We start from the raw sequence: 72,089 nt of genomic DNA on the forward strand, positions 1-72,089 counted from the left end.
GGTGGCGCTCTGGCGGGGCTGTGATGGCTGCTGTGATGGCGCTGTGATGGCCGCTGTGATGACGCTATGGTGGCGCTGTGATGGCTGCTGTGATGACGCTATGGTGGCGCTGTGATGACGCTATGATGGCTGCTGTGATGGCTGCTGTGATGGCTGCTGTGATGACGCTATGGTGGCGCTGTGCTGGCTGCTGTGGCGGGGCTGTGATGGCGCTGTGATGGCTGCTGTGATGACGCTATGGTGGCGCTGTGCTGGCTGCTGTGGCGGGGCTGTGATGGCGCTGTGATGGCTGCTGTGATGACGCTATGGTGGCGCTGTGCTGGCTGCTGTGGCGGGGCTGTGATGGCGCTGTGATGGCTGCTGTGATGACGCTATGGTGGCGCTGTGATGACGCTATGATGGCTGCTGTGATGGCTGCTGTGATGGCTGCTGTGATGACGCTATGGTGGCGCTGTGATGGCTGTTGTGATGACGCTATGGTGGCGCTGTGATGGCTGCTGTGATGACGCTATGGTGGCGCTGTGCTGGCTGCTGTGGCGGGGCTGTGATGGCGCTGTGATGGCTGCTGTGATGACGCTATGGTGGCGCTGTGCTGGCTGCTGTGGCGGGGCTGTGATGGCTGCTGTGATGACGCTATGGTGGCGCTGTGATGGCTGCTGTGATGACGCTATGGTGGCGCTGTGATGGCTGCTGTGATGACGCTATGGTGGCGCTGTGATGGCTGCTGTGATGACGCTATGGTGGCGCTGTGATGGCTGCTGTGATGACGCTATGGTGGCGCTGTGGCGGGGCTATGATGGCTGCTGTGATGGTGCTGTGGTGGCGCTGTGGCGGGGCTATGATGGCTGCTGTGATGACGCTATGGTGGGGCTATGATGGCGCTGTGGCGGGGCTGTGATGGCTGCTGTGATGACGCTATGATGGCTGCTGTGATGGTGCTGTGATGACGCTGTGGCGGGGCTATGATGGCGCTGTGATGGTGCTGTGGCGGGGCTATGATGGCGCTGTGATGGTGCTGTGGTGGCGCTGTGGCGGGGCTGTGATGGCTGCTGTGATGACGCTATGGTGGCGCTGTTGTGGCTCTGTGCTGGCGCTGTGATGGAGCTGATCTGGAGGATCCTGTTACCAGTCGTCTTTCCTACCGCACAATGAACGCTGGAAAAATAAAACCTAAAAAAAAATTTATTTTTTTTTTAATTTCAAGCTAGAATTCTTGTCCTGGTTTTCTTTCAGCGCTTTATGGGGCAAAAATGAATCTTGTCATCCAAAAAGACAAAGCGTCCTACAAAAAACCTCTATGGTAACGAACAGAGGAAGGGATAAGAGGGCAGTTCTGGCTTCCTTCCTCTCTATGATGTCTGGGAGGTGTTGGCTGATTTCATTTACGCAGCTCTCTGGTTAAAAAAAAGCAGGAGATGGACCAAGATACTGGACGCTCTTTCTCTTCCCTGGCTTCTCTATGATGTCTGTGAGGCGCGTGTACTGTTTGGCTTTTCGTCCGCCAACTCTATGGTAGATATCAGGAGACAGGAGGTCGCGCTGTACTTCCGCTCCCTTCCTCTATGATGGTGGGCGGCGGCGGGTGTACGGAGCTCGGCTTCAGCCCCATAGGCGAGAGCAGAGGCCGGAAGTGCAGGTCAGCGCTGCGGCTGCTGGACAGAGGGAAGGAGACGGCGGGGGGATATTGGGGGCGGATGTGGCCAGGAAGCTGCAGGTGACCGAGCACTGGACTGAAGGCGACGAGCGGCCCCGGGGGAGGTGAGCGGTATATAGGGGTCCCTGTGGAAAGTGAAAGTGTCCGATGTCTGTGCTGTGACGCAGATCTGACTGCGATGAGATTCGCCTCTTGTTACACTGTATCAGTCAGGAATCCGGACGCGATTGTAGCAGATCTGCACGTGGGAGAAGTTTTCAGGTTTATTTTCCTCTTCACTGACCGCAGGCGGAGGTGGAAGCTTTCTGAGAGCGAAAGACCTAGCAAAGCCGGGACTGGGGGTGAAATGTCCAAAACAAAGTGATTCTCACCCATTTAATCCCGCAGTGTTCAGTTCTGCACAATGTCGTCATGTAATATGCCTTTCAGGACCGCTGCAGCCAATCACTGGTCTTCTGCTGTATGCTGCTAAAGCCAGGGATTGGCTGCAGGGGTCATGTGGGGTATATGGGACATCACTGTGCGGCGTGAGAGGGATTATAGAGATGGGAATCGCTTCTTTTGCTTTTCCAGCACCAAAATAACTCAGGAAACTTCTTTAAATTTGTTGCAGTAAAAGGATTTTTCTTAAGATATTGAGTTATCTATAGGAGGGAAGGGGTTAAGTTACTGATCTATGCAGGGTCCAACCAATGGGATCCCAAGAAAGGCGCTCAGGAGCATGCGGGACCTCGTACCATTCATTGTCTATGGGACTGCCGAGTACATAGACAATGAATGGAGCGGAGGCCGCACAACATGGTCCCGCTGACCCTGGTCCAGAGCCCCTTTCTCAGGATTGCAGTCAGACCCCCAGTGATTGGTAAATTATTCCTTATACTATGGACCGTTGGGAGTAATCCTGCTCATCCAGAAGGAACACTTTTCACTGGCATCTTGTCATTGTATAATTTTATTTTTTTTATTCACCTTTTAGTTATTTTGTTTTTTTGGAAGGGAGATTAAAGCAAATTTCCACGTCCCATTTGATTAGTAGCGGAGATGGAGGCTTCTCTGATCCAGGTTGTGGTAGCAGCTCCTGTGCACAATCACTGTGACGTACGTTTAGTCCACGCTGCTCAGGGGGCTTGTTAAGGGGGTTAATCCTTGCATACCCCCGAGTGGCACGCAGGAGTCGGATGTTGCTGTATTTGGGGACATGGCGCTTTCTCTGCGAACTCAGCAGACCATTTCTTTTCTTTATTTTTCACACAAAGCACAATTTTTAATCCCAGTTTTTCAGGTACATGCAGACGGAGACTCCGGAGTCCATGGTGCACAGCATCGCTCAGCTACTGCAGGACCATGGTAGGTGCATATACCGGAGTGGAGTGCGCCTCGGGCAATGGTGCGGGACGTGGTGCAGGCTCTGGTGTGAGTCCAGATGGGGGAGCCATGCTCATGCTGCAGATACTGTGAGTTTTTGGTGGGGTGGAATCTACAGGAGAATGGGGACATTTGGAGGGAAGCTGGCAGGGTGGTCTCTGGGGGTCTCTGGATGAGTTGGTATATTGGGGCTGGATGGTTCTGGTGCTCAAGCAGGGTTGATTTTAAAGGTTCTTGAGGGGTTGGCTGTGGGCCATAGGCCCGGGGTCTCATGCTTGGGTCTGTGGGCAAGGAGAACGTTGGGGTTCCCCTTTGGCACAAGTTGGGGTATGGGTGGGGTGGACTCCAGGGGTCAGGGTGCTGCTGGTGCTCAGAGTCCCCAGGAAACAAGTGCTGCTCATTTCTGCAGATAGGATGGCTGTGGGGTGCACTGGAGGGTCCCTGGGCTCTAAAGGACTATGTGAATGAAGGTGTCCAGGTGGAGTGCTGCAGGCAGGATAGACTCTGGGGGTGCTCTGAAGAGGTGTATTCTGGGGGCCAGGTGGAGCTGATCTGTAGGTGCTCATTCAAAGCTGACTCTAGGGGGGTCTCTAGGTGGCAAGGACTCAAGGGGTTGAAGTGGCATGGGGGTCCCCTCTGGGGTGACTATATATTTTTATTTTTTTTTTGGTGTCAGAGATGTGGTGCTCTAGGTGCTCAAGTAGGGAGGTCCCCAGGTGCGCAGGGCTCAGCTCTGGAGGTCTCTATGCAAGGTGTCTCGGGTGTCCGGATGGTGTCCAGAGTCTCCATGATTGGTGGCTCTGGAGGTCCCTGGGTGGGATGGACTGCAGCACTTGGAGTGGTGCTGGTGATCTCTATTCAGGGTTGCTTTGGGTTTCCACGGATGGGATTGGCTTTGGGGGGCCAGATAGTGTCTCCATGCAGGGTGAAGGAGGTTCCCGGATGTGGTGGGCTGTGGGAGTGAAGATTGTGTCCAAAGTCTCCATGCTTGGTGTCTCTGGGGGTCCCTGGGTGGGGTGTGCTGCTGGAGTCAGTCCATGGTAGGTGGCTCTGTCAGAATACACTTGGTTCCTGTGCATCAGTCAGTAATGTCCTCATGTTTTTTCCAGGGGACACCGTGCTGGACGGCAGCCATGTCCTGTCTCTCTTCACCCCGTGCCTACAACTCGTCACTCGCCTGTATGAACAGCTGTTTCCTCGTGGACCGGGAATTGGGTTCCAGGCGCTTCCCGCTCACCCAACCGACAACATCCCCGTCCTGCAGGCCCAGTTCCTGCTCGATGTGTTACAGAAAAGTCCTTCCCTGACGGTTGGTTCCTCCATGATTTCCTTCTCCCCATGAACATCACTAAATGCCGGTTATTACTTCACTGATTGCACAATCGCTGTGTGATAATGTCACAACTTGTGGCCGCTGCAGACCTGACGCTGTGAGATATCAGTGGGGGAGGGGGAGATATCACTGGGGGAGGGGGGACGAGGTGCATTTTCCGGAATCGTCACTTTCATGTTGGTCTCTTATTTTTGCAGATTGTTCACCCTCCGGACTGTCGTCTCCCGTGTGATGTGAATATTTTTCCCTTTAAGTCGTTAAGATATTTGGAGGTGAGAATTATAGTCAGAGATGTAAGACTATGGTGTAATATCTCATCACAGCCTGATGGCGGTGTCATGAGCAGTATAGACGAATGAGGCTGCACAGCCTAATGTCCAGTGGTCTGGAATGTCTGATAATCCAGCACTTGTCTGGTCTTAGTGTTGCTCACTTAGAGACATTTTACTTATCATTTTATATAGTGCAGATTCTGCATCACGGTACCACTCCCCCCTCCCCCTTCCCCAGTTCCAAACTCATGCGCACGTTGGATGTAAATGTCCGCCTCGTAGCTGCTTGTGCCCATAGATTTCTGTATAGCAGTCGGGGTTCTGTTTTTCGGACCCGGACCTCCACATATTCCCCCGCATGGATGTTCCCTGCAGTCACCACTAGGTGGAGCTCACAAGCTTTCTGTGTACGGGTCTAATATCAGTGTTTGACCCTTTTTGCATTGATATTTTTTCTTTACTTCTCGCAGTTGCGATGCCTCCCCCCGCACTGCCTGCGCGGCCTCCGAGGGGTCTATTCACAGCTGGAGATTCTCATCTGCTCTCACTGTGTCTCCAGCTTGGAGGTGAGTGGGGAATAATATACTGTACAAATAGGAGGGGACGCACAATATACAGGCAGGTGACATCTGCAGAGGTGGAGGACGCCCAATATACAGGCAGGTGACATCTGCAGAAGTGGAGGACGCACAGTATACAGGCAGGTGACATTGCAGAGGTGGAGGACGCACAGTATACAGGCAGGTGACATCTGCAGATGTGGAGGACGCACAGTATACAGGCAGGTGACGTCTGCAGAGGTGGAGGACGCACAATATACAGGCAGGTGACATCTGCAGAGGTGGAGGACGCCCAATATACAGGCAGGTGACATCTGCAGAGGTGGAGGACGCACAGTATACAGGCAGGTGACGTCTGCAGAGGTGGAGGACGCACAGTATACAGGCAGGTGACGTCTGCAGAGGTGGAGGACGCACAATATACAGGCAGGTGACATCTGCAGAGGTGGAGGACGCCCAATATACAGGCAGGTGACATCTGCAGAGGTGGAGGACGCACAGTATACAGGCAGGTGACGTCTGCAGAGGTGGAGGACGCACAGTATACAGGCAGGTGACGTCTGCAGAGGTGGAGGAGGCACAATATACAGGCAGGTGACATCTGCAGAGGTGGAGGACGCACAGTATACAGGCAGGTGACGTCTGCAGAGGTGGAGGACGCACAGTATACAGGCAGGTGACGTCTGCAGAGGTGGAGGACGCCCAATATACAGGCAGGTGACATCTGCAGAGGTGGAGGACGCACAGTATACAGGCAGGTGACATCTGCAGAGGTGGAGGACGCTCGATATACAGGCAGGTGACATCTGCAGATGTGGAGGAGGCACAATATACAGGCAGGTGACATCTGCAGATGTGGAGGAGGCACAATATACAGGCAGGTGACATCTGCAGATGTGGAGGAGGCACAATATACAGGCAGGTGACATCTGCAGATGTGGAGGAGGCACAATATACAGGCAGGTGACATCTGCAGATGTGGAGGAGGCACAATATACAGGCAGGTGACATCTGCAGATGTGGAGGAGGCACAATATACAGGCAGGTGACATCTGCAGAGGTGGAGGACGCACAGTATACAGGCAGGTGACATCTGCAGAGGTGGAGGACGCTCGATATACAGGCAGGTGACATCTGCAGATGTGGAGGACGCACAATATACAAACAGGTGACATCTGCAGAGGTGGAGGACGCACAATATACAAACAGGTGACATTCGCAGAGGTGGAGGACGAGCTGTGCTATGTTTTTTACTAATAATTAGTGTTTCAATTTCTCACTCTTTTCTGTCAATGAATGGAGAAACCTATATTCAATAATTCGGACTTGTGATCTGCTGCTTCTCTCCATATTTCGGACTCCTTCTCTCCCGGCAGGAGGTGATCTCTCTCTGCGGCGGGGATCTGAGCTCCGCTTTGCCGTGGTTGGAGCTTCACACTCTGGATTTCAGCCACAACAGGATCCACAGTTTGGACCAGTCCCTGGTGAGCGCCCCGGGGGTGTATATGGGGGGTGTCTGTGCTGTCGGACCACCTACGGTCACACAGATGGGTCGCCGTTCTCTGGGAGCAGAATCGGGTAGTATTGGGTGTTACCCCCGGCGGAGCCTCCATGTGTGGGGAGACCTATGTGTGCGGTCGGATGAGAGATCGTGTCACACCTCCTCCTGATAATCCCATGGTATCTTGCAGATTGTTGCAGTTTCATTATTGTATGTTGTAACTAATACTGGAAACAATTGTAACAAACCCTCAGCTGTGAGATGTATTCGGGTGCCCTGGGCCTGCAGAAAGTGGCCGGGTTTCATAGGAGACCTCCTATTTACGTACCTGCTGCAATAGTTCTTAGTGTGAGCGATCAAACAGATCACAGGCTCAAAAAAAATAAAGTAAAAAAAAAAAAATAAAGTTATTAAAAAATATGTACTTTTTTTTTTTTTTTAATCTCTATCCCTTTTAAAAAATAAAGAACTACAAGAAATAAACATTAGATTTAAACGTCTGTGGAAGTCCATCTATCAATAGATAAAAATATTTAACGTTTAACGGTAAATGCCATAAAAATCAGAACTCCAAAATTGACTTTCTTTTTTTTTTTTTTTTGTTTGGTCGCGGCACCAGAAACTACAATAATTAGTTATAAAAATGTGGTATAACTAAAAGCTCCAGCTCAGGGCACCGAACACGAGCCCTCGCTCAGCTCCATCGTTAAAGTGACGGCTCTCAGAAGATGGCGTCACAAAACAAACTTTATTTAGAAGGTTTACAGCACATTAGAATGATAAAATGAATGGTGACAGCTTGTCGCATAAAGAGCCCTCGTCTGGCTTGGGGTACGGGAAAAATCTAAAAAAGTTCTGGCTTCTGGGGAAAGAGAAGCAAAAAAAAAAAAAAAAAACCGAACAAGCAAAAAAACTACATTTAACTGTGAGGCCTAGTGCCCACGATGCAGAAATGCTCCAGATTTTTCCCACTTCTCCCTGGCAGGAAAAACACATGCGGATTGTACATGCGTTTTTCCTGCCAGGTAGAAGCGTTTTTGCAGCATTTCCGCATGCGGGTGTCGAGACTTTCCAAGCGATTTTAGCATCACTTGGAAAAGTGCTTGACAACTTGGTCACACTATATAAATCCAAGCAAACAGCAAACAGCATGGATTTATATAGTGGGACCAAGTTACAATGCTGCAAATGCAGCATCAATAAAAAAATAAATAAAACCTAAAACAACCATTATACCCACCTTCTAATGGCCCCCAGTCTCCTGTACGGTGCGTCCGGTGGTGTAAAAGGACCTTCCATGACGTCATTTAGTCATGTGACAGGTCACACGACCGCTGACTTCGGCATGACGTCATTTAGTCATGTGACGGGTCACGCGACCGCTAACGTCGGCGGTCGCGTGACCCGTCACATGACAAAATGGCGTCATGGAAGGTCCTTTTACACCACCGCGAGCCGCTTAAGACACCGGACGCACCGTACAGGAGACTGGGGGCCATCAGAAGGTAAGTATAATGTGTTTTTTTTTTTTTTTTTTAATTCTTTTTCAACTACAGGTACTATGATACCCGGGTCTGGAGGAGAGTCTCCTCTTCTCCAGACCCGGGTACCATCCGCACATTGAATCGCTTAATATACGCATGTGCACTTGTAGTCATGCGGATATCATGCGATTCAATGCAAGTCAATGGCAACGATTACGCTGCGCTTCCGCAAAATTAATGGACATGCTGCAGATTTTTCCGCAATGATAATCCGCAGCAGAAATTTCTGCATCATGTGCACAGCACATGCGGTTTATCATTGGGGTCCATGGGGCACGTATTACCAAGCGTTTTTTAAGCGTTTTCGCTGCAGAAATTCCGCAGCAAAGACGCTTGAAAAACGCATAGTGGGCACGCAGCCGGATATCGCTATATACAGGGAGCTCCCCCTAGTGTTGGCTGCACACAGGATCTTATCATTTATCTCTATATACTGGGATCTCCCTCTAGTGTTGGCTGCAGACAGAATCTTATCATGTATCTCTGTATACAAGGAGCTCCCCCTAGTGGTGGCTGTCAGACACTTGTTGTTTGATGTCTTTTTCTTTACTCCAGGAATTATTGAACAGTCTGAGGGTCCTGGACCTGAGCCATAATTTCCTCAAAGACTGCGGCTCCTACTTGAAGGTGTGACCTCTTACCTTCTTGTACCATCGGGGGGTCAGCCGCCATCTTGCTCGCCGCTCACTGTTCTCCTTTTCAGGTTCTCTCGGAGCTCCAGATCTTGAACCTCAGCTACAACGCTCTGCCGTCCGTCCCGGAGCTGAGCGCCTCGTCCTCTGCGCAGCTCCACACCCTCATCCTGCAGCACAACCTGCTGTCCAGCACCAGCGGTCAGTGCATGCGTGCGGCCGCCATACTGCGCGGTTCTACAGCAGAACCAGTTTTCTAATTGTTTTTTTTTTTTTTTTTCTAGGACTGGAACATCTGCGCAACCTGCAGCACCTGGACCTGTCCTACAACCTTCTGGCGGAGCACTCGCAACTCACAGGACTGGCTCAGCTGAAAAACCTCAGGACGGTAATATCCGCTTATTGGCGCCATGTGCCGCCATATTGTAAACGGAAAGGGTCATTCTCCTGCTACCACTGGTGATACAAACTGATCGCAGCGATGTCTTACCTATACTGAGGCACCGGCATATTATCTGCCGGATTACACCAGGCAGGATTTGATTCTAAACATGGAGATACATAAATCGGCAGAGGAGCTGTAAACACAAAACGGTAGATTTATTATGAAGACTATTTGCAGCATTGCTCCACATCTTGGCTTCTAATTTATCAGTCTCAGACACGGCCAAGCTGGGATTGGCAGCGTCTGGGGGTTCGGGGTGAAACCGTGTGCCCCCAAAGACAAGGAAAAAAACGCCCAGCAGAGATTTCACATACTGCACTCCAAAAGAAAGAAATGTGAATATCCCTGTAATGGAGCAACGCAAAGCAAAACTGGGAAAAAGCCGCAAAATCGGGTGTATTTAACTCTCCATCTGTTCCCTGTTAGGCGTCACAAGCACCTAAAGGGTTAATTGGCTGAACCCAAACCTATAGTAAACCTGCAACAACCAGATCGTGAGCTCATACAATCCCCATGGTGAACGAGCAACATAGGATAAGAAGGGGTTAAAGGGAGCTATAGAAACCATGTGCTGACTACTTACCATAGGGGTGGCATAACTCTGTATACAGGGAGCTCCCCCTAGTGGTGGCTGCAGACAGAATCTTATCATGTATCTCTGTATACAGGGAGCTCCCCCTAGTGGTGGCTGCAGACAGAATCTTATCATGTATCTCTGTATACAGGAAGCTCCCCCTAGTGGTGGCTGCAGACAGAATTCTGTCATTTATAGGGACATTCCATAGTCTCATTGGTGTCTGTATTCACAGCTGTTCCTGAAGGGGAATCCCTTGTGTTTTAATAAGGACTATCGGGTGTTCGCAGCCCAGTACCTGTCACCTAAAGCCTCGGACAAGGTGAGCGATGGCTCAGGAGACGTCTGTTTTCTCACATGACGCCCCGTAGGTTTTACACTCATCACCTCTTTCTCGTTGTCAGGTTTTACTCGATGGGATGCCGCTGTCCGTACTGGAGACAATGGTGAGATCAACTTTGTTTCTTTGATATATGGAGCTTAGCTGATCAGTGATTCACAATGCTGGTCTGCCCTCCATGCTTTGCACTGTAGCACTGCTTGTTTGTATTACTTTTCATTATGTAAGCACAATAATCGGCCCTGTATTCGTGTGGATGTAAAATATTGAGATTTAAAGGGCTTCTCCATCCAAATGCTAGATGTTTCAGAGGGGAGGCATATTTGCCTGTGCATCCTGCTCAGGGGTGGCCACAGCAGTCATGTCAGTGGTGGTCGGTGACGTCACCCAGCAGAGGCTGCTGGATCTCCCGCTTTAACATTATTTATCATTTTGGAAGAGACCCCCTTTAACCTTTTACATGACTATCTTGTCCCCCCGACAGACGACACGCGTGTTCAGAGAGAGGCTCGTCCTTCCTCAGCCGTGTAATTCAGCAACAGAAAGTTCCTGCACCGGAGATCTGACGGACAGCTGCTCCGCTCCGGAGAAGGCCGCCAAGAAGCGCATCCCACGCAAGAAGTCCAAGGTGGGCGCACACACTTATATGTAATGCACAGGGTCACAGGTCATTATCGGGGTGTGCACCCGGCTGTGTGCTCAGGAGCATTTTCACAATGTGCCGCTGTCTATGCACGGAAAATAGGTTAAAAAACAACAACACCTAAAGGGTTAATTCCTTCATGGATGGATAGAGCTGCTAAATACAAGCAATTTTGCAATTTACTGCATATTAATATCTGCAGCCGTTCTTGAGATAACTATATTATTTTGTTTACAGCTCGTTGCCTTGGAGACCGACCGCCGCTGCCAGACAATAGAATATGCACAGTGGTCACAATTTTTTTTTCCATTAAGCTTGTAAGATCTGTTTTGAAGCCGGCCAGGATCGCTGGAGCACGCCGTTACCTCCTAATCCTGGACAGCTTCAGCGCAGCGCTTACAAACTAGACAGCAGCGGTGGTCGGTCTCTCAGGCAATGAACTGTCAACAAAAGAAAAAATGTTAATCTCTCAAGAACGGCTACAAATTTTAATATGCAGTAAATTGCAAAATTGTTTGTTTTTACACGCTCTATCCATCAATCAATATCTGTCTGTGAATTCCCCTTTCCGACATGTCCGGCACATGTCGTGTCTCTTCCTTTGGCACAGGCTCCGGCAATGAGCCCGCTCCTTTCTGGGGACATGACTGCTTTAGTTTTTTCCAACTTTTTTTTATTTATTTTTTTTTTTTATTTTCCCATCCCCCCCCAACCATACAATGGTTTGTTTCATATTGGACGAGTTTTAGTTTTTAATGATGCCGTTCTCTTTACTGTATAATGTACTGGAAAATAACTCCAAGTGAAATGGTAAAATTGCACTTTTTTTGGGCGGATGTTTTTTTTTTGTTTTGTTTTGTTTTTTTATATACTGTTTATTTTTTGGTAAATATGACCCAGCAACGTGATTCTCCAAGTCAGTACGATTAAAGAGATACCGAACTTTGGACATATTTTTTTAAAAAACTTTAAAAATAATTCTGTAAAAACAATAAAAAATAAATTAAATTAAAATCTGAGACTTGTAAGTTTATTTTTCTGTCGAAGGAGCTGTGCTATGGCTTGGTTTTTTGCGTGCCGACCTGATATTTTGTATTAGTATTGTGGAACATTTAAGATTTTTTTTTTTTGCAGTTTTTAAAACGCCAATTAAACCATTTTGTGTTTTTTGATTTTTCAGTTTGGGGCAATAATTTCTTTATCAGTTTGGGCAATTTTGCACTAGACTATACCAAATATGTTAAGAACAAACAAACAAAATTATACCGTATTTTTCGGACCATAAGACGCACCTAAGGTTTTAGAGGAGGAAAATAGAAAAAAATGTAAGCAGAAAATGTGGTCATGATGCCCTGTTAAGGGGAGGGGGTCTGCTGCTGACACTGTTATAAGGGTAATGTCCCCCCCCCCCCATCCTGGTATGTATGGCACCCTCATCCCTTTTCCTAATATGTATGGCACCCTTCATCCCTGTATGTATGCCCCCCCTCATCCTGGTATGCTTGGCAGCCACTGTTCCCCTTCACAAATATACTCCCCTCCTCTCTCCTCCAGCGCTGCGTCCCGCTCTGCTGCCGCCAGGGATCTCACTATGTCCTGGAATAGTCACTGCTCCCCGCGCCAGGACTGTGTGCGTGGGCAGCAGTGACCATTCATTCTCCCTAATAGCGCGCATGCTGTACCCACAGCGCGGCTCCTGCTGCACTCAGCGGTTAGTGTGCCCGCTATTAAAGTTCATGAATATTCATGACACCCATGGGCGTGGGAAGCAGTGAATATTCATTTTCTTTAGTAGCGGGCACAGTGTAGGCTGCAGCAGGCGGCTGCTGCCTCCTGTGCCCCGCTCCTCCACCGCTATAATGTTTATTTTTTTATTTTTATTCCTTTTTTTTTTTTTTTTTTTTTTTTTTACTATTGATGCTGCATTTGCTGTTTGCATGGATTTATATTGTGTGACCAAGTTGTCAAGCACTTTCCAAGTGATGCTAAAATCTCTTGGAAAGCGATTGACAACCGCATGCAAAATCGCATGTGAAGAACGCTTCACATCCGCATGTCCCTGGCAGGAAAAACGCATGTACAATCCGCATGTACAATCCGCATGCGTTTTTTCTGCCAGGGGAGATGCAGAAACACTCAGGAAAAATCCGGAGCATTTCTACATCTTGGGCACATAGACTTATAGTCCGAAAAATACCGGTATATAGTTTCCCTTTTTTATTTAGTTTTTTTTTTCCCCTTAGGCAGATGTGATGGCAGCCGGCTCAGCATTAGTTACTCTCCAGAGCTCCTGAGCTACGCTACATAAAGTGATAGCGCACGGCTGCTGTACATGAACAGTAAGGGGTTAAAAAAAAACCCACTAAACTGATTGGCTGCAGTGGTCACTGCTGGCTCAAAACAAAAAAACATGCGGGCAGCCGACTCATTGTCAGCGCAGGAAAATGAACTTTTTTGTTTTACAGAATTTACTGTTGCTTATAACTTTATTTATGTTTATTTACACTAACTTTGGCATATATATATATATATATATATATATATATATATATATATATATATATATATATATATATATATATATATATATATATATATATAATCACTTTTTTTTCCGCCTTGGATTTCACAGGTTAAAGTCCGCAGAGCGAGCATCTCTGAGCGGAGCGACAGCGAATGTGAACAGCGGAGCCAACCGGCCGGTCAGTGCCACCCACAGAGTCTGCCCTCTGGTGGCTTTTTTTTATCTTTTTAGTTTTCCATCGACAGCCGTACGAGGACTTGTCTTATTTTGCTATAGTTTCGAATGACATCATTCGCTTTGCCATGTAATGTGCTGAAAAAGGGATGAATAATTGCAAAAAAAAATGCAGTAAATATGACCTAGCAGCAAGATTCTCCAGCTCAGGACAATTGCAGCATTTTTTAAATTTTTTTTCTAAATGGTGACATTTTTTTAGGAGTGTATTAAAAGAAAAGTTTAGTTTTGTTGATATTTTCAAAGAACTGTAACTTTTTAGGGTTGGTGTGCTTGTTTGTTTTTTTTTGTTGAGCTGTAGTTTATATTGATGCCATCGTTTGTTCTCCCAGAGATGAGCGGCGCCGGTGGGCACGTCTGTTGGAAACGTCAGTGCTGTTTTATGTCCAAGGCTTGTTTTAAGGGGTTGGTTGTCCTGGATTACAAAGACATGGCCACTTGTTTCCGTTCATAGATTGTGTCCTGATGGTGCAGTTGTTTTGACTTTTTTTTTTCCCTGACATCCATGTCATTTGATGACTATAGTCTTTGTCTCCCGTTCCAGCTTCCGTCCTGCAGCACCAGAAGGACATTGAGCGCACGGACAGTTTTCGGGAGCAGTTCGGCGTGGACTGGCTGCAGTACCGACCGCACCTGGAGGACGAGCTCAGGAAAGACGACCCCACTAGTGACAGTCCTGGCCCCGTCAGACGCTCTCCCCTTTTCAATCTGGCCCTGACCTCTCCCACCATCCTGCAAACATCCATCGTAGCAGACAACACATCCCCTGAGACCTCCACCCCCAGCCCGGATAAGCCGCCCAGCCCAGGGGACGCCGCCACGGAGGACGCCGATAGGTTAATAGAAAGGATCGAGGATGCTCTGGAGGATGGACTATGGCGGACGCAGGAGGAGTCCAGCACGAAGCAGGAGGAAGAGGAGGACGTTATAGAAGGTGAGACATGGGGTCCGGCAGAACTGACAAATGCCGACATCTAGGACTCCCACCAGGACCAATGGGGGAGGGTTGAAACTTTTCGCCAAAGGGTGGGGTTTGGAATTTTTTTGCCACCGGGCAAGGGGGTTCTGGCTTTTCTTGCTAATAGGTGCTGGATTTTTGTCACGTATTCTAATTTCCCCCAGATGCCCTGTGCTCCCCGGTGACTGTGTGCCCTTTGGCGGATGGGCAGCCACGTGACCCAGACTGGCCGTGGGTCTTCCTTCGCGTGACACGACAGTGTCTCCTAGAAATCGATCTGCAGCGCGGCCGGGTGCTGGTCAGGAGAGAGCTGCGCTGCCTGCGGGACATCACGACGACAACCACACCGTGGGCCTGGAACGTGAGTACATGGTGCACGGGGGGCACTGACCCTGGCGGAGGAGATCGAGCGGAGATAAGAGTCCTGCGGGGAATGCTGAATGGGGAGATGCATGCAGATGTAGCTCCTCCAGAAGGAGGGAACCTGCCTCCAGAGCCTCCTATGGGGACCTGGTGAGCGCAGCAACTTGCAGGATGGCATGTGGGGGAGAGCCCCCCACTCCCCCTTTTGTGGAGGAGAGCCCCGAGTCGCCCCCCCCTTCGTGGAGGCGATTTATATAAAGGTGAATGTCTGTGATCTGTTTTTATACAGGGGGAAGAGCAGGAGCTGCCGTTACTGACGCTGAGCTTCCACTCCATATGTGAAGACGATCAGTGTGTGAGCTACGTAGTGCTGGACAATACACGAGACATCTCCATAACGGTGAGAAGGGGAAACACAGCTGGGATTTCCTAATTCCTGGCTAACCACCAGGGGGCGATCTTTATGCCGCGTCTGCCCAGGTCAATAGAATCCATATAGTGGTGTATACAGACGCTCCCTAGTGGTGGCAGCGAGCAGACACTGTTAATAAAGGGGCACATGTCCAGTTTTCTGTAGACTGGAATACCCCTTTTTAAGGCCACGTTCACACATTCAGTATTAGGTCAGTTTTTCTCTTTCCCCATGACGGCACCACGGAGAGAGGGGATCCGCCCTTCAAGGACAGGAAACCTACAGATAAAAAGGGCGGCACCTCTCTCCCGCATCAGTTGGTTTCCTGTCCTTGACAGGGACCTACGGATGAAATCCTGAAGAAAAGAAGAAAGAAGATTTTACTTACCAGGCCCGACCAGTCCGGCTCAGGCAGCGGGGGTTCCCTGCCTCGGCTGGTGCGGTGTCCTGAAGCGCCACAGCTGGGGTCAGCGGGCCTCTAGGGTGGCAGGGAGACGCGAAGCAAGCCGCGGTCTCCTGTGGCGTCGGGCCCAGGCGGTAAGTATAGGAGGCTCAGGGCTCGGGTTGGGAGGCCTGAGCCCTGGGTCAGGGTCTGGGCCTTGTGCAGCGCGCGCCCCGCATGCTTGCCGGATAGCGATTCGGCGTTTGGGCGGGTGCGTGCGCACACCGACGCTCCCCCACGCGCGTGCGCCGGAAGTGACGCGGGAGGCGCCCGGAAGTGACGCGGCCGCAGGAGCGGCGAGTTCAAACGCGCGCGCGGGAAAGGCCTAACATGGAGGACACAGCTGTGCCCTGGCCAGAGGGGGGCACTCCCCACATCGGTGTTGGAGGGGAAGGGGGCGGTCACCTGCATAGCTTAAATTGCCAGGGAAGCAAAGGAAAAATGCTTCCTGGCATACGTGAAAATCAGCAGTATGAGTGACCAGGAGCCCCAGGAGGTGCAGTCCCTGCGCCCCCACTCACCATCTTTATCACCATCGCCTCAGAGGAAACACACGAAAGGACCCTCCAGCGGCCCTCCGCGTCAACATATTCAAGGTGACGGAGGAAGCGGTCGGTCCGGCAGGTCTTCTCAGCGTGGCAAAGATTCCGGCACGGCATCAGCCTCGGCGAAAGACCCAGCTACCAGAGCAGGTTCCTCTTCGAATGCGGTATTCCCTCTCTCTCTCTTTCGTATAGGCGGTAAGTGATCTTCGTGAAAGTTCACTTGTAATTTGGACCCTCCCCCCTCTCTTTTCTTCTTAGGGAAGGAAGAGCACGGGGAAGTTTAAAAACAGGGCCTGCGCACTTTGCGCAGCAGATCTACCCACCACATGGCAAAAGAGACTATGTAGCTCATGCATCGAGCAAACCATCTGTGAGGAGACCCCTAAGTTTGCTACCGAGCTCAGATCCCTGATAAAATCGCAAGTCGAAGATACCTTTAAATCCCTCCAAAAGGGGGGGAAGAAGCATTAAAAAACTAGGCACCTTTCCCCGGAGTCAGAGTCTAGTAAATCAGATGAGGAAGTTGCGGGGTCTTGAATCATCCGGTTCATCATCTGCTTCCTCATCTTCAGAGGACGGTGGTCGTAACTGTTTCCCTATAGACGGAACAGATGGCTTAATCAAAGCAGTTAGGTCCACCATGGGGTTTGTAGACCCTCATCCTAAAAAGTCCATCCAAGAGATAATGTTCAGTGGCTTAGGTCAGAAAAGAAAGAGATCCTTCCCTCTTAATGATCAGGTACACGACCTGATTAAGAGAGAATGGAAGAAGCCAGAGAGAAAAGGGTTGTTGACCCCAAAAAGGAAATACCCCTTTGAGGACCCTGTATGCTCTTTCTGGAATAAAGCGCCAAAAATTGACGTGGCGGTAGCCAAAGCCTCTAAAAAATATTCCCTGCCGTTTGAAGACATGGGGGTACTCAAAGACCCTATGGACAAAAAAGCGGACTCCTTTCTGAAAGGAGCCTGGGAAGCGGCAGGGTGGGGGGTTAAAACCTGCAGTGGCAGCCACTTGCACAGCCAGATCCTTGATGGTTTGGCTGGACCAGCTGGAATCTCAGCTAAAAGACAAGGCTTCAAGGGAGGATATTATAGGGGCCATCCCTGTGATGAAAGGCGCAGCGGCTTTTCTGGCGGACACCTCAGCCGACTCCATCAGACTGGCAGCCAGAGCAGGGAGTTTTTCAAATGCAGCTAGACGGGCCCTATGGCTCAAATGCTGGCCAGGCGACCTCCAAACAAAATCCAAACTGTGCTCCATCCCGTGTGAAGGGGAATTTTTGTTCGGATCTACCCTAGATGACATCCTGGATAAAGCCGGGGATGACAAAAAATGATTTCCGGTCCTCTCCGGTTCATCATTCAGGAAGGGTTTTCGGAGCAAAAAATTCATGGGAAAGAGGCCCCCCAAAGATCAGGACAGGTGGGAAGATAGGAGACAGAAGAAAGCCAAGGGGTTTATGTTCAACAGGCCCCTTAGTGACAGCAAGAAGCCCGCCCAATGAAACGCAGCCCCAGGTGGGGGGAAGGCTGCTCCATTTCCTCCCAGCCTGGGAAAAGATTTCAAATGTGGGCTGGATTTTGGGCCTGATAAAATCTGGGCTAAAACTCCAGTTCCTCTCCACTCCTCGAGGAAATTTCACAGTAACCCCCCGTAAGGTCCTCAGCGGTAGAGCAGTTGGCTCTAGAACAGGAAGTCCTAGACCTAGTGGACAGAGCAGTCCTGCAGGAGGTCTCAGCTCAGGAGGCAGGTGAGGGGTTTTACTGCCCACTATTCCTCAGGAGAAAACCGGATGGTACACTCAGGACTATCGTAAACCTGAAGAAATTAAACAAGTTTCTAAATATACAACCTTTCAAGATGGAGTCAATAAAAACTTGTGTGAAATTACTGTTTCCAGGCTGTTTCATGACGGTCTTAGACCTAAAAGACGCCTACTATCATGTCCCCATTCACAGGGACTACCAGAAATTCCTGAGGGTAGCTATACCAATAAGGTGCACAATCAGACACTTCCAGTATGGGGCCCTTCCCTTCGGGTTAGCAATAGCCCCCAGAGTCTTCACGAAAGTGATGTCGGAAGTCATGGCTCATCTGAGGGAGAGGAACATCCTGATAGTCCCATACCTGGACGATCTACTGGTTATAGGCAACTCGTTCAGCCACTGCAAAGACCAGCTAGCAGTAGTCATGGATTCTTTGACAAGTTTGGGATGGCTTCTAAATCTAAAAAAATCCAGAGGGGAGCCAGTTCAGCTACAGGAATACTTAGGTATCCTGTTAGATTCAAGAAGTCAGGAATGCCGTCTTCCGGAAGAGAAAGTCCAAAATATGATAGCCCGTGTGTCCTATGTGAGGAAGCATCCGGTTATGACACTAAGGGGAGCAATGTCCCTCCTCGGTTCTATGACTGCCTGCATCCCGGGGGTCCGCTGGGCTCAGTTGCACACCAGGGTCTTACAATGGGAGATTTTGAGGGCGGAAAAATCTCTAAGAGGGCACTTAGAAGGTCGACTGACCTTATCCTCAAAAACTTTACTTTCCCTAACATGGTGGACAAAGAAAGAAAATCTAGGCAAGGGCTTCCCATGGACAATACCGTCACCCCAGATTCTGACGACAGATGCAAGCCCCAGGGGGTGGGGGGCTCATCTAGAGGACCGAGTGGCTCAGGGAGTCTGGGCAAAGGGGGTGGAAGGTTCTTCCTCCAACATGAAAGAACTTCTGGCGGTGAAGTATGGCCTCGTGGAATTTCTAAACGTGTTAAAAGGTCACCACGTGAGAGTGTTCTCGGACAACCGAGTAGTGGTGGCATATCTAAATCACCAGGGGGGTACCCGGTTCATCTCCCTTCTTCAGACGTCAAGCTCCATCCTCCACGTAGCAGAGAGGAATCTAGAGTCCTTATCAGCTCTGCACATAAAAGGGTCAATGAACGTCACGGCAGACTTCCTAAGCCTGACCCAGTTGAGACAGGGCGAGTGGGAGTTGAACCAGCTAGTGTTCAAAAAAATCACGAGGGCTTGGGGAATCCCATGTATAGACCTATTTGCCAACTGGAAAAACAAAAAGGTGGACACGTTTTGCTCGATCGACCCCAGGGGGAACCCAGTAGCACTAGACGCTTTTTTGATTCCATGGGGCCACCAGCTAGTATATGCCTTTCCTCCGATTGCTCTCATTCCGGCAGTTCTGAGGAAGATCAGGGAAGACGAGGCGAATGCGATCCTGATCGCCCCTTTCTGGCCAAGAAGGTCTTGGTTTTCCTGGCTGAGGATCATGTCCGTCTCCGACCCCTGGGTCCTTCCGGAAGTTCCGGACCTGCTGTCTCAGGGTCCAGTACTCCACCCGCAGGTAACAAACCTGCACTTGACAGCTTGGAATTTGAGAGGTCACTCTTGAGGGATAAAGGGTTTTCCCCCAATCTAATTTCTACCTTGCTGCAGAGTAGGAAACCTGTAACTACTAGGCTCTACGGGAAAACTTGGAAGAAATTCCTTTCCTTTGCAGGTACGGATATAGTGGGGGAGGCCCCCGTGGTTACCATCCTGGAGTTCCTTCAGAGGGGGTTGGAGCTGGGGTTGGCCACGAGCACGCTGAAGGTTCAGGTGGCAGCTCTGGGAGCCCTGTATAACTGCAACCTGGCAAGGGATAGATGGGTCTCCAGGTTCATCAGAGCATCTCATAGATCCAGGCCCATCCCCTCCCGGAAGGCTCCTCCGTGGGATTTAAATCTTGTTCTTTCAGCCCTGACCAGAGGACCCTTTGAACCTCTAGGGGAAGCGTCCCTTAAAACCTTGTTCCTTAAGACGTCCCTTCTGGTAGCCCTCACCTCGGCTCGCCGCATTAGTGACATCCAAGCACTATCCGCAGGACCCCCTTTTACACAAATACTAGACGACAGAGTGACGCTTAGGACCGACCCTGCGTACCTTCCTAAGGTGGGGTCCCTTTTTCACAGGTCACAGGAGGTTACCCTCCCTTCCTTCTGCGCAGCCCCAAAAAACAAGGGGGAAGAGGCCCTTCACACCTTGGACGTCAGGAGGTGCATTATGCAATATTTAGAGGCCACACGGGAGTGTAGGAAGGACAGGGCTCTTTTTGTGTGCTTCCAGGGATCTCGGAAGGGACAGAAAGCTTCCAAAGGAACCCTGGCAAGGTGGATAAGGGAAGCCATTTCCCTGGCTTATTCCTCAAGCGGGGAAACAGCGCCGGTGGGCTTAAGGGCTCACTCGACGAGGGCAGTGGCAGCCTCCTGGGCGGAGAAGGCCGGAGCTTCAATCGAACAGATATGTAGAGCGGCGACCTGGTCTTCTCCCTCCACGTTCTTTAAACACTACCGGCTGGATCTAACATCGTCTTCAGATCTTACCTTTGGCAGAAGGGTTCTGGAAGCGGTGGTCCCTCCCTAATCTTCACTGCTCTGCAATCTCTCCGTGGTGCCGTCATGGGGAAAGAGAAAGAGTAGTTACTTACCGGTAACGAAATTTCTCGGAACCCATGACGGCACCCGTACATTCCCTCCCCTTTTTTCTTACACATGGGTGTGCACAATCGTTACTACCTGTTGTTTAGTCACAGGGTGTGTCTGAAAATAAATAAATAAATAAAAAAATATATACATATATAAATAAAAATGCCATATTTGGTGTTACTAACCTGGCGGTCCTCTCGGGCCTCTGTAAACCAACTGATGCGGGAGAGAGGTGCCGCCCTTTTTATCTGTAGGTTTCCTGTCCTTGAAGGGCGGATCCCCTCTCTCCGTGGTGCCGTCATGGGTTCCGAGAAATTTCGTTACCGGTAAGTAACTATTCTTTTACATTAGTATTTGTAAGCTAAATACAGAAGTGGTGATAAATCCAGAAATGGTGATGTATCATCCACTCCTGGTTTTGGCTTACAAATACTGATGTAAAAAACTGACCAAATACTGAATGTGTGAACGTGGCCTAAGTCGGAGGTTGGATATTTGTGTATATGGAAATTCTCCAATTCATTTTTGTTTCTGGAGTCTTAAAAAAGATTATAGTAAAAAGTTGTAAATCCATCCACGAGGTCAGAACCATTGTATGGAAAGCAGATGCGTCACCGAGCTTGTATCCGAAATGTACCGATGTATGGGAATGTGAAGGAGAGCGGTGCTGATCAGTATACGCTGTATACGGTGTCTAGAGAGACTATTCTGGCCCATCATTAAGTTATTCTAAGGTAAAGTCACAAGGGGCGAATGCTACACACACAGAATCTACAGCTTGTCCTGACCTGTCTGGAGTAGAGCGGACAGTTCTGGTCTTTTTTTTTTAAAGTTATCCTGTTTTTTCATGATACTCCAGAGCTGCACTCACTATTCTGCTGGTTGTTGTAACTCTTGATCAGTAATGTAATGTATGTATACAGTGACTGCACCAGCAGAATAGTGAGTGCAGCTCTGGAGTATAATACAGGATGTACACAGTGATTGCACTTTTTCTGTAGTTGAATTCTATATATAATCTGAGTTGATGCTCTGAGATAAATGCATCCTTGGAATTCCTGAGTTCTTTGGGTGGTCCTGTTTGGGCTCTTTCTTCTCCTCTTACCCTCTGTCTGCTGCGCGGCCCCCCGTCTCCTCGTGTGATGTGACTGCAGGCAGTGACTTGCCCGATCACATCACCGGCCGCTGAGCTGAGCCTCGAAGCTGCATGATTCCACAGTAGATGTTTCTCGTGGCGTGTGGACTGGTCCTGACACGATATCTCCCACCTCCCCCTCCACTCAGAATTAGCGGTTTTACATCTTGACCTTTCTTTTTAGTTTTTAACTTGAAATTTATTGATTCTCCTAAAAATCTTGACCTCGACCTACAGGTATCCGCTCTCTGTCCACACATGGCTGGACTCATCGATCACATGTACATGTTAATTGTCTCTAGTCACAGCCAAAGCTGCTGTTCAAGCAGTGGCCCCCTGATCACTTGTATATAGAATGTACTCTGCTGTGGTGCATTGTGGGAGATGTAGTGTTAACACCAGTCACTGTACTGGACTACATCTCCCACAAGGCCATGCACCAGAGCTTTAAGGATGTGGCTCCTCGGACGCTCATGTCTCCTTTTTCGTGTTTCAGACTCTTCTTGACGTTCTGCATCCAGTCCTGGAGGAGAATCTGAAGTTCTCTGCTGCCGACGACCCAGGTCCTCCCATGTTACAGTGTCTAAAGTGCAAAACAGAGTTCGGCCAACAGGAGGACAGTGAGGTTTTCCTGGGACCAGACGAGCGAGAGACAGAGGACGAGATGCCCAACAGCCACGCAGGTGACATCCGCACTGTCCTTGGGATGAGGTACCCATGTCCGGTCACTGATCTGCTACCTGAAAGATGACTCAAAACCATCTTTATTTACCCAGAACAGCACCGCACAGATAGTGGCTGCGCCTGTTGTTCCCGCACCCTTAGCGGCTGCGCCTGTTGTTCCCGCACCCTTAGCGGCTGCGCCTGTTGTTCCCGCGCCCTTAGCGGCTGCGCCTGTTGTTCCCGCGCCCTTAGCGGCTGCGCCTGTTGTTCCCGCGCCCTTAGCGGCTGCGCCTGTTGTTCCCGCGCCCTTAGCGGCTGCGCCTGTTGTTCCCGCGCCCTTAGCGGCTGCGCCTGTTGTTCCCGCGCCCTTAGCGGCTGCGCCTGTTGTTCCCGCGCCCTTAGCGGCTGCGCCTGTTGTTCCCGCGCCCTTAGCGGCTGCGCCTGTTGTTCCCGCGCCCTTAGCGGCTGCGCCTGTTGTTCCCGCGCCCTTAGCGGCCGCGCCTGTTGTTCCCGCACACCCTGACTCTTTCCATTCCTGCTCTGCAGGTAACACTGGCTGCCCGTCCTGCGGGAGTTTCCATGTCATCCTGGCTCCGCTGAACCACAGTGGAGAAGCCAGTTTCCAACCGTCACCAGATGGCACCACGAATGAGAAGCAAAAGTCCTTTTATGTAGGGGAGGGGGAAGAGGAAATGGTGGACACAGAAACAGGGAGGCGCTCCATCAGGGATCAAGATGATGGGGACTCCAGCATCCAAAGCGGGCGGGTTACCCCAGAGGACAAGTCCAGGACAGCAACCCCTTCCTCAAAAGACAGCGAACCTCTCCAGGACACCTGGCACATCAGCCCAAGTAAGTGGGATGAGGGTAGAGATGTACACTGGGGAAGTAGTCCAGTGCCCACCTATATATGACCGCACACTGGGGGAAGTAGTCCAGTACCCACCTATATATGACCGCACACTGGGAGAAGTAGTCCAGTACCCACCTATATATGACCGTACACTGAGGAAAGTGGTCCAGTACCCACCTATATATGACCGCACACTGGGGAAAGTAGTCCAGTACCCACCTATATATGACCGCAGACTGGGGGAAGGAGTCCAGTACCCACCTATATATGACCACACACTGGGGGAAGGAGTCCAGTACCCACCTATATATGACCGCACACTGGGGGAAGGAGTCCAGTACCCACCTATATATGACCGCAGACTGGGGGAAGGAGTCCAGTACCCACCTATATATGACCGCACACTGGGGGAAGGAGTCCAGTACCCACCTATATATGACCGCACACTGGGGGAAGGAGTCCAGTACCCACCTATATATGACCGCACACTGGGGGAAGGAGTCCAGTACCCACCTATATATGACCGCAGACTGGAGGAAGTAGTCCAGTACCCACCTATATATGACCGCAGACTGGGGGGAAGGAGTCCAGTACCCACCTATATATGACCGCACACTGGGGGGAAGGAGTCCAGTACCCACCTATATATGACCGCACACTGGAGGAAGTAGTCCAGTACCCACCTATATATGACCGCACACTGGGGGGAAGGAGTCCAGTACCCACCTATATATGACCGCAGACTGGGGGGAAGGAGTCCAGTACCCACCTATATATGACCGCACACTGGGGGGAAGGAGTCCAGTACCCACCTATATATGACCGCAGACTGGAGGAAGTAGTCCAGTACCCACCTATATATGACCGCACACTGGGGGGAAGGAGTCCAGTACCCACCTATATATGACCGCAGACTGGGGGGAAGGAGTCCAGTACCCACCTATATATGACCGCACACTGGGGGGAAGGAGTCCAGTACCCACCTATATATGACCGCACACTGGGGGGAAGGAGTCCAGTACCCACCTATATATGACCGCACACTGGGGGGAAGGAGTCCAGTACCCACCTATATATGACCGCACGCTGGAGGAAGGAGTCCAGTACCCAGCTATATATGACCGCACGCTGGGGGAAGGAGTCCAGTACCCACCTATATATGACCGTACACTGGGGGAAGGAGTCCAGTACCCACCTACAGTGGTTATGGAAAGTATTCAGACCCCTTTACATTTTTCACTCTTTATTTCATTGCAGCCATTTGGTAAATTCTAAAAAGTTCATTTTTTCTCATTAAAGTACACTGTGCACCCCATCTTGACTGAAAAAAAAAACAAATGTAGAAATTTTTGCACATTTATTTAAAATGAAAAGCTGAAATATCACATGGTCATAAGTATTCAGACCCTTTGCTCAGTATTGAGTAGAAGCCCCCTTTTGAGCTAGTACAGCCCTGAGTCTTCTTGGGAATGATGCAACAAGTTTTTCACCCCTGGATTTGGGGATCCTCTGCCATTCTTCCTTGCAGATCCTCTCCAGTTCCGTCAGGTTGGATGGTGAACGCTGGTGGACAGCCATTTTCAGGTCTCTCCAGAGATGCTCAATTGGGTTTAGGTCAGGGCTCTGGCTGGGCCAGTCAAGAAAGGTCACAGAGTTGTTCTGAAGCCACTCCTTTGTTATTTTAGCTGTGTGCTTAGGGTCATTGTCTTGTTGGAAGGTGAACCTTCGGCCAAGTCTGAGGTCCAGAGCACTCTGGAAGAGGTTTTCATCCAGGATATCTCTGTACTTGGCCGCATTCATGCTTCCTTCAATTGCAACCAGTCGTCCTGTCCCTGCAGCTGAAAAACACCCCCATAGCATGATGCTGCCACCACCATGTTTCACTGTTGGGATTGTATTGGGCAGGTGGTGAGCAGTGCCTGGTTTTCTCCACACATACCGCTTAGAATTATCACCAAAAAGTTCTATCTTCATCTTATCAGACCAGAGAATCTTATTTCAGCAGCAGATGGAAGGAAGGGAGACACAGTCATTACTAGTGGGTAGGCGGAGCCCACATAGGATAGAACACCTCAGATTAAAAAAGAATGTTGTCCGGCCCCTCCAGCTTGGGCTCCTCCTACTCCAGCTCTCCAGTCTAAAATTTGAGGTCACAGAGGATGGTCGCTGCTGGAAGCAGCTCCTCAGAAAATTTTTTTATTTTTATCGGACAGAGACTTGGACCCCCGTGGTCTTGAGGTCTCAGGGGTCTCAGCGCTGCTGGACCCCCACCCCTCCCTTGGCGGATCTGCATTACCCTTTGAGAGAGGTCCCTGCAGAACCCTGCCGGCCCCGGGGGATGAGGGATGCTTCCCTGGCGGGGACGCAAACCGCGCATCTGGGGTCACTGCGTTCTCCGCCCTGGGGGGAAGCTTGGGCACAGCGCCACAAATCCCTGGGGGTCCCTGTGGCGCTCAGCTGGGTGAGTACTCAGCATGTTAATGTGTTTTGAGTGCTTCAGCGGCTGCTGCGGCAGCCGCTGCTACATGTGTTCTGGTGGTGACTTGTGTTTTTTTGTCCGCAGGTGGATGCCTGCAGGACATGGAAGCGGGGCAGGAGCGGAGAGCGGAGGAGTCGCGCGCGCTTTTTTGAAGCCGGCGGGGGGGGGTGGCTTCGCGCCTTCCCGGTCTTTCGCGGGCAGGAAGCGCTCTGAGCGCGCGCTTTCTCCTGCCCCTCCTCTTCCGGCTTCTCTCTCCTCACAGCGCGGCGGCCATTACTGAACGGCTTCCATCGGGCTCCTCACTCTCCTCTCCTCCCGACAGACCGAAGGAACACTGCACCGCGGCCAGCTGGGTGAGTCGCTTCTGCCTGTCAGGGCAGAAGCTTAACCCCTCACCCCCTCAGCGCAGGGCACCTTTCTGAGGCACAATAAGGTGGCAGACTGTGCTGTCCTGCAGCTATTACCTCATATAGAGGTTCCTTTTTTTGTCTGGGGCTCGCACATCCTTTTCATTTCACAGAGGTTGTGGGGAGTCTGCGACATTAACCCCTTATTAGGCGGTTATCCCTTAATTGGGGGTCAGCTGGGGTAGCTCTCTTTAAGAGCTTTAACCCTTCAGCTTTCTTTTAAGAAACCACACTGTCCTACTTACTGACAGGTTTAACCTGCCATATACTGTGTGAGGGCATGTCAGATCAGGGTCCAGGAGGCGCGGTCCGTCTCCCAGGTCCGCTACAGGATCAGTCTCGCGTGTCTGACACGCAGGAGTCCTCGACAGCGTCAAGCGCAGCGGTCGGGGGTTTCGGTGATGGGGCAGTGGTCAAAATGGAGGCCCTCACTCGTTCTATTGATGGCCTGTCTGACCTTCTAGGTTATTGGGTGTCGGCTAGATCCTCTCATGGCAGGAAGCGCCACAGGCCGGTACTGCCCTCCCCGCGCAGCGACTCTGAGATCTCTGTTATGGAGGGTTCCCCTTCAAGCTCAGATGGGGAGATGTCCGATTCGGATAAGGAGGATCGGCAGGGGCGCTCTGCCTCTTTTTTTGGGCCGTGCAGAGGCTTTTATTGGAGCCATGAGGGAGGCGTTACAGTTTCCGGAGGAGGTAACTAGACGTCCTGGTAAGTCGGCCCGGATGTTTAAGGAGTCGCATAGGTCGCGCTTGGCATTACCATCTCTGGATGAGCTTAATGGGGCAGTGGAGAAGGAACGCCTGTGTCCAGATAAACGTTTTCAGGGGACACGGTTTTTTGAGGCACTGTATCCGTGTTCCACGGAGTTGATTGATAATTGGATTCCTTCTCCTGAAGTGGATGTCCCTTTATCCCAGCTTAGCAAATCCTCATTACTGCCTGTTAAAGGGAAGGCGAGTCTGCAGGATCCGCTGGACAGAAAAACGGAGATGGCGGCGAAATCCATCTACGAGGCCGCGGGTCATGGATTCAGAGCGGTGCTAGGATCCATGTGTGCTTGTAAAGCTTCCCTAAGCTGGTTGGACCGTCTACGGACGGCGTGGCAGGATGGATCCCCGCTATCCGAGGTAGATGGGCTTTTCAAGTTGTTGGAGGATGCGGCCCGATATGGCAGTGATGCAGGTTTGGATACCGCGTCACTGCTGTCCAGGGCGCAATCCTCGGCGGTCACAGTCAGAAGAGCACTGTGGCTCAGACAGTGGACCGGGGACGCGGTTTCCAAGCAAGGTTTGCTATCTTTAGCTTACAAGGGTGGTCAGTTATTTGGATCTGTCCTCACAGAGCTGATTGTCAAGGCAAAGGCAAAAGAAGCGGCCTTACCACAGCGAAGAACTGTGGCTTCTGCGTCGGGCAGGCCTAGTGCCGGTAGTAGTCGGAGGCCCTTTCGGTCCAGGGGACGGTCCGGTCAGCCCTCTTGGGGATCGGGTTGTCCCTCTTTTTCAGGAAAAAAGGCTTCTCAGAAATCCCGCACTCCCTGGAAACAGAGCTTCCGTCAAGACAAGCGGGAAGCTGACAAAAAGCCCGCTAAGGCGGACTGACGCCAGGTCTTCACTCGAGGGCTCTCGAGTGGGGGGTCGCCTGCTCCAATTCGAATCGACTTGGGCGTCCCGCGTTTCTGACGCCTGGGTGACGCGGGTTGTGTCAGCAGGCTACTTCATAGAGTTTCTTTCTCGACCCCCGGACAGGTTTTGCCGATCTCGCATTCCGTCAGAGCCCGAGCTAGTTGCCGCTCTACGGCAGGAGGTCGATTCCCTTCTGCAGAAGGGTGTGGTGGTACCGGTTCCGCCGGAGGACCGGGGAAGAGGGTTTTATTCAAACCTCTTTGTGGTCCCCAAAAAGGAGGACAAATTTCGCCCCATTCTGGATCTCAAAAGATTGAATCGGCATGTCCGCACCCGGAAATTCCGCATGGAGTCGCTTCGCTCGGTTGTGGCGGCCCTGTCGCAGAACGACTTTTTGGTGTCAATCGACATTCGCGACGCTTATTTGCATGTTCCCGTCGGAAGGGCCCACCAACGCTTCCTTCGTTTTGCCATAGGTCAGGACCATTTCCAGTTTGTGGCCCTACCATTCGGGTTGGCCTCGGCGCCCAGAGTTTTTACAAAAATTCTGGCACCTCTCATGGCGATCCTTCGAAGACGGGGGGTTACGGTTCTTCCCTACCTGGACGACCTTTTGATTGTGGCGTCCTCAAAGGAGGAGGCGGTGACGGCTCGCAATCTATCCCTTCAGCTCCTGGAGGACTTCGGGTGGCTGGTCAATTGGAAGAAGTCGTCTCTGGAACCGTCGCAGTCAATCCTATTTTTGGGGATGCATTTCGACACGGTACGAGCAGTGATGTCCCTGCCTCCAGACAAGCAAGCAAGTCTTCTTTGACATGTACAGGTTATGAAGTCTTCGACAGCAATGTCCCTTCGAAGGTGTATGCGCCTTTTGGGTTTGATGGTGGCGTCAATGGAGGCACTTCCGTTTGCCCAATTTCATTCCAGGACTCTCCAAATGCTCATTCTGAACCGTTGGGATCGATCACAGGCTTCGCTGGATCGCAGTGTCATCATCTCCCACAGGGTGCGAGAGTCTCTAGAATGGTGGTTACGTCCGGAAGCGTTATCCCTGGGGAAGTCCTTCCTCCTTCCGAGGTGGTCGGTCATAACCACCGATGCCAGCCTGTCAGGCTGGGGGGGTGTCTGGAACGATCTCTGGATTCAGGAAGTATGGTCGTCGGAAGAGTCTGTCCTGCCGATCAACATCCTGGAATTGAGGGCGATTTTCCTTTGCCTCCAACACTGGACGGTCCCTTTAAATGGTCTGCCAGTCCGAGTGCAGACAGACAACGCGACGGCGGTCGCATATATCAACCATCAAGGTGGAACGAGGAGCTCCAGGCTCATGATGGAAGTGTCTCGGATCCTGGTATGGGCTGAGGCCAAGGTGCCAGCCATCTCTGCGATTCACATTCCGGGAGTTCAGAATATCACGGCGGACTTCCTCAGTCGCGAGAAGGTGGATCCCGGAGAATGGAGTCTTCACCCAGAAATTTTTGCACAGCTGTGCTCCCGTTGGGGAACTCCTCAAGTGGATTTGATGGCATCAAGGTTCAACACCAAGTTACCGACGTTCATGTCCAGGTACAAGGACCCGAAGGCTGTGGCGGTGGATGCTCTGGTCGCTCCGTGGGACCAATTCGAGCTAATCTATGTGTTCCCGCCGATATCCTTACTTCCTCTGGTGTTGCGTCGGATCAGACTGGAAAGAGTCCCGGCTATGTTAGTAGCCCCAGACTGGCCAAGGAGGACGTGGTTCTCGACGCTGGTGTCGCTTCCGGCTGCGCCTCCACTTCCTCTCCCTCTTCGCCCGGACCTGTTAACCCAAGGGCCCGTTCGTCATCCGGACCTGAAGTCTCTGCGTTTGACAGCGTGGCTCTTGAGACCGAAATCTTGACTCGTCAAGGTTTTTCAGCCGAAGTCATTGCCACTCTGCGAGCTGCCAGGGGTCCTGCCACTACTAGGATTTTTTCCATTCCCAATTTGTTGGCCTTTTTGCAGTATGGCCTGGACAAGGGTTTGGCAGTTAGCACTCTGAGGGGTCAGGTTTCTGCTTTGTCCTTGCTGTTTCGGAAGGCTATTGCCTCGCGTAGGGACGTTCGTTCCTTTTTTCGCGGGGTAAGCCGTCAGTTTCCGCCGCGGAAGGCGCTTGTGTCCCCTTGGCGGCTCAATCTGGTCTTGGAGGCTCTTCAACATGGGCCTTTTGAGCCTATGGACTCCGTTAGCCTTTCTTTGCTTTCCTAGAAGGTTGCATTTTTAGTGGTAGTCACCTCTTTGAGAAGGGTTTCTGAACTGGCGGCTCTTTCTTGCTCGCCTCCTTTTCTGGAGTTTCTCCCGGATCGCGTGGTGCTTCGCACACGGGGCGACTTTCTACCTAAGGTGGTGTCACAATTTCATGTTAACCAGGATATTGTGTTGCCCTCGCTCTGTCCGGAACCGAGGAATGCGAAGGAACGGGCCTTGCACTCATTGGATTTAGTGCGGGCTTTGAAGTTCTATTTGTCTATTACTCAAGGTTTTCGGAAATCGGACTCTGTTTGTGATTCCAGCAGGTCGTCGGCGTGGTCAACGAGCTTCCAAGGACACTATAGCTCGATGGATTCGGTCGGCCATTTTAGAGGCTTACCGACTCAAGGGCGAATCTTGTCCAATTAAGATTCGAGCTCACTCCACGAGAGCTGTGGGTTCATCGTGGGCTTTTCATCAAGGGGCCTCGGCAGCTCAACTCTGCCGGGCGGCTACCTGGTGCTCCGTCCACACTTTTACAAAGTTTTATAAGGTGGACGTCAGTGCTTCCGCTGATGCAACCTTAGGACGTAGGGTCCTGCAGGCGGCTGTAGTTTAAGTTATCGTTAACTTGTATTTAGCGCTAGTTGCGCATTTTTCTAGGTTGTTGGGATTCTGCCTCTGTTGGTTTTTTCCCACCCTTAATTTTTGGACTGCTTTGGGACGTCCCACTAGTAATGACTGTGTCTCCCTTCCTTCCATCTGCTGCTGAAAGACGGATTTTGGTAAGACCTTACCTGTAAAATCCTTTTCAGTGAAGGAAGGAAGGGAGACACAGCTCCCTCCCATGGCAGAAGTGTGTTGTTGTGTTTTCAGATGCAGCGTGACCCTTCTCTGATAGCGATTATCTGGGCTGAGGTCGGCGCGCTAAGGCTCTGTTCCAGCATTGCCAGCTCATCGCAGTGGTCAGGTCCAGTGAGTAGTACCTGGGACTGTGTGGTTTTTCTGTTATATGCATAACCTGTCTCTTGTTTTTTCTCTGAAGTTCTTCAGAAGGGGTTATGTTGCTCCGCTGGTGATATTTGCTCTTCCTTAGCTTGTGTACGGACTGGAGAGCTGGAGTAGGAGGAGCCCAAGCTGGAGGGGCCGGACAACACTCTTTTTTTAATCTGAGGTGTTCTATCCTATGTGGGCTCCGCCTACTCACTAGTAATGACTGTGTCTCCCTTCCTTCCTTCGCTGAAAAGGATTTTACAGGTAAGGTCTTACCAAAATCCGTCTTTCTTATAGTCTGGGAGTGATCTTGGTGTTTTTCTTTACCTCTCTCACCAAGGCTCTTCTCCTACGATTGCTCAGTTTGGCTGGACGGCCAGATCTAGGAAGACTTCTGGTGGTCCCAAACTTCTTCCATTGAAGGATTATGGAGGCCACTGTGCTCTTAGGATGCCACAATTCTGTCTCTGAGCTCCTTGGGCAGTTCCTTTGAGCTCATGATTCTCATTTGGTCTGACATGCACTGTGAGCTGTGAGGTCTTATATAGACAGGTGTGTGTCATTCCAAATCAAGTCCTATCAGTTTAATTAAACACAGCTGGACTCCAAGGAAGGAGTAGAACCATCTCAAGGAGGATCACAAGGAAATGGACAGCATGTGACTTAAATATGAGTGTCTGAGCAAAGGGTCTGAATACTTATGACCATGGGATATTTCAGTTTTTCTTTTTTAATAAATTTGCAAAAATGTCTACATTTCTGTTTTTTTTCAGTCAAGATGGGGTGCAGAGTGGACTATAATGAGAAAAAAATGAATTTTTTAGAATTTACCAAATGGCTGCAATGAAACAAAGAGTGAAAAATTTAAAGGGGTCTGAATACTTTCCGTACCCACTGTACATATGGCCGCACACTGGGGGAAGTAGTCCAGTGCCCACCTATATTTGACCGTGTACTAGAGGATGTAGTCCAGTACCTGTCTGTATGTGACCTTATAGGTGGGTACTGGTTTACATCCCCTAGTACACGGTCAGTTATAGCTGCAGTATGTGACCGTATACTGGGGGTGTAGCCCAGTGCCCACCTCTCTATAAGGATGTGTGACCGTGTCTCTGTAGCCTCCTCTAGTCCACAACAGACCTTGGATTTCCGGGTGGTCGATCACCGGCTGAAGCTGCATCTCGACATGGAAATCCTCGGCGGAGACATGGAAGAATTCCAGTGCTCCATGAAGGTGAGTCTGGTGGAGGAGTACCTGCCTCGCCCCGCTTCTTTCGGCAGGGTCATCCATCATTGCCTTCTCTTCTTCAGGTTCCTGTGGTTCATTTTGGGAAGCCTGAAGAGTTTCTGGCTCTCGTTGTGGTATCCAATCAAAAGATCTATTTCCTGGAGGTCACTGGAGAAAGCAGGTAAGGCTCGCTTCACATGCAGTGGATCCATGAAGCCTGGCACACCCCGTGAAGCTGATGGAGAATTGTGCTCTTCTAGGGGCCCTCCCTGTGACTGGCTGCAGCTGGGAGAGTCTCACGAAATCACCTCCCTCACTCACCTACATGTGGGGCTCCAGGAGCAATGTGTATATTTGGGGTTTGAATCCTCTGAAGACGCCTACACGCTACTGACCCGAAACCGCCACTGCAGCACAGGCTTCAGTCAGCACATACTAGGTGAGCGGTGCAGTCTGTAAGTGTTTATGGATACCCCGCAGGATCCACAAGGGGAGCTGACTACATGCGGAGTTATACAGCCACCACTAGGAGGAGCTCTCTACATACAGATTTATACAGCCACCACTAGGAGGAGCTCTCTACATACAGATTTATACAGCCACCACTAGGGGGGACTCACTACATACAGATTTATACAGCCACCACTAGGGGGAGCTCACTACATACAGATTTATACAGTCACCACTAGGGGGAGCTCACTACATACAGATGTATACAGCCACCACTAGGAGGAGCTCACTACATACAGATTTATACAGTCACCACTAGGGGGAGCTCACTACATACAGATGTATACAGCCACCACTAGGAGGAGCTCACTACATACAGATTTATACAGCCACCACTAGGAGGAGCTCTCTACATACAGATTTATACAGCCACCACTAGGAGGAGCTCTCTACATACAGATTTATACAGCCACCACTAGGGGGGACTCACTACATACAGATTTATACAGCCACCACTAGGGGGAGCTCACTACATACAGATTTATACAGGCACCACTAGAGGGAGCTCACTGCATACAGATTTATACAGCCACCACTAGGAGGAGCTCAGTACATACAGATTTATACAGTCACCACTAGGGGGAGCTCACTACATACAGATGTATACAGCCACCACTAGGAGGAGCTCACTACATACAGATTTATACAGTCACCACTAGGGGGAGCTCACTACATACAGATGTATACAGCCACCACTAGGAGGAGCTCACTACATACAGATTTATACAGCCACCACTAGGAGGAGCTCTCTACATACAGATTTATACAGCCACCACTAGGAGGAGCTCTCTACATACAGATTTATACAGCCACCACTAGGGGGGACTCACTACATACAGATTTATACAGCCACCACTAGGGGGAGCTCACTACATACAGATTTATACAGGCACCACTAGAGGGAGCTCACTGCATACAGATTTATACAGCCACCACTAGGAGGAGCTCAGTACATACAGATTTATACAGTCACCACTAGGAGGAGCTCAGTACATACAGATTTATACAGCCACCACTAGGGGGAGCTCACTACATACAGATTTATACAGCCACCACTAGGGGGAGCTCACTACATACAGATTTATACAGGCACCACTAGAGGGAGCTCTCTACATACAGATTTATACAGCCACCACTAGGGGGGACTCACTACATACAGATTTATACAGCCGCCACTAGGGGGAGCTCACTACATACAGATTTATACAGTCACCACTAGGAGGAGCTCTCTACATACAGATTTATACAGCCACCACTAGGGGGGACTCACTACATACAGATTTATACAGTCACCACTAGGAGGAGCTCTCTACATACAGATTTATACAGCCACCACTAGGGGGAGCTCACTACATACAGATTTATACAGCCACCACTAGGAGGAGCTCTCTACATACAGATTTATACAGCCACCACTAGGAGGAGCTCTCTACATACAGATTTATACAGCCACCACTAGGAGGAGCTCTCTACATACAGATTTATACAGCCACCACTAGGGGGGACTCACTACATACAGATTTATACAGTCACCACTAGGAGGAGCTCTCTACATACAGATTTATACAGCCACCACTAGGGGGGACTCACTACATACAGATTTATACAGTCACCACTAGGAGGAGCTCACTTCATACAGATTTATACAGCCACCACTAGGGGGGACTCACTACATACAGATTTATACAGTCACCACTAGGAGGAGCTCTCTACATACAGATTTATACAGCCACCACTAGGGGGGACTCACTACATACAGATTTATACAGTCACCACTAGGAGGAGCTCACTTCATACAGATTTATACAGTCACCACTAGGGGGAGCTCAATACATACAGATTTATACAGCCACTACTAGGGGGAGCTCACTACATACAGATTTATACAGCCACCACTAGGGGGAGCTCACTACATACAGATTTATACAGTCACCACTAGGAGGAGCTCACTACATACAGATTTATACAGTCACCACTAGGGGGAGCTCATTGCTTACAGATTTATACAGCCACCACTAGGGGGAGCTCACTACATACAGATTTATACCGTCACCACTAGAGGGAGCTCACTACATACAGATTTATACAGCCACCACTAGGGGGAGCTCACAGCATACAGATTTATACCGTCGCCACTAGAGGGAGCTCACTACATACAGATTTATACAGCCACCACTTGAGGGAGCTCACTACATACAGATTTATACAGCCACCACTAGGGGGAGCTCACTACATACAGATTTATACAGCCACCACTAGGGGGAGCTCACTACATACAGATTTATACAGTCACCACTAGGGGGGCTCACTACATACAGATTTATACAGCCGCCACTAGGGGGAGCTCACTACGTACAGATTTATACAGCCGCCACTAGAGGGAGCTCACTACATACAGATTTATACAGTCACCACTAGGGGGAGCTCACTACGTACAGATTTATACAGCCGCCACTAGAGGGAGCCCACTACATACAGATTTATACAGCCGCCACTAGAGGGAGCTCACTACATACAGATTTATAAAGCCACCACTAGGGGGAGCTCACTACATACAGATTTATACAGTCACCACTAGTGATGAGCGAGTATGTTCTGTTAACCCTTTTGCTGAGTATACTCGGCCGAGCACCGAGTATTTACAGCTGCTCGGTGATATGGTTGAATCGCTCCCGTGTGCATGATTTGCGACGGTTTGACAGCTTTAATACATGTGAGGAATGTCTGCTTCTTACACATTCAACCATATCACCGAGCACGCTATAAATACTCGGTGCTCGGCCGAGTATACTCAGCGAAAGGGTTAACAGAACATACTCGCTCATCACTAGCCACCACTAGCGGGAGCTCGCTACATACAGATTTATACAGCCACCACTAGGGGGAGCTCACTACATACAGATTTATAATTGCGTTACATTGTTGTTTAGATCCATATGTAGTGAGCTCCCCCTAGTGTTGGCTGGAGCACCTCATTAATTTCTTCACTTTTATTAAGTCAAACTTTTAATAGTTTGCCATGTGGTGATGCATAAGGGGCCTACTGGGAACTTTCTGGGATGCAGGATGCTTTTGCTCAGGGTCTAGCTCTGATGTATCTGAAGTATGAATTGTTTGATCCCCAGATACTCTATCACATCTGCCACCACGTTATCGGACCGCTCTGAAGTACAGTCCTAAGGAGGAGGTAACTGAGAAGCATCGTCTTTGGTAAGTAACTGGTTTTGGTTCTGGGGATTTATTATTATTATTTTTTATTATTATTATTATTATCAAAATCTAATCAAATTAAAATCCTGCATAAACTCAAGTGAGCTTTCTCAGATCTCTGCTGGTTTGTGGCACATATTGTGCATTATCCCTGTACTGTGACATCACTGTGTGCATTATCCCTGTACCGTGACGTCGCTGTGTGCATTATCCCTGTACCGTGACGTCGCTGTGTGCATTATCCCTGTACCGTGACATCGCTGTGTGCATTATCCCTGTACCGTGACGTCGCTGTGTGCATTATCCCTGTACTGTGACATCACTGTGTGCATTATCCCTGTACCGTGACGTCGCTGTGTGCATTATCCCTGTACCGTGACGTCGCTGTGTGCATTATCCTTGTACCGTGACGTCGCTGTGTGCATTATCCTTGTACCGTGACGTCACTGTGTGCATTATCCCTGTACCGTGACATCACTGTGTGCATTATCTCTGTACCGTGACATCACTGTGTGTATTATCCCTGTACCGTGACGTCGCTGTGTGCATTATCCCTGTACCGTGACGTCGCTGTGTGCATTATCCCTGTACCGTGACGTCGCTGTGTGCATTATCCCTGTACCGTGACGTCGCTGTGTGCATTATCCCTGTACCGTGATGTCGCTGTGTGCATTATCCCTGTACCGTGATGTCACTGTGTGTATTTTTTGGCCTCATGTTACCTTTTTAATGTTATATTAATATATCTCGCTATAAGATCTGGGCTGTTTCTTCTAGTGTCCGCAGTGAATGCTCCCATTAGAAGGCTTCTTTCATTATGTCATGTCCCCTTTAAGTCCATTGCCCTGTATGAGAGGAGCGCGGGCGGTCTGCGGTTCGCCTGCTGCGGGTTTACGCTCTGACGTCCTATTTTGCAGCTGTTCTCCGCTTACTTTATCTCTCTCCTCTGCTGCAGGCATCTCCTACATGGCAGCCTCGGCGTGGGCAGCGGCCCGGGTTATTGCTACGCTCTGGCGTACTTCCTGCGAGGTAGGAGACGTCTAGTCAAGGTCTGCAGGTGCCGTGTGTGATAGTGTCGGGGGATCCTCGCTGTTATCTGCTCTGTCTGTAGCGCCGGCCCCCGGGCCCGTGCGGCCCCTCGCACTGTCCTCCTGTTGGATCTGGTCCAGACATGTGGCCCTTATCAGAGAAGGATCCCTGAGATACATTGTAACAATATCGTCCTTGGCGCGGTGGATCTGTACAGGAGGTGGGGTGAGATTACGCGCCGCTCTTGTGCACACGGGTTGCGGCTTCAGGTCCTGAGCTCCGAGGTTCTCCATTCTGTCACCCGTCATCTTATCCTCTATTCCAACTTCTGAGGGAAAGAAAGGCAAAACTGAAGTGTCCTTATTCTCTCTCCTCTATTCTCAGTCGCCCCCACAATATAGCAGCTCAGTTCCGGATTACCAGGTTTATCATGCCAGATTACAAGAATTTCACTGTATAGAACCTGTTTAGAGAGAGATATCTGTGTATACTGTAAATGGGACAGTGTGCCGGAAATTAATATAGTTATATACAGAGTGCAGGCGGGTGTGGTAAGAAGCCTCAGAAAAACAAAATCTTTATATTTTATTTCTGTCTGTGGCTTGTTTTTTTGTACTGACCTTTATATTGATGAATTATCTAGGTACATATGACGTTTATTTTTTGCTTCATTTAGGCATTTAACACATGGGTTATATAACTTTATAGTTTAGTAGATCCAACTCTATGCCCACATAACCCTCCATATAGTATAATTGCTCCACATAGTCCTCCATACAGTATAATGGCCCCATATAGTCCTCCATACAGTATAATGGTCCTCCATACAGTATAATGGCCCCACATAGTGCTCCATACAGTATAATGGGCCCCACATAGTCCTCCATACAGTATAATGGGCCCCACATAGTCCTCCATACAGTATAATGGGCCCCACATAGTCCTCCATACAGTATAATGGGCCCCACATAGTCCTCCATACAGTATAATGGGCCCCACATAGTCCTCCATACAGTATAATGGGCCCCACATAGTGCTCCATACAGTATAATGGGCCCCACATAGTGCTCCATACAGTATAATAGCCCCACATAGTGCTCCATACAGTATAATAGCCCCACATAGTGCTCCATACAGTATAATAGCCCCACATAGTCCTCCATACAGTATAATGGCCCCACATAGTCCTTCATACAGTATAATAGTGGACCCACATAGTCCTCCGTACAGTATAATGGCGCCACATAGTCCTCCGTACAGTATAATGGCGCCACATACACCTCCATACAGTATAATAGTGGACTCACATAGTCCTCCATACAGTATAATGGGCCCCACATAGTCCTCCATACAGTATAATAGTGGACCCACATAGTCCGCCGTACAGTATAATGGTGGACCCACATAGTCCGCCGTACAGTATAATGGTGCCACATAGTCCTCCATACAGAATAGTGGGCCCCACCTAGTCCTCCATACAGTATAATGGTGCCACATAGTCCACCGTACAGAATAGTGGGCCCCACATAGTCCGCCGTACAGTATAATGGTGCCAAATAGTCCTTCATACAGTATAATGGTGCCACATAGCCCGCCGTACAGAATAGTGGGCCCCACCTAGTCCTCCGTACAGTGTAACGGGCCCCACCTAGTCCGCCGTACAGTATAACGGGCCCACATTGAAAAAATAAATACTCGCCTCTCCTCATTCCCTCGCTGCCCAGCACTATGAAGCTCTTCACTGCTCGGTACAGCAGACAACTTGTAATAATGTCTCAGCACAGAGGGCGCCATGACGTCAGATGTAGAGGGGGAATGATGGGCAGAGGGACTTTCACCTGACGCTCCCTTCTCCATCATTGCTTTCAACAGTATCGGCATCCAGGATGCCCAACCCGTGCCGGCATTGTGGGCCAGACTTGGCATGACGTGCTCTGGGGGGATCTGGGGGATTTAAGCCTACAATTGTTTCAACACTCGTATCACAGGCCAAGGCTGTGCTTCATGGGAGGAGTAAGATGGCAGCCATGCGGTCCTTCAATAAGCCTCTGGCTCCCAAGGTTACCCACCATTTCCTCACAATTGTCTTGTGGGGAGTGGATGGGAACTGGTGCGTGGGCAGGTGATTGAAAAGGCTGCAGTCAGTGATAGCGGCATATAAATGGTTAAACAGCTGCGATCTGAGTGAGCGTCAGTCAGTGCTGAGACATATGCCGGCTGTGTAATACAGCCAGCGTCTGCGGGGTATGAGGTGGGCTCAGCTCCTGGAGAGAGGAGAGCAGGAATCCCTCATGTCTATGGGAGACCCCATAGCAGGAGGTCTCCACCCGCTAGTTCAGACGTTCTGCAGCAGCTGACGTGTATGTTGTGAGGTTCTGCAGCAGCTTCTGATGCTGAATGTGATGTTATCTGTCTTGTTAGTACATTAGCGCGGACCTGCGCCCGTCACACCGATGATATACACACGTGTGCGTCATTAATGTCTTTTGTTTCGCCTCCTTCTTCAGAGGACGTGGCCTCCGGTGCAGCTGCTGAACCCTGCGCCAATGCAGACCACCCGCCACATAACAGGGCGTCTCCGGCAGCGCTGGCTCAGGGTGCCGGGGAGGCCGCCCCCGTGTCCCTGCTCATCACACAGACCCACGTATATCTACTAGAGGAGACCCACCAGTGGCACCACGTGGCAGCACCTGCAGGGGAGGCAGACAGCCAGGAGCCCCCCTGGAAAGTGGCCGTCAAAGAGAAGCAGGCGATCAGCAACATCAGCTCCGTGCACGTATTCAGCTCTGCGCCCCTCCATGTGCGCATCAGGTTTTATAATGAGGTACGAGGCCCCCAACCCCCAGCCCTCTCCAAAAACCTCTGTACAGCCGCGTCTGTCTGCTGCCCCCGATGGCGGCGGATGTTCTCTGTCTCCTCGATCCCTGAACTCGCTGATATTACTCCATTATATTCTTTATCTTAACAGCTGGACAGACGTCTGTAGATTAGTGAAGCTGTTCTCCTCCTGCCTGGCACCAGGAGCACAGGCTGGTTAGGGAGGAAACGAGGAGGCGGCAGATTACACACAGGAGCTCCGGCCTCATTAATGAGCCAGAGATCAAGATGAAGTCTGTCCTCCTCCTACTCCTATAATGTTATCCACTGCCTACGTCGGTTGGGCCTGTGCGGCGCCCGCCTACGTCGGTTGGGCCTGTGCGGCGCCCGCCTACGTCGGTTGGGCCTGTGCGGCGCCCGCCTACGTCGGTTGGGCCTGTGCGGCGCCCGCCTACGTCGGTTGGGCCTGTGCGGCGCCCGCCTACGTCGGTTGGGCCTGTGCGGCGCCCGCCTACGTCGGTCGGTTGGGCCTGTGCGGCGCCCGCCTACGTCGGTCGGTTGGGCCTGTGCGGCGCCCGCCTACGTCGGTCGGTTGGGCCTGTGCGGCGCCCGCCTACGTCGGTCGGTTGAGCCTGTGCGGCGCCCGCACCTTAAATGCACATGTTCAAGCAGCACGATAACAGTGCTGCTGTAATATGCGCAGCTGTAGCAATTTTGGGAATATTCAGCTCTATGGAAGGTGATGAGTGACTCCTTGTAAAGGGAAATTCCTCAGCAGTAATTCTGCAGAAATACAGAGGTAAAGGTTATGATGGGGAAGGGAATGGTTTTGCAGGGTGAGATGTAATGCATCCATGTTTTTTTTTCTTTTTGCCATTTGCTCCTGGTGTCCATGTGGTTGGAGCCAGACTGGGATTATGAGGCAGCTCTCATTATTTCCATTTTGGCAAAGTTTTAGAATTTGGTGGCGCTGTTGCATTAACATCAATGGAAAAGTATGTTCCTTGCAATGGTGAAAAGTGGTACTGCAAGTTGGAAAGTTTTGGAAAAAAATTAGGAGAAAGGGCAAACTTTTATATGACCCTTGGTGCGGCTCAATGGCCGTATACGGCGACATCTAATCTTCTTCGTCTGTTGTTGACGGGCTGCATTTCTGACATCATTTTTTCTCTTTACAGACCCAGCAGAAGGAGAGCGCCTGGCTACTGTGGACAGAGGACCCAGCTTTGCCGCAGGAGATAATCGAGTGTCTCCGGGGCCCGTGGGAAGCAGAGTATTACATACAGTTTAACCAGATCAATCATGAATCACTGGAGTCGTATCTGACATCTACCAGATAGTGAGAAATACTCCGGCACAGCAGGATTGTGTTCAGTATTCGGAGCGCACGGCGACAGGCTGGTAATCCTGGAGCCCACCCAAGGCGGCGGCATGACGGAGAGGCGGAAGATAATTGCACTGATGATTTTGTTCTTTTTGTTCGTTTTTTGATAATTTCTGACATTTTTCTTGTTTTTAAATATTATTGTAATAAAGTTTCTACCCCATTTTAAAGTTTTGTCTGCAATTGTCTCCCTGTGCTCTGTGCTTCACACAGCCATAGTCAAATCCTAGCTGCCTGTAGTCTCTCTGGCTGCAGACAGGATGTTATCATGTATCTCTATGTACAGGGAGCTCCCCCTAGTGGTGACTGTATACAGAATCTTATCATGCATCTCTGTATACAGGGAGCTCCCCCTAGTGGTGGCTGCAGACAGAATCTTACCATGTATCTCTATGTACAGGGAGCTCCCCCTAGTGGTGATTGTATACAGAATCTTATGTATCTCTGTATACAGGGAGCTCCCCCTAGTGGTGGCTGCAGACAGGATCTTATCATGTATCTCTGTATACAGGGAGCTCCCCCTAATGGTGGCTGCAGACAGAATCTTATCTTGTATCTCTGTATACAGGGAGCTCCACCTAGTGGTGGCTGCAGATAGAATCTTATCATGTATCTCTGTATACAGGGAGCTTCCTCTAGTGGTGGCTGTAGACAGGATCTTATCATCTATCTCTGTATACAGGGAGCTTCCCGTAGTGGTGACTGCAGACAGAATCTTATCATGTATCTCTATATACAGGGAGCTCCCCCTAGTGGTGATTGTATACAGAATCTTATGTATCTCTGTATACAGGGAGCTCCCCCTAGTGGTGGCTGCAGACAGAATCTTACCATGTATCTCTATGTACAGGGAGCTCCCCCTAGTGGTGATTGTATACAGAATCTTATGTATCTCTGTATACAGGGAGCTCCCCCTAGTGGTGGCTGCAGACAGGATCTTACCATGTATCTCTGTATACAGGGAGCTCCCCCTAGTGGTGGCTGCAGACAGAATCTTACCATGTATCTCTGTATACAGGGAGCTCCCCCTAGTGGTGATTGTATACAGAATCTTATGTATCTCTGTATACAGGGAGCTTCCTCTAGTGGTGGCTGTAGACAGGATCTTATCATGTATCTCTGTATACAGGGAGCTTCCCGTAGTGGTGACTGCAGACAGAATCTTATCATGTATCTCTATATACAGGGAGCTCCCCCTAGTGGTGATTGTATACAGAATCTTATGTATCTCTGTATACAGGGAGCTCCCCCTAGTGGTGGCTGCAGACAGGATCTTATCATGTATCTCTGTATACAGGGAGCTCCCCCTAGTGGTGATTGTATACAGAATCTTATGTATCTCTGTATACAGGGAGCTCCCCCTAGTGGTGGCTGTAGACAGGATCTTATCATGTATCTCTGTATACAGGGAGCTTCCTCTAGTGGTGGCTGCAGACAGAATCTTATCATGTATCTCTGTATACAGGGAGCTCCCCCTAGTGGTGGCTGTAGACAGGATCTTATCATGTATCTCTGTATACAGGGAGCTCCCCCTAGTGGTGGCTGTAGACAGGATCTTATCATGTATCTCTGTATACAGGGAGCTCCACCTAGTGGTGGCTGCAGACAGAATCTTATCATGTATCTCTGTATACAGGGAGCTTCCTCTAGTGGTGGCTGTAGACAGGATCTTATCATGTATCTCTGTATACAGGGAGCTTCCCCTAGTGGTGGCTGCTGACAGAATCTTATCATGTATCTCTGTATACAGGGAGCTCCCCCTAGTGGTGGCTGCAGACAGGATCTTATCATGTATCTCTGTATACAGGGAGCTCCACCTAGTGGTGGCTGCAGATAGAATCTTATCATGTATCTCTGTATACAGGGAGCTTCCTCTAGTGGTGGCTGTAGACAGGATCTTATCATGTATCTCTGTATACAGGGAGCTTCCCGTAGTGGTGACTGCAGACAGAATCTTATCATGTATCTCTATATACAGGGAGCCCTCCCTAGTGGTAGCTGCAGACAGGATCTTATCATGTATCTCTGTATACAGGGAGCTCCCCCTAGTGGTGGCTGCAGACAGGATCTTATCATGTATCTCTGTATACAGGGAGCTTCCCGTAGTGGTGACTGCAGACAGGATCTTATCATGTATCTCTGTATACAGGGAGCTCCCCCTAGTGGTGACTGCAGACAGAATCTTATCTTGTATCTCTGTATGCAGGAGGGGCATATGACTAGGATATGCCATCATATGATCAATGAGGCTCTCACCTCGGAGAATGAATGTGATACGGCGCTAATTTAATTGTCTTTCGCTTTTTTTGTTCTTTGCACAGCGGTGTCCCTGGGAACTGCAGCACTGCCCTATTTACTGCACATCTGCACTGGCCGATTCTCCTTCCAGTTGTAGATCCAACTGCATTCAGATATAAGAAAAAAAAATATCAAGATTGCCCTAGAAATGTTGCTATTCTCCTTTTGACCACTTGGGGCACTGTAGCTTTGGCCTCTAGGGGAGAATATTCCCCATAGTTTGAGCTGCTCTATGATTGTGACGTTTCCCTTTAACTAGAGAATCCTCCTTTGCCTGAAACAACAAGAGACTAATAAAAGGCTGCGTGTTTCCCTGGCGTGTGCCTGATGAGGGATGTTGTCCTTTTCCGGAGCTTTGGCAGGACGCGTTGTTCTAAAAGAGGCCATTTTGGGGATATTTTTACCTATTCTTGGACTGTGCACTTGTCTGATATCCTCGGTTACAGTCACAATGTAGGGAAACACTAAAATTATGGGTTATTTAAGAATAAAATGGTGGAGATGCCCTATAACGGCTTGGCCGCATCTATAATTGCAGCAGGTACACATCGGCGTCCGGTTCCCCGTAAATCAAATTGCTCATCTGTATAACAATAGTTTTACAATTCCCTGGGGATTTAAGTTGGTAGAAAGTTGCAAAACTTTTTCCTGTTTCAATCAAACTTTTACTCTTCAGAGACAAAAGTTTAAAAGCAAAAAATCATAATGTCAGAGATTTTGCCTTTTTTTTTTTTTTTTTTTTTTTTTTTTTTTTAGTATTTCCTTGCACTGGTCCCAGGGCGGCGTTCCTGAAGGCGGCCGGCGCGTGTTTTATTTCTCCCAGATAACCGCTGTCCATTAGACGCCGTCTTGTTTTAGTTTTTATCAGCGACTCAAAGTGGAAAAACAAAAAGCTCAAATTTCTTGGGAGAAAATAACAGGATTATTCCCAGAGCGGCAGCTGCTAACGATCCTCGTCAGGTCTGGATATGGGCGGCCATCACTAATAAAGGGAGGTCTGATCGTTGCCTCATTTTCTCCAAAATTAGATGAGAGCAATCGCATTTTTAGGTCACCAAAGGCTCCGTCCTAACCTCTGCCCCCTTCTAGGTTGGATCGAACCAACTTTGATTTTCTCCTTTTGCAACTTATTAAAAAGTAATTTTGTAAAGTTTTTAGAGGTTGTTGGCGTCTCCCCAACTAGCTCACGTGCCATGAAATCCCAGATGAGTTGTCATCCATCCCCAATTTTCCCAGTTGCCGTACAGCCCCAGTCTTCAGTTTCGTCCCTAGTTGTAGTCCCACTGGTTTTTCCACTGTTCTTTGTGTGCCTGAAAAAGCGCCCAGAAACTGCTTGAAAAACTTTCTATTGTAAAATGACTTCCTGTCCTTTATACATTCAGGCTTTTAAGTGTCTCTTTAAATTGGTTATAGGAAGTTTTGCCCCCAGCAGTTCGCACCCAGGCACATTTCGCCCCTATCATTTCGCCCCCAGGAAGATTCGCCCCCGCATGTTTCGTCCCCGGACAGGGGCGAACTGTGGGCGATATGTGCGGGGGCAAAACATCCCAGGGGGCCAAATGCTGGGGGCGAAATCTACCCAGGGGCGAATTGCTGGGGGTTAAACATCCAATTCCCGTTTAAATTATCCTCGGGTTTTTGGTAAGGAAGACTCTTTGAAGTTTGCAATAAAAGTCAATGAAAAGAAGAAAAAAAAAACCCGCCTGGAAGATACCGGGGCTCTTTTTTTGAGCATTTTGTAAAGGTTTTCATCTGAATAATGCTAGTGTGTTTATTCATTGTAAAAGGAGCAGTCACCTCACCTGTCCAGGTGCACGGCAAAATAATCCAGTAATAGCCACAGTCCAAGCGTTAGCCGGCACTCACATCTTCTTAAAAGAATTGCTTTATTGATCCAGTAGTATAAAGAGCACAAAAAAATGGTTGTACACAACAAGCTCATTGTTATTTTCAATTTGGTGTCCAGATCCACATAAAAAGAAAACCTACGCTTTCAACAAGATACCTATTAATTTCAACTTCTAGTCAAGGCTTTTTCAAAGGACCATGTAGGTCTGAAACATGTTGCCTGTGAGCGCGGCGGATATTTCTTTTCTGCCTTTTTTTAATTTTTGTTTGTCGTGTACAATCCATTTTTTGTGCCTTTTTTTTTTTTTTATGTTCCTGGATCAATGAAGCAATTCTTTTAAGAAGATGCGAGTGTCGGCCGTCATTCGGACTGTTTGTGTTACTCATTACTTCTTTTGGGGAATTTTTTTTACATCAATAAAGCAAGATGGATAACGGTAAAGAAAAAATATTAACAAAAATTCTTCAGGTTGAAAAATAACAATTAAAAACGCCAGCGTCTCCTGAAAAGGTTTTCGCTTGAAAAACTCGTCTTCAAAAAATGTCATGTGAAAATAGCCTTGCCCTAGAGATTTTATTTTTTTCTTACATGGGTTTTTAATGGTAAAACGAATTTCTGGTGCTCATTGCGTTTATTAACATGTAGAACGAGCCTCGTGTCAATTATTTGGTGCATTTTCTGCACGTGAACCACAGCAAATCATGCATTTTTTTTTTTTATGTGCCGGTTTCTTTTTTTTGGGCTTTGAGACAGAAATGTGCCAAAAAAACACACACACTTGCTGCACCCCATGTAAAGGTATGTTCACATTGTGAAAATACAAAAAAAGCATCAAAATTGGGACAAAAATGCATGTTTTGTGACTATTTCTGCATGAAAAATGCAACAGAGAATGCACATGATGCATTTTCGACCATAGTGGTGGGGGAAAAAACACAACATGCACTAAAAGTGGGTTTAAAGTTCACATAAATAGGTATCTTGTCGAAAGTGGAGTTTTTTTATGTGGATCTTGACACCAAATTGTTATTTTCAATGTGAACTTCTCCTAATAAGTTAAAAAAAAAAAATGCATCAAAAACATCTGGAAAATCCTTTGTCAAGGAGTCTGGCTGTCATCCAGAACCCAATTGCCGCGCGTTACATCCGTCTGTCACCCGGCAGATTATGGGGCACGTTTATAAATGTTTGGAAAAAGTTTTATTTTGTCGCAGATTTGCTCTCATTTTTAGAAAAATGTTCACTTATCCAATAAATACTAAACTTTTTTTTGTGCTTTTTCCATTCAACCGTGCTCGTCGTCCTAATGTCTCCATCCTGATTTGTTCAAGGACCCATCAAGGGGGGAATTTACTGAGCTGCTTTGTTGTTGGTAATGGGGGGCGATTATGAGGTCAAAGGGCGGCAGAAAATAAACAAACCTCAGGAACGGTCGGGGTTTTGGGTTACAAGTTGATGACATATAGAAAACATGTCTAAGAAAATAACCGGCCTCTTAATCAGTGTGTAAAGCCGAACGTCCCGGGGTGCGGGGACGGGGACTGACGGCTGATGTTTCAGAAGGATCTAGAAATCTGAACACTCCTGACATCTTCCATCAAAGCAAGATTTGCTGCCACCAAATTTTTTTTTACCTATTTTTTTTTTCTCCTGGAGACAGAAATGACTCTTCTTCGCCATTTATTCTGAAACTATATGAGTAACGGGACCGCGTTTTTTTTTTTTTTTTTGCATCATAATAGTCCTAATACAATGCAATGATATACTAGCTGGTTTTCACACTAGGATCCATGCTACCTCCTTTATTAGCACTTTAGAGGGGCCGAATGAATGTCTTATTTGGCCTGGATAGGCAGCCGTACATCACCAAGCACAATGCCGAGCGTCGGATGGAGTGGTGTGAAGCCGCCACCACTGGACTCTGGAGGAGACGTGTTCTGTGCAGTGACGGATCACACTTCTCTATCTGCGTCTGATGGAGGAGTCTGGGTTTGGTGATTCCAGGAGGACGTTACCCCCTGACTGCATTGTGCTCCTGTACAGATGGTGGAGGAGGATAATACTGTGGGCTGTTTATCAGGGGGCGGCCGTGGACCCTCAGCTCCAATGATAGGGAGTCTTAATCTCCAGCACAAGACACTGAGGACAATTGTAGCTTCAGCTTTGTGATAGCAGTTTGGGGAAGACCCTTATCTGTCCCCCATAACTGTGCCCAGTGCACAAGCTCCATACAGACATGGGGGGGGTGGGGGGAACATGAGCGGCCGCACAGAGCCCAGACCTCAGCCCCTCCTATAATGGAGATTGTGAGCCTGGACCCCCCAACATCAGGGTCTGACCCCACAAATGCTCTTCTGAATGAAGGACCAAAAATCAAGCCAGCTCAATATTGATGCTTATGAATGTCATAAACACTCCTGTAGAGGTAATATGTAGGTGTCCGAATACTTCTGTCCATATAGTGTATTTAAAAACTACAGACAAAACTGGGTACGGGGGTTGGACTAAAACAAGTAAAAATAAACTTCAAATTTACTCACTGATATTTTTTCTTTCCATGAGTTTGAAGACAGGAGAAGGATAAATATTCCTCATTTTCCCAGCTGAAACCTGAAGAATAGAGAGTATCAGACTCCAGCAATTATTTAATTACTTAATCATACACCCTCTATAGTCAATGAAAACTTCCTGAGACTAAACAAAGAAGTTAGTGGGCGAAACGCACGTCGGGGTGAGGGGGACAGCATCCTTATCCTGGATCATCATTTTGCCCAATGCACCACCTATATACTATCTCCCAAACACCTTTATTTCTTATTACATATGGGATGATATGCACATGAGATATGTAATCTTTACGTAGGGCGATTTTATAGCTCACTTTAAGTCATACATATGTTATATCCCATTAGCAGGTTATAACTTTGGGAAGATGTTTCCTGTTCAGTAGATGGTTGACATATTGTTTTTGTTGTCAGCTATTAATGTTATTAAAGGAAAGGTTTCACCTCTGTTATCCTTGAATATTGTGTTCATATAGTCATTGATTCAGTGATAGGACGGTGTACCCCTACTGGTCACGCTGTTTCTACTTTTTATTTTTTAATTATTGGAGTTTTAATATATTGATCAATAAAAATGACCGTTTTAACATTTATGGATCTCTTCTCTACTCTGAATTTAGATTTATATGCAGAGTTTGTTGATTGTTCTAGAATAGTGTAAGTATGTAGCAATAATATTTAAAGGGAGAGAAAATTGTTCTGTCTTCAGACCCAAGGAAAGAAAACATTTCAGTGAGTAAATTTTTACTTCCCCCAAATCTGAAGAAACTGGACGCTTCTTTTTGTCATAACACAAAGCAATTGTATCTCTGATCCAGTGATTGAGGATTTTGACGTTTTACCTCCTTTTCTGTGAATTTGAAACTGGATAAAAAGAGCTTCTGACTTCCTGATCTGTTGAAGTCTTTCCAGATGAGATGGAAAGGATCTCGTCACATCGAGAAGATGACAGGATTGCAGTCCGGACTCAGACTTTACAGACAGAGAAGGTAAGTAAACTTCTTGATTTGTTGTAATCACTGAGGCTTCTTTGCAAAGGAAACCAAGAACGGTTCTTAAAATGAGACAGTCCTGGTGCAATATGATATACCGTTCCTTAGCCAACAGGTCCCGCAGTTCTCCAAGTCGTCTAGCAGTGGTAATTGCTACCAAGAAAACACAGTCTACGGCCTTTAAGTGACTCGAAAGTTGACACACTAAGCTGTTTTAGGAAATCCCAAGAAGAGACGGGACTCCGAAAGACAAAGTCTAAAATTCTTGACTCCTTTAGAAGAAGTTGGTTAGAAAAAAAAATCACCTTCAGAAATGGAAATGATCACAGAAAAAATGAACCATCTCAAAACCTGTTTGCAAAAATTGTAACATGGATAGCACGGAAGACGTGGAGATTTTGGACCAAATTTTCTTGTACATTCCAATAGTCTAGGGTCTGAAATCGTATTAATCAGTTAGACTTTTTTTCTTCTCTTGACAACTTCCATGCTGAAGTCCTCTCTGTTGAAGGTTATTCCTCACTGGAAGCTTTCAGAATCGACCTCTCTGTAGCTTTAACAGGAGCGGAAACCAGCTCCTGCGAGACCACACGTACCGTGTCTCCCTCTGGCCTTACTTTCTGGAAAAAAAAAAAAGCAGAGGAAGAAACATGAAGATGAAGACATTCATTCAATTGATGGTGAGATGGTCGAGGGCTACAGGTCCTTCCTTGACCAAAGAACCGAACCTCCGAACCCTCACATTCTGACTTTTTGACATCACGTTTGAGGAATATTTAATCTGGATGGATGTGATTTGATCGAAAACTTCCATATTCAGACTTCACTCTATTGGATTTAGAAAGTTTCAACTGAGCCAGTGTGCATGAAGATTTAGGAAGAGTTTTATGTAGACAATAGTCTGATTCTGTACATTGTTTTATGCCCAGAAAATGATTTCCATGAGTAGAATATTCCTGGTCCACTCATGTCTGTTTAGGGAAATACAGATGGAAGATTTAAAAGACAGGGCCAGAACTTTGTGGTGTTGGAGAGCCAAGGTGTCCTCTCGCTCTCTTGGATGATTTCAATCTCTCTACCAGAGACCATCTGTCCTGAATCCACAAATTTCCCAAATGACCACCCGAGCCTAGTTAGAACGCATCTCTAGGTATGACCAATTGGGGTCAGGAGATCAAATATTTCTCAAGGAAAGGGTTGATTTAATGAAGCCAACTTCTCCGATCCTATTCACATGTCCAGACTTTTCGGTGAACTTGTTCCACTGAGTGAAAAATCTTTTGCTGGTGAAACTTAAAGCGAGAACTTGCCCTTGGCACTGCATCCAAAGATTAAGAATATGGGTCCAGAATAGACATTGCTCCTCTGATCTGAATCTTCAAAGTCATAATTAACTAACAGAGCTTGCTTTTTTTTTCAGCTGAAACCCCTCTGATACAGAAATGGGGACTTGGTGGATGAATTTCTGATGAATCCTAGGAGAAGGCAAGAACCTGATTGAAATTTCTTGAAACTTCTGAAATTACGAGTGGAGAGAGATTAAATGAAGAACTCAAACTGACCGTGCAGAGGGATGGTGGATGGAGACTGAGGAACAATGTTGGGGAAAACCCTTGTTGATGATGACATTATCAGTCCGTCATCCATGTCACATGGAGATCACCAACCTTATTGACTCCATTTTGAAGCTAGTCGTGTTGTTGAGAAAAGTTAGTTCTGAAACAGGTTTCCACCATTAATGGGAAACTGGTACCAGGTTTTTGTTACCTAATCTGAGAGCAGCATAATGTTGAGAAAGAGACCCTGAATCCAGCAATGTGTCACTTGCTGGGCTGCTTGCTGTAGTTTTTATAAAATAATTTTTTTTTTTCAGCAGGAGGTTATCACTAGAGAACTAGTAAACCTGCTGCCAGGTAGTACAACCCTGCCCCTACCGCTGATTTCTGGCTTTCTGCCTATGCACAGTGTACATAGAAACCTGCATTGATGGTGTGGGCGAGGTTATACAGAGCTCAGAATTCAGAGCTACTGAAGCAGAGAAAACAGCCCCTATATTATGCTGCTCTCAGATGGGGGAGCAAGAACCTGGAGACAGATTCCTTTTAATCTTACTTGGGGTCAGTGAAGATCTTTAAGTAGACTCCCGAACTCTTTAATTGGAACCGGACATCTTCTAAGGCACCTTTATTGACAAAGCCTTAAAGAAGTTAAAGAACTATTGGATTGGAATTCGGGGGAAAAAAAAAACATTTGGAAGAAAATAATTGAATTCTAGAGAATATGCCTTTGAAATTATGGAAAGACAATCGATGTGATATCTGACCAATTTGCCCCAAATTTTAACAAATGTGCTCCCACTGAACGGCTGTTTATGGCACCATTACTCTTCTTGTTTAGATCCTGACACTTGTCTTTTCTTGAAGGATGAAGAGGAGGAACTTTTTCTGCCTTGGTTGAACCTGTGCCTATAATGTGAATCTAAAATCCTTCTATCTCTTGAAGATCTTCTTGCTCAAGCATGAAAGAAGCCAAACCTTTTCCTTGCTGTCTGAGACTTACTGTGGTTTAAAAAGGCTGCATTGGTGAAAATGAAGAGAATAAAAAATGTTTTTGATAGCTGAGACAATAGTTGGGCGATGTGCTATCAGGACCGTCACAAAACACCAGATATTGTTATGGCTTTGGAGCCCGCAAGTATTCTGTCAAAAGGAAAATCACCCAGAAATTCAGACTTCTTCTTTAGATTAGGTACAGTACACACCAAAAGTTTGGACACACCTTCTCATTTAAAGATTTTTCTGTATTTTCATGACTATGAAAATTGTACATTCACACTGAAGGCATCAAAACTATGAATTAAGACATGTGGAATTATATACTTAACAAAAAAGTGTCAAACAACTGAAAATATGTCTTATATTCTAGGTTCTTCAAAGTAGCCACCTTTTGCTTTGATGACTGCTCTGCACACTCTTGGCATTATCTTGATGAGCTTCAAGATGTAGTCACCGGAAATGGTCTTCCAACAATCTTGAAGGAGTTCCCAGAGATGCTTAGCACTTGTTGGCCCTTTTGCCTTCACTCTGCGGTCCAGCTCACCCCAAACCATCTCGATTGGGTTCAGGTCTGGTGACTGTGGAGGCCAGGTCATCTGGCGTAGCACCCCATCACTCTCCTTCTTGGTCAAATAGCCCTTACACAGCCTGGAGGTGTGTTTGGGGTCATTGTCCTGTTGAAAAATAAATGATGGCCCAACTAAACGCAAACCGGATGGAATAGCATGCCGCTGCAAGATGCTGTGGGAGCCATGCTGGTTCAGTATGCCTTCAATTTTGAATAAATCCCCAACAGTGTCACCAGCAAAGCACCCACACACCATCACACCTCCTCCTCCATGCTTCACGGTGGGAACCAGGCATGTAGAGTCCATCCGTTCACCTTTTCTGCGTCGCACAAAGACACGGTGGTTGGAACCAAAGATCTCAAATTTGGACTCATCAGTCTAATGGTCTAATGTCCATTCCTTGTGTTCTTTAGCCCAAACAAGTCTCTTCTGCTTGTTGCCTGTCCTTAGCAGTGGTTTCCTAGCAGCTATTTTACCATGAAGGCCTGCTGCACAAAGTCTCCTCTTAACAGTTGCTGTAGAGATGTGTCTGCTGCTAGAACTCTGTGTGGCATTGACCTGGTCTCTAATCTGAGCTGCTGTTAACCTGCGATTTCTGAGGCTGGTGACTCGGATAAACTTATCCTCAGAAGCAGAGGTGACTCTTGGTCTTCCTTTCCTGGGGCGGTCCTCATGTGAGCCAGTTTCTTTGTAGCGCTTGATGGTTTTTGCAACTGCACTTGGGGACACATTCAAAGTTTTCCCAATTTTTCGGACTGACTGACCTTCATTTCTTAAAGTAATGATGGCCACTCATTTTTCTTTACTTAGCTGCTTTTTTCTTGCCATAATACAAATTCTAACAGTCTATTCAGTAGGACTATCAGCTGTGTATCCACCAGAGTTCTGCACAACACAACTGATGGTCCCAACCCCATTTATAAGGCAAGAAATCCCACTTATTAAACCCGACAGGGCACACCTGTGAAGTGAAAACCATTTCCGGTGACTACCTCTTGAAGCTCATCAAGAGAATGCCAAGAGTGTGCAAAGCAGTCATCAAAGCAAAAGGAGGCTACTTTGAAGAAACTAGAATATAAGACATATTTTCAGTTGTTTCACACTTTTTTGTTAAGTATATAATTCCACATGGGTTAATTCATAGTTTTGATGCCTTCAGTGTGAATGTACAATTTTCATAGTCATGAAAATACAGAAAAATCTTTAAATGAGAAGGTGTGTCCAAACTTTTGGTCTGTACTGTACATAATCCAGAATCTCTTCTCTTGACACCCAGTCTCCGAGTCTCTTCTCTTGGCACTCAGTCTCCGAGTCTCTTCTCTTGGCACCCAGTCTCCGAGTCTCTTCTCTTGGCACCCAGTCTCCGAGTCTCTTCTCTTGGCACTCAGTCTCCGAGTCTCTTCTCTTGGCACTCAGTCTCCGAGTCTCTTCTCTTGGCACTCAGTCTCCGAGTCTCTTCTCTTGGCACCCAGTCTCCGAGTCTCTTCTCTTGGCACCCAGTCTCCGAGTCTCTTCTCTTGGCACTCAGTCTCCGAGTCTCTTCTCTTGGCACTCAGTCTCCGAGTCTCTTCTCTTGGCACCCAGTCTCCGAGTCCCTTCTCTTGGCACCCAGTCTCAGAACCTCCCATTAATATACTCAGTTTGAATCCAATCTATAAAGAGACCTAAACCTACGTCCTAGGTCAGCTCTAGGCTCTGTTGCTTCTTTGATCTATATTCTTTCTGATTTTCAGATTTGACATCCATTTTTGGCAGACATTACCAACATTTATCTCATCTTTATTCCAGATAAAAAAAAATCATCCAGCACTCCCTGATACAAAGATTCAGAGCTAGAAGAAACTTCTTCAGATAAGACATCAACGGATGAAGACTCTGAAGTGATAAAACATAATGATGGATTGTATTAACTCTCTTGAAATGGCAAACATGTTTTTGTTCACTCTGCTTTCTAAAATGAGAATAAAAAAAGAGAAAAATCGTATGGAACCCAAAATGATAAAAACTACAGCTCGTACCCTCACACAACTCTGTCGATCGTAAGTAAAAAAAAAAATAAAAAAAAAGGAAAAGGAAAAACTGTGAATAGGATCCCAATATTGTCCAAGGGCTCGCATAAACTTGAAGCCGGCCCTGCATGTCCTCAAAGATCTCCATAATCTGGGATTTTACTCAGCCGAAGAATTGCAGAGCCTCTTGCTGATCCGCGGTATCTTCTTGGGGATTACAGCTATTGCACATACCATCCATCAAGCAAAAGCTGATCACATCGGGAGCAAATTTTGTATCTAGATTTGCTGATTTTTTTTCCCCACCAACCCTGGAGGCAAATGGGAACATAATCAGTGCTGAACCCTTGAGCCTTAGACCTCATCAGTTGAGTGTCGTTGGTTGCCTGGGGCAAGACAACTAATTTGTGCCACTTAACCAGTGGACCATTACTTCTCCCTTAATCCTTTCCACCGGTCTAGTACTGAACCCTTTATTCCAGCACATGTATTTTAAGATTTTTTTTTTAGGTATTTTATTACACTAGCCATAGGTCTAACTGTAACCCCAGCCCTAACGCTATCCCTAAACCTAGAGAACATAGGGACACATTTTTATACTCTGGATAGCTCTTCCAGCAGGTCTGCCTCTTCTCTTGGAAAACTACAAGTAAGAAGAGAGTCCGAGAGCTGCAGAGAACGCTGTGCAGTGCACAATATACAATTAGCTCAGTGTTCCCCCAAATCCAGTCCTAAAGAGCCACCAACAGATCATGTTTTCTGGATTACCTTAGGCCAGGTGATAATTCCATATCTGTCGGTGGCTTGGGAACACTGCGAGAGCTATTCAAGTTCTGTGATCTCGGTTGATGCCTATGCAGAGCGCAGCAGCTGAAGACAAACTCATCTCGAATGCTGCTGCTGCTGGATGCTTTACTCATTTATCTTGCTGTCCGACAGCTGCGGGATCATTTGACAGTGGTGGGTGGGCAAAATTTTGCACCCCATAGAATTTGGCACACAGAGGAACGTCCTCTTTGGCCCCCATGTTACAACACTGATTTAGATGTTGGGTTTTTTGGCATACAAGAAAAAAAATGGACCATTTTTCAGCAGTGTGCTGGTTCCAAATTTCAACTATCTTTGGTCCTCTTGTCCAGTTTTTTCTTATGCAAATAAATAAACAGCCCTTGGATGACGCACGGGTGGCATTATCATCCTCCTGCCTTCCGTGTTTTTCATAGACTGAATGGGTGCATTTAATCCGCAAATTAAAATTGGAAGTTTCTGTGATTTGATTTTATAGGCAATTGGTCCGTAAAAAAACAGTGAAGAGCCTCATATTCTATAATGTATATATATAATATATACTATACATCTAAATCAGTGGTGTAGCATGGGGGCCAAAGAGGACGTTCCTCTGTGTGCCAAATTCTATGGGGTGCAAAATTTTGCCCACCCACCACTGTCAAATGATCCCGCAGCTGTCGGACAGCAAGATAAATGAGTAAAGCGTCCAGCAGCAGCAATATATCTGTGAAAAAAAAAAAGGTGAAAAACGGACGTCTGAATGAGGCCTGATGCAAACCGACAAACTGTCTCCATAGAATACATTTAGAGGAGATTTTTTTTTCAACCCCATGGTCCAAAAATTATCTATATGAAAAAAATAATCAAAACTTGTAGGGGTTTGTGGTTTTGCAACTCTGTTTTCAACCTTGCAACTACAAGCGCATGTACCTGTAAACATGGCATCGCCAAAAACCTTAAAGGGGTTGCCCAATTTAGAAAACCCATTTTAATTACAGAAGCTGCCACTAACAATACTAGTGTCATCTTGCAGAGGGGGCTCGAAGCCTCCTCAGATACCCACAATTTTGTCTTATTGCTACCTTTTTTTCCCCTATAGCTACACCCCTTGTATTCTGCGCTGTGTGAGCATCACAGAACCGGCTTGTTTTCTCCAGGAAAAAAAAATATATAACGTCAATTAAAAAAACATGGCGATTACAGGTTTCTCTTGTGACGACACGCTAACATAACACTGACTCCAATCCTGAACACAGCGACCATTGTCTGCACGTCCTGCACCTTCTGTGATCAGAACTGTCTGAAGTACGAGCCTTTGGCAGGAGATGATAGGAAAACTCTTGTTTAGGTGCTACGATTAATACATGTAGGATAAGTTTTTTTTTGGATCACAAGACAATGGGCTCCTTAATGAGCCAATAGCTGCTGAATGCAGAGAGAATAAGAAAAGAGGGCAGCAAAAAAGGCAAAGCTGGGAGGAGATGGCCGGATCTTGCACAGTCACCATGCATGGTAAAAGATGGCTTTTATAGAAAGAAGGAGCAAGAAATGAATTTCCCTGCAGCACCTCCACAGGGGAAATTAAGTATTACACAATTCTTCAGAGACCAATATGCTCTTTGTAACCAATATCAGCTCTTAAACTCCATTAACTCAGAATTTCTTATCAGCATATGTAAGTTGTCAATTCTCAGTGTTGAAGTGTCCTAAAGGGGTGACCACAGATTTACTTTTTTGGATCCCTCAACTGGTATAAAATAATAAAGGAAATAATACCTTCTTCGATTTTCTCAGGTCTCGTTCCGATACATGATACCCTCTAGTTTCTGGATCCGGTCCCGTCCTTGATCCACGGAAATGGATGGAAATGTCCAAGCGGCCAATCACTGGTCACATTTCCGGGCATATCTAGTGTGAAGGACGAGGCCAGGAAGAAGAGACCGGCAGGGAGCAGGTCAGTGCAGAATCAGGAGCTGTAGGGGATGGAGGAGGGTGAGTTTTATGCTTACAGATGACCGATTTGGACTATTTCGGCCAATTATCGTTTGGAAAGTAGGCGCAATGTTTGCTTGCGATGGTCAAAATGTTACGCACCTGTCCCAGATCTGGCCTTTGCTCTCTTCTCTCCGATCCGCTGAACTGTGTTGTGCACTACTTTGGGCTTTGCAGATGGCCTGGCGGCCTATTTAAGGCTCACCAAGATGCACACCTCTGTCATGTTATTAAGACTTCTAAGTGCTCTGAAGTCCTAAGAGCCTGCAGCCTCCAGGACCTCTACTACCTGCTTCCGGTCTCCTGTCCCCCTGCGGTCTCCAGGACTTCTGCTACCTGCGTGGGATCTGCAGGACCTCTGCTACCTGCGTTGCGTCCCCAGGACTTCTGCTACTTGTTTGGGGTCTCCAGGACCTCTACTACCTCTGTGCGGTCTCCAGGACCTCTACTACCTGATGCCTGTAGCCTTTGTGCCCACCCAGACCTTGGGCTTTGAGGATAACGCTCACCAGGTGAGCCTAACACAACCGTAGACCATCAAAATTAGATTTGTAATTAGATTTCAAAACTATATGTGCAGGAAATTTTTGCTCAAATTCAGCAAATTCGGGCAAGAACACTGTTATTTTATGTTTTTTTTAAACTATCTACCAGTTAAGTCCGGCGAGTTGATGGTTGGAGCTTTGCACAAACAATCAAAGGATGATTTATCATCCGTATTCTGACCAATCAAAGTCTTCTCTGCATGGCCAGTTTTACCCTGACGTACTACTAATCCAAGCAGACATATCGGGCACAGGCTGTGACTATAGAAGTAGTATACGCTTAGGAACATTACATATAGTAGTAATGGTTGAAGAAGGTTGTTGGCCAGACAGAGCTGGAATTTTCAGTACTGAAGTATCAGGTGAGCTTCATGTAACTCGTCCTTCAGTTTTACAATCTCTGCCAAGTTCCTTAGATCTTTTTGTATATTGTTATAACTATCCCTTTTGTTTTAAATGTTTTGCCAAGAAACAAAATCTTCCTTGAAGAAGTTAATCCGGATCGTGTTGACTTTTCGCACAATCGTCTACCACTGACTCTGCGCAGAAAGAGATTTTAATACCGCACAGAGTGAAACCCTAGACAACTGTAAAGGAGAATGATGAGAGTTATGTTCTCTCTGTAAGTCATAAACATCTTTTTTTCCTGGGAAATATGTGTCAGCGTACCTATTTATTTCATCCACACAAAGCCCTTGTATGGGATAATGCCCTACAAACTGGTAAGAAGCAGTCAGCGATATATGAGAAGATGAGCAGCTATAAGACACTTAGGAAACTTTTAGAAAAGTTGGCTGGGGGGGGCATGGGAAAAAAAACACCTTATTGTGGCACAACGACTGTCAGTATTGGTGAGGGCAAAGGACCTGTCAATTGTGAGGGACCCTACAAATATGAGTGTCAACCATCCCCTCAAGATAAATGTAGGTATGTGTTCACATGTTGCATTTTTGCAGCTGAAAAAACACTGAAAGGATTAACAAAAAAACGCAGCACGGGAATGAGATTTTGGAAATATCATTCACTTTGCTGGTATTGTAAAATGCAGCATTTTTGTCCCAGAGAAAAAAGGCAGCAAAAAAAGTTTCAAAAACACCATGTGTGAACACACCCTTATGGTTGAAATGTTAACTCCTGCCATTCTAGTGTCTGCTCCCATTGGCCTCTATGTAAGATTCACAGTCTAAGACTCAACAGTGTCTCCACGAACATAAGTCAAGAGTGGCCAATAACAGCAAAGGGAACCCCCATAAATTCTTCGCCACAGATACTGTGGATCTCATTTTCATGATTCATTGTGATCCATCAAAGAGCTGGCACAGCAATGACTGGTTTGATTTAAAGGGTTTTCTATTTTAGACAATCCCTAATTATTAGGGTTCCTTGACTGAAGCAGATGAGAAAGTGTCCACCTCTTGGGACCACCAATAATCAGCAGTAATCTGTCAAGAAGCCTGGCAGTAAGTGATCAATTTCCCTGCAGCGCCACCACAGGGAAAGTTATGTATTACCCAGTGTACAACAATGAGTTGTCTGTGTAATGCAGGACAGGATAGGTTCACCAGAGCGAGAAGTGCTCTTTGTGATCCCTTTTCATTCTGGCCAATAAATGGGGACAATCCAGAGAGGTTATAATCACCTTGATCTTTACAAATTATCTGCTAGAAAAGAAGAGGCCCACATTATGTTCTAGAATCCCTTGATCCAATTCTGTGGCCAAACTTCTAGAAATTATTGTGGAATGCGTGTGTGGTACCGTCATAACTCCAGGTAATACATTCACTGTCTTAGGGTTATATTTGCTATTTAACTCAGATTTTCCTTCACTCCCTATATCCAATCTAATATATCTCTGTGTTACTCTCTACCCGTCTTCTCCTCAGTACTGCACCGCCCTAAATCTCCTCATCTCTGTCTACCACCCTATCTATTCTATCCACAGTGCTGCACCGCCCTACACCTCCTCCTCATTTCTGTCTACAACCCTATCCTCTCGACAGTACTGTACTGCCCTACATATCTTCATCATCTCTGTCTACCACTCTATCCGTCCTCTCCACCGTGCTGCACAGCCCTACATTTCTGCCTCATCTCTGTCTACCACCCTATCATTTCCATCGTGCTGCACGGTCCTACATCTCCTCATCTCTGTCTACCACACTACCTGTCCTCTCCACAGTGCTGCACTGCCCTACATCTCTTCCTCATCTCTGTCTATCACACTACCCATCCTCTCCACAGTGCTGCACCACCCTACATCTCCTCCTCATCTCTGTCTACCACATTACCCGTCCTCTCCACAGTGCTGCACTGCCCTCCATCTCCTCCTCATCTCTGTCTACCACACTACCCATCCTCTCCACAGTGCTGCACCACCCTACATCTCCTCCTCATCTCTGTCTACCACACTACCCGTCCTCTCCACAGTGCTGTACCACCCTACATCTCCTCCTTATCTTTGTCTACTACATTACCCATCCTCTCCACAGTGCTGCACTGCCCTACATCTCCTCCTCATATCTGTCTACCACACTACCCATCCTCTCCACAGTGCTGCACCGCCCTCCATCTCCTACTCATCACTGTCTACCAAATTACCCATCCTCTCCACAGTGCTGCTCCACCCTACTTCTCCTCATCTGTCTACCACACTACTCGTCCTCTCCACAGTGCTGCACAGCCCTCCATCTCCTCCTCATCTCTGTCTACCACCTTACCCGTCCTCTCCACAGTGCTGCACCACCCTACATCTTTCTCATCTGTCTACCACCCTGCCCATCCTCTCCACAATGCTGCACCACCCTACATCTCCTCATCGGTCTACCACACTACCCATCTTCTCCACTGTGTTGCACTGCCCTACATCTCTGACTCATCTCTGTTTACCACACTACCCGTCCTCTCCCCAGTGCAGCACCGCCCTACATCTCCTCCTCATCTCTGTCTACCACACTACCCATCCTCTCCCCAGTGCAGCACCGCCCTACATCTCCTCCTCATCTCTGTCTACCACACTACCCGTCCTCTCCCCAGTGCTGCACCACCCTACATCTCCTCCTCATCTCTGTCTACCACACTACCCGTCCTCTCCACAGTGCTGTACCACCCTACATCTCCTCCTTATCTTTGTCTACTACATTACCCATCCTCTCCACAGTGCTGCACTGCCCTACATCTCCTCCTCATATCTGTCTACCACACTACCCATCCTCTCCACAGTGCTGCACCGCCCTCCATCTCCTACTCATCACTGTCTACCAAATTACCCATCCTCTCCACAGTGCTGCTCCACCCTACTTCTCCTCATCTGTCTACCACACTACTCGTCCTCTCCACAGTGCTGCACAGCCCTCCATCTCCTCCTCATCTCTGTCTACCACCTTACCCGTCCTCTCCACAGTGCTGCACCACCCTACATCTTTCTCATCTGTCTACCACCCTGCCCATCCTCTCCACAATGCTGCACCACCCTACATCTCCTCATCGGTCTACCACACTACCCATCTTCTCCACTGTGTTGCACTGCCCTACATCTCTGACTCATCTCTGTTTACCACACTACCCGTCCTCTCCCCAGTGCAGCACCGCCCTACATCTCCTCCTCATCTCTGTCTACCACACTACCCATCCTCTCCCCAGTGCAGCACCGCCCTACATCTCCTCCTCATCTCTGTCTACCACACTACCCGTCCTCTCCCTAGTGCAGCACCGCCCTACATCTCCTCCTCATCTCTGTCTACCACACTACCCATCCTCTCCACAGTGCTGCACCGCCCTCCATCTCCTCCTCATCTCTGTCTACCACCTTACCCGTCCTCTCCACTCTGTCTACCACCTTACTCGTCCTCTCCACAGTGCTGCACCACCCTACATCTGTTCCTCATCTGTCTACCACACTACCCATCTTCTCCACCGTGTTGCCCCGCCCTACATCTCCTCCTGATCTCTGTCTACCACACTACCATCTTCTCCACCATTGCCCCCTGAGGAAGTACGGAAACACATGTTGGGCTTCCCCTGGCACTGTTGGTTATCTTTTACCTTTTACTAAGTATGTCTTATCTAGCCTTATCCATGTGATACTTGCATTTTTTGTGTGTTGCAGGATTTGATGATTGTTTACATTGACCTTATACAGGTCACATGACTAATGTTACTGTGACTTTTCCTGCACACTTTTTGCTGTGATTAATGGATTATATGGGCTGGACTATGTGACTTATTAATTTTAGGTTCGGTTTAAATCTGATACCAACTGTGTCTCTATCTACCCTCTGTTGCCTCACCTGCCCATACTATGTCTGATAATATATGAAATTTATACAATGTGTGTCTTTTTAAATATTCAATAAAGTATTGTATTGTTTTTTTAGTCATCACATTGTGTTCTAACTATGTCCTACCCTGGGGTTTTTGAAACACTTATGGTTTTTCTTTTGCTTATCTAAATATTTAGTGGTATGTGTAGCGCCCCGAGGGCTCGGCTCCTACAGGGGTATTGCACCTCAACCAGAGCTGTGATATTCCACTCCCGGGTAAGGAGGGAGTGTGGACCAGGGCTCAGTTAGCTGCATACATACATTTACACACACCCCAGTTAAGGGGGACAGCTCGACGGTGCTCCCATCTTATTGCAGGCACAACTGACCATGTCCCTGGCTGGAGTGGGGAGGGGGGAGAGAACCCTGTGATGTAGGAGCAGAAGGGGACGGTTTCTGGAGCATAGGAAGGAGCTCATTGGGTGCAGGTCACCTGAGCTCAGACACACACAGAAGCAGATAAAAGGTGGGAGCCATCTTAAGTAGAGAGAGTTCGAGAGAGAGAGAAGTAGTTCAGCCAGAGAGAGCTGACAGGGAGCTGTGGCTCAGCCTGAGCTCAGCTCCATGAGGCAGGCCTAGGGAGAAGGCTGGGGCCAGAGAAGAGAAGAAGGAGAAAAAAGGAAGGAGAAGAGACAGAGGAGTGGAAAGGCTCCAGAAACAAGAAGGTAGAAGGGACCCTAAGAGAGCAGAACGGACAGCAACCGTTGCAAACCCGCGTTATCTCGGGTGAAGGGTCAGGCCGTGGAAGGTACCGGATTCCCAAGTTGGTGGAGGTAAATCATCCCTCAGCCAAGAACCGGAGGTCGTGATCATTTATTGGTGCGACCCCCCACCAAACCTGCTAGGAAGGCACCACATAGGATAGCGGGAAGCGGAGGCTAACGCTTGCCCGACATGGTCCGCGGTAGCTGGACAGAAGTTTGGTCACTGGTGGGGCACGAGAGGCCAGAGAAAGGACAGAAGGGGGTTCTGTGCCATACTCCTGAATTGCCTGGGGGTTGACCAAGCCCCTCACCTGGTGGACGCAGCACGGCTTGGGCAGTCATTGCTGACAAAAGTGACTTGGATATCAACTGTGAGTAAAACACCCTGGACTGCATCATTGGACTCTGTGTGATTTATGCTGCACCTGCACCATCACCCCCAGCATCCACTTACACTGCCCTGAGGCTACACTCTTCCCGTGGGGAGTTATCCTATCCCTGTGCTGCACATTAACACCAGCCTCAGCGGTCTGCTTTGCAGCGGCGGTTATCTCTGACCGCAATCCACGGGTGGCGTAGTCGGACATTCAAAACACTGGTAAATAGACTGCAGCCATTTGGTCTGACCACCCTGAGCCACGGGATCGGGTTGCCACTACTACCCCCATCAGCACCGTACACCAGAAGGCCCGGTTCTGGGTACCCCACGGCCCAGGGGGCGAGTCATATGCCCCTCATTATTTATGAGGTATTGCTTTCCATTGTCGTTTTCTTGTGTTATCATCTTCTCCACCATGTTGCACCACCCTACATCTCCACCTCATCTGTCTACCACACTACCCGTCTTCTCCACCATGTTGCACCACCCTACATCTCTACCTCATGTCTGTCTACCACCTACCTGTCCTCTCCACAGTGCTGCACCGCCCCACATCTCTACCTCATGTCTGTCTACCACCTACCCGTCCTCTCCACAGTGCTGCACCGCCCCACATCTCTACCTCATGTCTGTCTACCATTTACCCGTCCTCTCCACAGTTCTGCACCACCCTACATCTCTACCTCATGTCTGTCTACCACCTTCCCATCCTCTCCACAGTGCTGCACCGCCCCACATCTCTACCTCATGTCTGTCTACCACCTACCCGTCCTCTCCACATTGCTGCACCACCCTACATCTCTACCTCATGTCTGTCTACCACCTTCCCGTCCTCTCCACAGTGCTGCACCGCCCCACATCTCTACCTCATGTCTGTCTACCACCTACCCGTCCTCTCCACAGTGCTGCACCACCCTACATCTCTACCTCATGTCTGTCTACCACCTTCCCGTCCTCTCCACAGTGCTGCACCACCCTACATCTCTACCTCATGTCTGTCTACCACCTACCCGTCCTCTCCACAGTGCTGCACCACCCTACATCTCTACCTCATGTCTGTCTACCACCTACCCGTCCTCTCCACAGTGCTGCACCGCCCCACATCTCTACCTCATGTCTGTCTACCACCTACCCGTCCTCTCCACAGTGCTGCACCACCCTACATCTCTACCTCAAGTCTGTCTACCACCTACCCGTCCTCTCCACAGTGCTGCACCTCCCTACATCTCCTCATGTCTGTTTACCACCATACCCGATCTAATGATCTAAAACTGACATCCTCCATGATGGGAACTTACCATTCCTTTTTCTCGTCCTGCACCTGTTCTCTGGAATGCACTACCCTAGACAATCAGGTTAATTACGAGTGTCCAAAATTTTAAGTGTGCCCTAAAACACATCTTTTTAGACTGGCCTATTGCATCACTTCACTAGTGTAACTTCACAGTTCTCCCTTCCTACATCAGAATCTGATCTCTTCTATCCTCTGTTCCTCACGCCTCCATACTGTATATACACAGATACTCATTGGTTATCTGTTACTCGACGCTGACAAACACATGACTGAATAATGAAGCGCTATACTGTGATTAATTTATTTTTGGATTTTCAGCATGATGGTAGGGAAGTTCTTAGAAGTAGTTAGTTTCACTAATTAGGAAATTTGAACGAGAATGATGACTTTCTTGAAAATAGAGAACTTTACACTTCTTTCATTTTCTTCTTGAAAACTGGATAGGTGAAATAGAGAATCCTGTCCAGCTGTTACCTTGTGGCTATTGCTGACCATGGACAGTAATTTAACAACTCCATGCACTAAAGCAATCTATAGTCCACCTCACTGGTCATCCTGAGCCTCCTGGTTTCTGAATGGAATACCAGAACCAGTGAAGACTAACCGCCTACACAGGCAGAGACGTAAGAGGGATGGGGCTGGTGTACCTGAGTAACAGCTCAGAGCACAAATATTCATGTTTCTTTTTTTAAATTGAGTTTTTCTTTAAATGTAACATCTGGAGTCTGCGTTCAATATGTCCGTCATACAGGGCGATCAGCAAATGGGATGAAATATGATTCTCAGCCAGGTGGAATAACAGAACTCCACATGCTGCAGTAAAGTCTTTTAACACCCTCATCCGCCTGCAAAATCTGTATCTCAGTCTATAGACAGGAGATAAAGCGTGACTGTACTTCTGCTTAGAACATAGAAATATTATTAGGAAATATTCAAAACTCCGGCAGAGCATGGTATATGCTCATCCAGAACTGGCACACTCCTAGTGCCAGGGTTACATCATAGCTGCCCAGCATGGTATATGCTCATCCAGGACTCGCACACTCCTAGTGCCAGGGTTACATCATAGCTGCCAATCGTTCGAAAAGACCCTCTGGGGTGGTGGGCAATTGTTCGTCCTTCCAATTACCACTTACTTTTCAGGCCAGACCCCCTTTCACAACACTTCTATGTCCCCCTGAAACTAATGATGGAGTATCCCAAAGGTTGTGCACAAGAAACTCTCAGCAGGCACTGCTTTATAGAAGGTTTCACCAACGCCTGAGAAATTTGCCAATTCTTCCAAGAGTCCAGGAGGTCATTCCTTTTTTCAGGGAGACTCCTGGACTTTTCGGGAGAGCTGACAAGTCTAGGTTCAAACTACATTACTGGCAGCTGACACCAAGCTAAGAGGAACAAGGAACAATTTGGTCCCTGGGTCAGGATCCTTCGAAACTATAATTGGCATTGTCAAATTGGGCGTGCAGTTTTCTGCAATGAATCTCTGCTTAGTCACTTCCTTTTAAGTGCCTGGTAACTTAATAAAAGGATCTGAGGCAGGAACAGACAGGAGGGGGCCCTGGACAAGAACAAAATTAGTACCCATTGCGCTCTAATCATTTGTTTTATCTGGACCCTGTTCTAGCACCAAACATGAGGATGATGCAACTACATGCGCGAACTTGGGTCAAGTGCAACACAATGTAAACTTTACTCCAGATGGGGCACAACGCTCAATAGTTACAGACAAAGGCAATTAGCTTCACGGTTACAGTATACTGACACAGACGCTATTGTCACAGATGTTTGCCAGTTACATCCTATTAGTGCAGATGCTTGGCAGTTAAACTCTATTTGCATATATACTTGGTGGTTATAGCTAACTGGCACGGATGCTTTACGGTTACAGTCTATTGACATGGATACTTTATGGTTACAGTCTTTAGCACAAAATACTGTCAATTACGGTCTATTAAAACTCATTCTTGGAGTCTATTAGCCCAAATGCTTGGTGGTTACAGTCTACTAGCCCAAATGCTTGGTGGTTACAGTCTGCTAGCCCTAATGCTTGGTGGTTATAGTCTGCTAGCCCAAATGCTTGGTGGTTATAGTCTGCTAGCCCAAATGCTTGGAGGTTACAGTCAACTAGCCCAAATGCTTGGTGGTTATAGTCTGCTAGCCCAAATGCTTGGTGGTTACAGTCTGCTAGCCCAAATGCTTGGTGGTTACTAGCCCTATTGCTTGGTGGTTACAGTCTACTAGCCCAAATGCTTGGTGGTTATTAGCCCTAATGCTTGGTGGTTACAGTCTGCTAGCCCAAATGCTTGGTGGTTACAGTCTGCTAGCCCAAATGCTTAGTGGTTACAGTCTGCTAGCCTAAATGCTTGGTGGTTACAGTCTGCTAGCCCAAATGCTTGGTGGTTACAGTCTGCTAGCCCAAATGCTTGGTGGTTACAGTCTGCTAGCCCTAATGCTTGGTGGTTACAGTCTGCTAGCCCAAATGCTTGGTGGTTACAGTCTACTAGCCCAAATGCTTGGTGGTTACAGTCTGCTAGCCCAAATGCTTGGTGGTTACTGACGCGCCCCTGGGCCTGTGTCGCGCTGCGGTGCGCACGCGGGAGCTTACCCGGAGCCGGATCCGTGGAGGGTTGTAGTCTCGTGGCGGTGACCCGGTCCGTGCCCAGGGAGTCAAACTGGACGGCAGTCTACTAGTAGTAAATAGTTGATGACTACGCCACCCGTTGAGTGCAGCCAGGGAGCTGCTGCTGCGGGGCAGACCGCTGAGGCCGATGGTAGGATTATGCAGCGTGATAGTATAACCCCCAACGGGAGGGGTATGGTCTCAGGGCAGCCGACGTGGATGATGGGGGTAGCAGGAACCACTCAGAGACGGTACGGTGTAGTTCAGGGTCTTTACTGGTGACAATGATAGACCCTCCCGGAGTACTTGCTAGCGAACGGGGCCTGGTCAGTCCTTGAGCAGATGGGAACTCCCCTGGCCAGGCGTAGTTGTAGGCCTCCCAAACTGACTGTACTCTTCTGGCTACCTTGCTAGAAGCTGATGTAAGTAGCCCACGTCCCTGAGTGTACCGTGTGGTGCTCACCCGTATGGCCGGTGACTCGGGGCCTTCTAATGGCTTCCGCTCCACGATGGCGGTGCTGGTCCCACGCGTGTGACCGTGCCTTCGGGCTTCTGGGCCAGAGGACCTGAAATCCCCTGCCTGACGGATTCTGCTGCTGGGTAGGAGTTAGTCCCCACAGCCTCGGACTCCGGGTCCGGAAAGAAGTCTTCTTAGTCAGGGCGAGCTCTGCGGCTGCCAGCCCCTGACTCCTTGTAACTCTGCTGTTTCCTATGCTGCTTCTCGTCTCTACTCCACTTGTCTGACTCACCCTGCCTCAGCCCCGGGTTTATACAGGGGAAGTTCTTCCCCTCCCAAGACTGGGCAGGAGGTGTGGCATGCACAGGATCCCTGACCAAAGGACCTCCCACCTGCTCTCAGACATAACATTACATTACTGTGGAAAACCAGACCCCTGGGGTGCCACATTCCCCCCTAGTGAAATTTAGTACTCCGGGACTAAACACATTTAGAAAAACATAACAAAGTATAACAATAACAATACTATAAGAAAAACACATAAGATGGTTACGGCGTGTCCGCAACCGGATGCAGTCTTTGAAGAAAAGCAAAGGTGTCCATTTCACCAACACAGGGAGACGTAACCAGGTAGGGGTCTGTCCTACCCCGAGTCCTTAACAGTCTCTAGTCCATCCTGGGTTACGCTCCAACTATATACAAGGATTCCCGGTAAATCCACCAAGGTTTCCTAAAAACAACTGGAAACACAAAATTATACACAAGCAACAATACACAGATAAACATAAATAAAACTATTTTTACACTTCAAATTCTCCAGCGTGCGGGTAACTGGCCTCTAGTGGCCCTAGTGGACCTACGGAGCTGACTGTCTGGCCCTGAACTACAGGGTGTAGGAGCTGTCAAGGGTAAACTGGGCAGCTGTCTACCGGCTCTTTGTCTCACTAGGGGTACGGCAGGCTCACTATAAGCAGAGGGTTGATTCTCCTGTTCTACTCGTGTGGAGTCTTCTGCCTCCTGGACCGGCTGTTCTTCCAGCTCTACCCGTTGCTCCGTAGGTTCTTGGGATGATGGTTGGAGGAAGGTGAGTACGGGTACCACAACTGCACCATTGACTTGAGTCCAAGACCGAGGGAAGTCCCCGAGCACGGTACTAACCATATCTTCCCTTTCTCCCACGGGTCGATGGTCTTCTTGTTCCTCTTCAGGGTTCCTCAGTTGTTCGGGACACTTCTTCAGGTGGTCCCGGGATACAATGGCTGTGGTTTCCCCTCCGTCTTTACTGATGGTACAGACCTTCGGGTTCTCGTGGCTTGAGGGCAGTACGGTGTACGGGTCCTTCTCCCACTGGTCATCCAACTTGTGGAGCCGTCTTTTCCTCTTCAAGACCTGCTCTCCGGGTACCAGGGGAACAGCGGGAGCATACTGGTTGTAAGTCTTCTCTTGTCTTTCCCTAGCCTGACAGGGACTTCGCTCCACGCTCTCTTGTACTCTCCGGTACTGCTGCTGCCTCTCTGTGTGTCACGGGTGTGTTGCCACGAAGATCGTCACGAGTACACAGCCTGACTTCTCGCAGCTGACTTGTTGGTGCTTTGTGTTTTCTCGGCAGTGTAGGAGTTAATTCTCTCTCTCTCTGGGCTAGCTGAGGTCCAGCCTCGCCCAGCTGCAATCAATGCTTCTTTAGTGAGACTCCTTTATATTCCTGCAGGTCTGTTTGGGAGGTGTCGGTGAAAGCTTTTCATTCAGACTTACAGAGCGGATCGTGGTGTTTGGAGTTGCTGAGATAAGTGTATTTGGAAGTGTGTTTTCCCTTTCCTCGCTTTATCATTTATCTCCTTTCCCGTTGGTGTTCCCTCTGTTGTAGTTGTTTAGAAGTTGTATGCAAGGTGGTTTTGGTTTTTCCCTTGTACTGTCTCGTTCGTCTAAATACTGTGTGTGGGCATATTATTTCTGGTTCCCTATTGTTGTGATCGGGGTCCTTCTCAGGACTAGATTACTTAGGTGCAGGGATCCTCAGAAGGTAGGGGTTACGCTGGCGGCCTGGACCTCTGTACCTTTAACAGTACCTCCAGGATGAGGGATTAGTCAGGGCCCCAGCTTAGGGTCAGCTTAGGCCCCCTACCTCCAGTATTCTGTGACAGTGTGACATTTTCACCGACCATCTTAGTTTTTCTCCAGCTACCATGGATCCAGTAGCTGGTCTAGCTCGGCAGTTGCAGAGTTTGTCCATGGGGCTGGCGGACGTTAGGTCCAAGGTTTTGCATCCTCTGGAGCAAGCCGGACCAGAACCTAAAGTAGCTCTCCCTGACAGGTTCACTGGGGGGCGGGACAAGTTTTTTGTTTTCCGGGAGGCATGCAAATTGTACTTTCGGCTGCGGCCTCGGTCATCGGGCAGTGAAGAACAAAGGGTGGGAATTGTCATCTCGCTCCTACAAGGGGACCCACAATCTTGGGCGTTCTCTCTTCCCCCAAGCTCCCCGGTTCTCCAGTCAGTGGATAGGTTTTTCGCTGCTCTGGGACTCGTATATGATGACCCAGATCGGATCTCCCTTGCTGAGTCTAAGTTACGTAGGATTCAGCAGGGAGATCGTCCGGCGGAGGAATTCTGTTCGGAGTTCCGTAGGTGGGCCACGGACACCCAGTGGAATGACCCGGCTCTTAGGAGCCAGTTTTGTCATGGTTTATCCGACAAATTACAGGATGTGTTGGCACAGTATGACTCTCCCGCGTCACTGGAAGCCGCTATGGCCCTTGCTATTCGCGTTGACAGACGGCTTCGGGAGAGGTGCGGGATAACTCTACCCCCTGTAATGTCTCCACCTCCTACAAGGTCCCCTCATATGGTGGTTCCCCTGGTCAGTCCGGAGGAGCCTATGCAATTAGGAGGGACATCATTTCGGGGAAGGGGACCGGTGGTGCGCCATAAGACAGGAAGGTGTTTTCTTTGCGGGAAAAAGGGACATTTTATTGGGGGGTGTCCATCCCGTCCCTTGCAGAGTAAAGAGTCGTCGAAAAAACTGTTGATCCCAGGTTGTGTGGTGGACGGCAATCTGGGAGTAGGTATTTCGTCCCTAGGTTCGTCTCAGTTTCTCGTACCGGCGGAGGTGGTGGTGGGTACGAGAACTGAGAGGATATCTGTTCTTCTGGATAGTGGGGCCGGGGCTAATCTGGTTGATGCTCGGTTTGCCCGGGTTCAAGGTATGCGATTGAGTGAGTTGGCTAAACCCATCCCCATATTCTCGATCGATGCCAGACCTCTCGGTCAGGGAAGTTTTTTGCAAGCTGTGCATGGCGTAAAACTTCAAGTGGGGGCAATACATAAAGAACTGTTGTCTTGCTACGTGTTGGAGGGTCTTCCCACTCCTATAGTGTTGGGCCTTCCTTGGTTAGCTAAGCATAACCCGGTTATTAATTGGCAAACCAGAGAGATAAGCCAATGGAGTAAATTCTGTAATAAAAACTGCATGAACACGGTCATCGGTGCGGTTACTCCTTGGGTCTTACCTCCATTTCTGGCGGACTTTGAGGATGTATTCTCGGAGAATGGGTGTCAGGAACTACCTCCTCATCGCGTGTATGACTGTTCTGTAAAACTGCTCCCTGAGGCCAAGTTACCTAAAGCTAGGTTGTATAACCTTTCTGGTCCTGAGAGGCAGGCCATGAAGGATTATATTTCAGAAAGTCTGGCTAAGGGGCATATTAGACCTTCATCTTCTCCGGTGGCCGCGGGGTTCTTCTTTGTTAAGAAGAAAGATGGAGGCCTACGCCCTTGCCTGGATTTCCGTGAACTTAATCGGATTACGGTCCGAGATCCGTATCCGCTCCCACTTATTCCCGATCTCTTTAATCAGATCGTGGGCGCCAAATGGTTCTCTAAGTTGGATCTCAGGGGGGCGTACAATCTGATTAGGATGAAGGAGGGGGATGAGTGGAAGACGGCTTTTAACACTCCGGAGGGGCATTATGAGAACCTTGTCATGCCATTCGGTCTGACTAATGCCCCGGCGGTGTTTCAACACTTTGTTAATGATATTTTTCGCCACCTGGTGGGACAGTTTGTTGTCATATATCTGGATGATATCTTAATTTACTCGCCGGATCTGGTGTCTCATCAGGAGCACGTTAGACAGGTGTTACAGATCTTGCGGGATAATAAACTGTATGCCAAGTGGGAAAAGTGTGTGTTCGCCGTACAGGAACTCCAGTTTTTAGGCTTCCTGGTTTCAGCGTCCGGTTTTCGTATGGACCCTGGGAAAGTGCGGGCAGTTCTTGAGTGGGATCGGCCGGAGAATCTTAAGGCACTACAACGTTTCCTGGGGTTTGCTAACTATTACCGGAAGTTCATTCGTAATTTCTCGTCCATGGTTAAGCCTCTCACAGACATGACTAAAAAGGGGACGGATTTTTCTAGGTGGTCTGACAAGGCTTGTCAAGCATTCTCCTCCTTGAAAAAATGTTTTGCCTCGGCACCCATACTCATTCAACCTGATGCGTCTCAGCCATTCTTTGTAGAGGTAGACGCTTCCGAGGTAGGGGTGGGAGCAGTATTGTCACAGGGTTCGTCCCCTGGTAAGTGGCATCCGTGCGCCTTTTTCTCTAAAAAATTGTCGTCCGCTGAGAGGAATTACGATGTCGGCAATAGGGAACTCTTGGCCATTAAGTTAGCTTTTGAGGAGTGGCGCCATTTTTTGGAGGGGGCAGTTCATCCGGTCACCGTCATCACCGATCACAAGAACCTGCTATATCTGGAGTCCGCTAAACGTCTGAATCCCAGACAAGCTAGGTGGTCATTGTTTT

At 48.3% G+C, this 72,089-nt stretch overlaps 1 protein-coding gene across 3 annotated transcripts; it reads left to right on the forward strand.

The window, feature by feature from the left end:
* The first annotated feature begins 1,579 nt into the window (after positions 1-1,579).
* On the forward strand, positions 1,580-41,527 carry STK11IP (serine/threonine kinase 11 interacting protein). Of its 3 annotated transcripts, none has more exons than XM_073647296.1 (25): positions 1,580-1,636; positions 2,929-3,001; positions 4,129-4,328; positions 4,550-4,624; positions 5,095-5,190; positions 6,561-6,668; positions 8,785-8,856; positions 8,933-9,062; positions 9,146-9,249; positions 10,116-10,202; positions 10,285-10,326; positions 10,705-10,848; positions 13,496-13,565; positions 14,166-14,555; positions 14,744-14,940; positions 15,232-15,342; positions 22,448-22,634; positions 23,161-23,466; positions 32,298-32,413; positions 32,491-32,588; positions 32,668-32,846; positions 36,043-36,127; positions 37,083-37,156; positions 39,664-39,980; positions 41,152-41,527. In XM_073647296.1, exons 2-25 carry the CDS (start codon positions 2,941-2,943, stop codon positions 41,311-41,313), a joined length of 3,411 nt encoding a protein of 1,136 aa, XP_073503397.1. In that variant the 5' UTR covers positions 1,580-1,636; positions 2,929-2,940; the 3' UTR covers positions 41,314-41,527. The 3 variants fall into 3 exon arrangements, with proteins under 3 accessions (XP_073503397.1, XP_073503396.1, XP_073503398.1); XM_073647295.1 differs by having other exon boundaries at positions 1,604-1,758; XM_073647297.1 differs by lacking the exon at positions 1,580-1,636 and adding an exon at positions 1,655-1,758 and having other exon boundaries at positions 2,937-3,001.
* Positions 41,528-72,089: the final 30,562 nt, after the last annotated feature.

The sequence above is a fragment of the Phyllobates terribilis genome, unplaced genomic scaffold (assembly GCF_046119375.1).
Source record: "Phyllobates terribilis strain yellow unplaced genomic scaffold, ASM4611937v1 Scaffold_9__5_contigs__length_417890890, whole genome shotgun sequence".
In the NCBI taxonomy this organism is placed as follows: domain Eukaryota; kingdom Metazoa; phylum Chordata; class Amphibia; order Anura; family Dendrobatidae; genus Phyllobates; species Phyllobates terribilis.

What these genes read in the sequence shown, in the direction of transcription:
- STK11IP (XM_073647296.1), top strand. Translation starts at nt 2,941, where the DNA reads ATGCAGACGGAGACTCCGGAGTCCATGGTGCACAGCATCGCTCAGCTA. An exon ending in ACAGCGGAGCCAACCGGCCG is followed by an intron (nt 13,566 to 14,165) that starts GTCAGTGCCACC and finishes CTCCCGTTCCAG; the next exon opens with CTTCCGTCCTGCAGCACCAG. An exon ending in CACCTGGCACATCAGCCCAA is followed by an intron (nt 23,467 to 32,297) that starts GTAAGTGGGATG and finishes GTGTCTCTGTAG; the next exon opens with CCTCCTCTAGTCCACAACAG.